Source organism: Diceros bicornis, chromosome 13 (assembly GCF_020826845.1).
Source record: "Diceros bicornis minor isolate mBicDic1 chromosome 13, mDicBic1.mat.cur, whole genome shotgun sequence".
Classification (NCBI taxonomy): domain Eukaryota; kingdom Metazoa; phylum Chordata; class Mammalia; order Perissodactyla; family Rhinocerotidae; genus Diceros; species Diceros bicornis.
In genome coordinates, this window is record NC_080752.1 from 16,040,717 (window position 1) to 16,102,467 (window position 61,751).

The following is a 61,751-nucleotide window of genomic DNA, read 5'->3' on the forward strand; positions in this document are numbered from 1 at the left end:
CTGGACTATAAACTCCTTGAAGGGCAAGGGCTGTCTTGTTCACAGTTAAATTTGTTTCTAATAGTCAGGCCATAATAGACACACAGTGCATGTCTTTCAATGATTAGCAAGCTCCGCATCAATCTGCACATCACTACAGCCACTGCCAAGGCTGCTTAGGACCATGACTGAGAACTATAGGGGGTATGTGCTTAGCTATCCCCCTTCTTACCCCTCAAAATAACGATTTTGCTTATTTAAAAAAAAGTGGTCAGCAGGTTGCTAAAAACAGCTGGATTGTTAACTGATGAATTAAAGCCATCTTTGTTTTAAGCTATTTGGTTTTAAAGAAAGACAACTATGGGTTGGCAGAGCAAAAGAGAGAGTTGAGGGCCTTAGTACAGTACCTCAGCTACCTTGAGGTGAAGTTCAGACTAATTTAAGTAAAGCTGACAGACATAACTGTTAGCCTGGGGGAATATGATCCATTTAGAAACACTATTCTGGCAAGAAAAGAAACCTCTATTAGGAGATGGCTTTCAGCACCTGCATCCTTTGTTTAGTTTTGGAAGAAAGGCAGCCAAGACAACGAAGAAAGAGACTTTCAGAATTCAGGTTCCTCAGAGTTACCACTAAACACCTGTCACCCGCCAGATTAGTGCAGCTAAGGGCTAAAAGCTGATTTCTCAAGAAGTTAAACCTTTTCAGGTGTTATAAATAACTCTAAGACTGAATTGAAATGGCCAAGGAAACACACACACTAGAAATTAAATAATTGACTTCAAAGATACACATATTTCAATTAATAGTCCCATTTTTAAAAACTGTCGATTTATTTTTCTACTCAATTCAGTACAGTGATATACAAAAGTATATAAATGGATTACCATATGTACAGGAAGACACATAAAACAATTACCAAGGAACAAATCCAGCGAAGTAACAGTTGCTTATCCATGTCCACTCGACTGTACAAGGTTTATTCTAGGACAGTTTCCCAGTTCTCCAGGAAAGAAGTTATGTGGTTTATACCTTCCATAAGGGTCATGCAAACATTACAAGAGCTGACAGAATAACGCTTTGTACTCACAGAGAAAAGCTTTTAAGAACACTCTCTAATTTTGAGAGCATCAGTGAGCTCACAGGCAGGATGTGACTTCATCAAGGAAATGCTTCTCTTCTCTTGGCCTTCCTAAGACCCTCCTCCTTGTACAAAGGAGAAGGAGCTCTCTTTAAGAAGAGGTGATTGAGCCACACCCTGCCCCATAACCGTGTAGGTTATCAACACCCAGTGGGGAAAAGGAACCGACTCCCTTATATACTAAACACATACAATCCAGATTTGGGGAGGCAGTTTCCACAGCTCCACCAGGCAGACATTATGTGACCCGTATTTTGTACACAGCACATTCTCTTGAGAGAAAGAACACCCCAGAAATTTTCACATTGTTCATCAAATATACCTTTCCCCAAAGTATATGGGAAATGGCAAAAACCTAAACCCAGCCAGACATTTTATCCAAGTAAATCAAAGTTTAAAGGAATCATCTCATCATCACTCTTGGGAATCCAATGGTTAAATATCACAATTCTTCTTTAATGGAAGCAGGTTAAGAATCCTTTTCTCCCAAAATGCCTCAGCCAGGGGCAGCACAGAGAATGGAATATAAAAAGCTCAATGGCTTTAAAACATGGAACTCAACAGTTCTCAGTCAACCTAGCCATAATTTTTCAGTCATATGTAAGTAACCACATTCGAAATTCAACTTTCACATTCCAAAAAGAGACCCACTCCACTTCAGACACACACACAAAAGCAATGGCAACAGCCTAAATACTCCAAACACTGGACAATTGGGGAACTGTCTCATAACGACACTTGAAAGGCCAGCAGGATTCATTTATAATTTGGCATGTGCTGGTTGAAGCGGCAACAAATAAAGGGAATAAAGACATAATACATCAAGTAATCAGACAAATGGTAGACATATATACCACATTAAAGATTCATATACAATACTCTGCTGACTTTAAAGAAAAAATTTTGGGACACTAGAGGGAAAAGATAATAGGAAAATAATTACAAGGGAGCATTTCAGTCCAAAGCTAGTCCAGTGAATATCTACCAGCAGGACTGACAATCTTTCATCTCCCAAGAAGCTGATCTAATAAATTATAAAATTACCTCGCTCACTTTGGGGACATACAACATACTTCCAAGTACAGTAATCCCTCTGACGCTTTGGTTTCACTTGCTACATGATGATTAAGTTGTGTCTGGCTGTAAAGAGTTTCCTAATATATTTTAATTAGCCAGTTAACACAGCAAAAGCTGCTCTCACTGTGAGGCCAACAAGCTTCACAAAATAATCTGATCTAATGAATATGAAGAGTGGGGGAAAAGGGAAAGTTTCCTGGTTTTTCTTGCAAAACTTTTTCTGTCACTTGAAAAACTCTGTAATCACTTAACGTTTTATTCCAGAAAAAGGAAGCAAAACTAGTTGGGGAAATACCCATACACTTACTGTTTACTAGCATGATGCAAAATAAATTCACAGATGTCAGTCAATTGTCTTTCAAAAACCAAATGTGCGTGTTTAATCTTGTAACTGAAGAACTGAAGTTTTCCACATTCTTTTATATAGAGTTAGCATTCTGTAAATTGAGACCTTTTTTGGACAATCATGCAAATTTAATTTGTCCCTGGAAACAAAAAGACCACCTAACAGATTAACAAAGCATGTCCTTTAGACAATATTTTTTCTGTGAATTTTTCTCCACTGTTAACATTTTTATCCTTTAGTAAACAGAAACCATTCCTAAAAAGTTTATGTATTTCGAGTTTCCAGAGAGCTAAACTCTCAGAATGATTAGGAAGGAAGACTGGATCAAGTCAACATGTTTTATCTTCTGAACTGACTCTACTCCTCTCAAAATTCTAAAAATTTTCTAGTTATTATTATTAAGCTATATAAGCTAGAGACATGTCTACTGCCATAGATGCTTCTGCAAAATTGAATAAAGATTTTATTATACCACACAAACAAAAAGCAATTGGTACAGAAAAGGCAGTTTTTTCAGTTATTCTGTTGAGAATTTCTTTCCATGATTTCTCCCATTAAAGTATAGTTTTCAAAGCAACCACCACGACAAAGGAAGCATCTAATTAGTCCATTTTCTTCTGATCCAAGAATGCTGAACATTTACTGTCCCATCTGTAGTTGTATCAGCAGTGTAATGAACACAGTTTATGTTACTTAACTATTCTTTGAACTCCAAGAACTGTTGAAGTCTTTTCTGATGTTCTGCAGATGCTTGCACAGCACTAAATGAAACATAAATTCAAAGCATAAGCTTTATTTTACATTAAGCATATTAAGTGAACCACAGAGCAGAGTCAATATTTTTCAAAACAATTAAAAATGATTAGAAATCTTCACTTATTTAGTACTTCTGAAAAAGCTGGATGAAAACCCTCCTTAATCTAATGAGGAGGAGGGCTTGCATCCAGTAATGGCATACTTCTACCTTCTAAAGACCAAAGCAAATTAAGACGGACAATGGAAGGCATCGATTCTAACCTGCTGCTATAGAACCTGCTGTGCAGAGTTCCAAGCCTTGCTGTAGGTTTTCTGGATTTTATTATTTTATTTAAACCAGATTCCAACATTATCTTTGAGTTGTAGAGTATTTGAATTGCCTTTAATATAAAATCCTTTAAACTAAAATGTTTGGTTAAAACACAATAGACTCCACTAATCGTTTTCAAAGGTAACAGCTTGGTGGTTTAGATTTATTTTCCCTTTGAACATAAGTTATGTCTTGGATGGGGAAACTGAGTTCTCTCCCCACCGTCGCCCCCCTCAAAAACACATTACCTTGACAAAATTAGAGCAAATATATACTGAAACTAGTATAAGACTTCCTTTTAAACTTTTGGGCAAAAATTGAACACAATGAAAGATTCTGGTTTTCTAGTTGTTGAATAGTGATATGCTGTTACTGAATGACACAATGCCAGGTTACTGAAGGTCACCACTTCTAAAAGTGCCAAAACAGTCTTATTATAATAATTTTGCAGCAAATCATCCTACAATGCCTTACACGTACACATCTCTGCTTTCTTAAACCATGTAGCTGCCTCTACTTGAACCACTTCAAGTATCTGACTGTGCAGATTCCCTCTAGGTGCCAGTGAGGCTGTCGTCTCTAAATGGCTCTGGACTCGCGCAAACACCAAGTCTGCAGCTCTTCTCATGACTCTTCCTCTGCTGGCAGGCAGTGAACTATGCCTTACTATTGTTAGTACTCCTGACTCTAACAGTAGTCTCTTCCCCTCAAAGTTTAATGTTACAGGCCGGAAAACCAGTAAATCAAATTTGCCTAAATTAAGAGTAAACAGGTGCTGAACAAGTATCTCCAATGAGTAACTGACCTGTGTTAATTTTCACGCCTCAAGAGTTTACTTTGTTTATGTCTGGTTCTCAAAGGCGGAACTTTGGGTAATGAATAAATGAGGTATTATACAGTAATAACAGCTGTTGTCACAACAATATATAATGCACAGGGTGGGCTTTACATATGTTTGATCCCACTTTACCTCTATTAACAGCAAATGGAACAAAGCGGGAGGGATAACATCTCCTTTTCACAGGAGGGTAAACAGTATCAGAAAGGTTCAGAGGTTAGGGGAGACAACAGTTTACTGGTTAAGAGTATAGACACTGTAGATAGAACTCTAGGGTCAGACAGATTTGAGTCTGAATTCCGGTTCTGCAACTTACTACCTGCATAGCCTTGGGAAAGTTACTTAAATCATTAGGTAACTTGCCCACAACCACAGACAGTCAATGATGTAACCAGACATAAATTCAAATGTTTTAACTCCAAATCTAATATTTTTTCTACCATACCAATCCGTCCTATATTTGTACAAAATAGTCTCTATTGACCTCATCAATTTTAGTGCATATATAAAATATAGCTCTTCTCGGAGAAAAGAAACTAAGGCAGAGTTTCATTCTCATATTTTTTTATTGGTCATCTACCTCCCTTTCTTATCTAAGAAAGCTCTGTTTTCCACGTTTCTCCCTGTTTTTGCTCTATCACCAATATGCATCATATCTATTTCATTCTCTAAATTCATCAAGTGTTTTCTGAGAGTATCCTACATGGCAATTTACATTTAGAGGCAGTCTAGTGTTGTACAGGGAAAGAAGGTGGCATTTTAAGAGCAAGATAGACCTGATTTCAGGTTCATGTTCTAGCATTCTCTAGATTGTGCTATTAGGCAAGTTCTCAACCTCTTTGAACCTCAGTTTCCATATCTGTATAATTATGATAATCTCTACACCTCACAGGCTCTTTGAGAAGAGTAAATGAAAAAAACATAAAAAGTGCTAAGTGCATCATCTAGAATAACACTGTCCAATAGAACTTTCTGAAACGATGGAAATGCTTTATACCTAAGCTGTCCAGGCCAGTAGCTACTAGCCATATGTAATTATTGAGGACTTAAAATATGGCCAGTGTGACTGACAAACTGCATTTTTTATTTTATTTAACTTTAATTAATTTAAATTTAAATAGCCACATGTGGGTATCATACTGGAGAGCAGAGATCCAGAAGGCACTCAATAAATAGATTTTTTCTGTTTGTTTCTAAACAAGTGAATAAAATCTCTTAAGGATAGAGGATTATCTATAGCTCTTTTGTATTCCCACAGAGAACCAAAGTGTTCCCAAAAAATTGCTACTGCTGCTGCCTAGTGTTATGGAAATAAAACACTACCTGTTTCTAAAAGCAGGTGGGATAAGAAAGTTCTAAACTATTTATTGATTGCATACAGAAAAAGCAGAGCAATGTCGCGTGTCTTCTAAAGTTCATTTATAATTATAACAAACATAATTATACTATAATTAATTAACATATTTATAATTACGATAAACATAGTTTAGTTAATAAACTAATATCCCTTATCCTGCCCAGCTAGATTATTTCACAAGAAAGCAGTGAACATCAATGAAACCAAATATAAACAAGTTTGGCATTTGTGGTTTTCTTTCTGGTTCCGTTTCTGAAGGTGTTGTGATGTGTCATTATTTTTCCAGCATAATTCACAAAGCTCCAAGGACTCATTTATGGAATACTCTGCTCACCCTCAGTCTTAGTTTGCTGACCAAAATGTAATAATAGAATTATTTTTAATGCGCTTTTCTGGAAAGGTACTTGATTTTTCGCCTTTTTTCTCTATTAACGATGTTTCAGTAATTAAAAACATACATATATATAATTATATCTGCTGCATTTATAACTTTCTATCCTCTTTTTTGTCCACTTAAAAGAAGGCCCCAAGCCTTATTTGATAGGCTAAATTTTAAAATATAAATATTAAGTCTAAATCCAAGCTGTTAATTTCCAATAGGAATCATGAAGGCCCCAAAAGAATACTTGCAACATGTGCGACTTCATAATTCTCACACCTACTTCTCAAGGGAACTCCTGAAAGTGGAATATTATTATGGATCCAAACAGGTGAACTTACTTCAGATGTTCACCAAATGTAGTAGTTATTCGATAGATGGCAGTTTTTAGTGATGCTCTAAATGCAAATCTTAATGTTTTGTAAGAGGTGTCCACAAGGCTTCCTGAGATCCGAGGTGGTTTACTGGAAGCATGAGGAAGCTTGAAGTACTTGTCAACTGCCTAGATCAAGAAAGAAAGAAAACACATTAGTTCAGACTATCAAGAAAGCCAACTTAGTCCAAGAGATTAAGGAGATTTTATTTCAGAAAGATAGAGAAATACACACATACACAAACTATAAAATATTTTGAATCACAGTCAAAATGGTTTGAAAAACAATGCAATAGAGGCTCAGCCCCTGCAGCAGTTACCAGGGAAACATCCAGACCTGTCCTCTACAAGAGAGCTACACTGTGACAGCCTTGAAAATGCAAAGCTGGGAAGTGAAACACAGATACCTACTCTTCTTATGATGTATGACAGGTAAGAGTACCTTTATTATAAATCTCATCCAAAAAAAAAGGACCAAAATTTCATACTTTACATAAATAAAGTTATTTACTAAACTAGCTTTTCTTCCTTTTCAATTCTAGATGATAAAGCATCCATGAGCAAGAATAGGTGGGGAGAGAGAGAATTCACAAGTGAAACTGATTTTATTTATAGCTGATAGAATAAGAAATAGAGATATAAGTATATCTTTTAAAGGCCAAAGGTAAATAATATTTTTTAAATGATATAACTACATTAAGAGAAGGAGAAGTGAAGAAAGAGAAGTTACGTTAATCTACTACAGCAAGATAATGTCTAAAGTGACAAGAAATAATAGTATAAATCTATTATTTATAGTTACGGATATAACCACCAAAAGCACTAAAAACAACACTAGTTAAAATGATTTGTCATCACGTTTTCAATTTCAAGAGCTCTTTTATGTCAGCTGAGTGATCCTTTTTATTTTAGCATCCTATTTTTGTTTCAAGGATGCAATATCCTGTCTTATTGCTGAGGATTTTGTTGACTTTCTGTTTTGTTTTTGGTTTTTTGTTTGTTATAGTTTCTTCCAAGACACTTTTTCCCTCTTCACTTCTTTTGGTCTCTATCTTCTGCATTAGAGAGTTTCCTCAGAAATCTAGTAAGCCTTGGCTCATGACTGAGAGGGGACCTCCTAAACTGCTGACCAAAAGCTCTGAGTACAAGCCTGGAGATTACCGACAACAGGCTTCACAACATGTCATCTGCGTGGACTCTTTTGGGGTGAGTGCCCAACTCAGTAACTTCAGGTCTTTCTTCTTGGATTGGTCAGAGTTCCCAGAGAAGAGTCTTCTAGTACCGTGTGGAGGACCTGGTCCCCAGTGCTCAGGGAGCCAAGTGGGGAACAGAGCTATCTAGCACACCCCCCTGCTTTTAGTGTAGTACCCACAGCTGTGTCTGGACTCCCTCAGTCCAGAGACCCGGTGTTCTACCCTCGCTAGAGGATAAACCTCAACTTCTGCTGGAGCGAGGGAGGAGCACGTGCTGCAGAGAATTTGGGATCTAACTGGTTTTCAAACAGCTCTCACCCAAACCTCCTTATTTTGGTACCTGTCCCTTCCCCCTTGGTTCCGGAAGTATTTGGTGCTTGTCCCACTACCAACTTCAATTTGCCTCCCAGATGTGCTATGGAGGTTATCTTTACCATCTGCTCTCCAGCGTTGACAACTTTGTTGCTGTTGTCTCTTCTCCTGTTTATGGATTTATGTCTTTTTGAAAGTCCTTTTGCTGTAGGATAGCAGAGTTTGGGGGAAGGAACAGGATTTGATGCGTGTGTTCAGTCTGCCATAGTAACTTCAAGTCCAACTGTTTGTTCTTTCAATAGAAGCTTATAAGAGCGTTTCCCAAGACTGGGAATACTTGAGATGAATTCAGTGACATACTTAAGCAACATTAAATAACACTGAATCATAATGGAAAAGTTACTTCCTTGTCAACTTTCTTGCAAACTTTCTGACTAACCCTCAGTATACCAGAAAAAACAGTCATCACCATGATTTACCATCTGGGTCCAATGGACACTTTTTATAGTTTAAAGTCATTTTACAAAAAATTTACAGAAGAATGACAGGATAATGTAAAATAACTTTATAGAAATTTAAATAAGAATATAAACATATTTTCCAGGTTTTGAAGACATACACATCTGAAATGGGCAATGTCTTTTGAATGCAACTAGCTGCTCATCAGCTATCATGCACAAACCTGGAACATATCCATCTTGTAATAATGATTTCAAACTGAAATATCTCCAATAGGTTCTAGCTTATCATTACTTCTGTTTTTTTTTCTTGCATTTGCACCATCAAAATACAGTATTTTTTAAAACTTTTGACAGCTCATAACTTTGTTGAAGAGAGTTCAGCCATTTTCTTGGTGCCATAATTGCAAAACATTTTCATTCTTAGGTTTATAAAGACAAATTCAAATTATCATTTTTTCATTTCAACATCATCTATTTCCTTCCAATCACCTTTGTATACATCTTTGTATACCTTCAGCATTCACCTACTTATTGTGCACAAACATCATAGAAGATGAAGGAACACTGTCACGTGTACTTGTAGCAAAATGGGATGATTCAAGCTCTTATAAAATATTGTGGCATGAAGTCCTTCCTGCTGAATGGCTTACTAGATGAGGATATCACATACATTTCCTTTTTCTCCTTAAATATATACTGCTTTGTCATCAATTCTTGAGTTTGAGAAAATATATCTAGATTATTATCATCTGAAGAGTCATAGTCTGAAATTCTTCTTATATGATCAATTTCACCATCCTCATTCAAGTCTAGAGCTGTGCTGTCCAACGTGGTAACCACTAAGACACACGTAGCTATCGAGCACTTGAAATGTGGCAGGTCTGAATTGAGATATGTTGTAAGTGAAAAATACACAGCAGATTTTGAAGACTTAGTATGAAAAAAGAATATAAAATATCTCATTAATAATTTTATATTGATTACATGATAAAATGATATTTTAGATATACTGAGTTAAATAAAATATTGTTAAAATTAACCTCACCTATATTTTTTAAATGTAATTACTAGAAAACGTAAAATCACATACGTAGATTGCATCATATTTCTATTGGACAGAGCTGGTCTAGAGTGCTGTCTCTGTGCATTCATCTTCTAATTTATCTAAATGATTATTTAACATATTGGCAATTTTCTTCCCTTTACCATTGTTGGCGGAAAATTTTAAAATTCTGAATTAGCAACTATATTCAATGAAAGCTGGAAAAAAAGACTATAATGATGTGTGTCCAGACTACTTATATATCTTTTCTTGAAAACTGATGCAATAGTCCATGGTTTCATCATTTTTCTGTTTTCTTCTTGGTCTTTTTACCACAATTAGGAATAACTGATGAGTAATGATGAAATAATTCCTAGGATGACCAAATAGCGAATTGTTTCAAGATAATGGAAATGTAAAATAGCTAAGATTTCATAATACATCTTAGGTTTTAAAAGGGTTCAAAGGGTAATTGCAAAAGAATGAATTTTGTTGAATTGTTTTCTCTTTGCTCTTCGAAAGGCCTCTGAGAAAGAATAAAAGTCATAAAATATCAATCCTTACAAACAGTTGGAACTCAAAAAAGAAATGCAAAAAATAACTTAGGTCCACCAGACTGGAATGGTAGAAGGGTCAAATCAGAGAGGACAGTCTCTGTGTAGCGAATGTGTCCTAACACATCTTTACTCCTCACCAATCTCCTTTTATAACCAAGGATGAGCCTGCTTCAGGTTCAGGGACTCCAGCACCAACGGTATCTAGCTCGAGCTTAAAACTATTGTCTTTTCCCACTTTAATTGTCTCATCCTCAATACTGAAATCCAAAAAGCCCTGAAACCAGAAACTTTTGTAACTCGGTTGGTGGCAAAAGCTGACCTGACCTGACCTCATCTGGAGTAAAACCTGACCTGAGCAGACATAGGGTATCTCACTAAACACGAATATTCAGACATTTCACTGGAGAAAAGTACTAATGTATCTCATTAAGGGGATTCTACCTCAGATACCAATAGGAGTTTTATGTAATTAAGGTATATGTATACTATGTGCTATTTTTAAAATCCAAAAAATCTGAATTTTGAAATATATCCTAGGGTTTGAGATAAGGGACTGTAGACCCGTATTCTATTTGTAGCAAGCCAAACTAGTTTTCCTTTTACAATAGTGATATCAAAGTTTCCTTTTAAATAAATTTAAGTTAAAAATGAATGACTTAAAATGGTAAATAAATAATAGTTCAGGTGGTATACAGATATGACTAAAATTATGACAACAGTATGTGGTAAAAAGCAGTTATGGCAAGAACTATGAAGGCAGCATATGAATAACTTAAATCTAGGAAACACTGGTTCATAATATTTAATGATGTGCCCCATGGTTAGAAGAACTGAAGCACTTAACCAGCCATGAGATTAAAAAAGTTATCTATTGAGCATTCATATGTACTACAAACAGTCCCTGCCCTGAACACTCAGATCACACAACTGGGATCTCAAATATCTACTTAAGAATTATCCCAAACAATGAAAAGAGTAAGCGGTGAGTACAATACATCACTGAACAATATACACTCTTGAGAAAAAATAAAAAGTTCTATGAAGGCCTTACTTTGGCCCTAATAGAAGCCTAAAGAGGGGCTGTATTACGAAAACAGGCACTTTTTGCCCATTTATATTTAGATGCAGTAGTATATGCACAAAAGCCAAATAAAGAGAAAACCTCAGCTGCTCTCCCCTGAATATTTATCCGTCAGTGTTATTAACAAATGTCCACTGTGCCGAGCCCTGGAAGTCCCTGGTGTCAAGGATCCTACTCATAACCTAGTTAAAACAAAGGTTTACTCCACTGAAGCCAGAATCCCAAACAAAAGCTAAGGATAAGAGCAGACTTTGTTACTGGAATTCATGACCACAGAGCAGAGTTCCTCAACTTCAGGACCACCAACATTTTGGACTGGATAACTCTCTGTTGTGGGCGCTGTCCTGTGCATCTTGTTTAGCCGCATCCCTGGGCTCTACACAATAGATGCCAGTAGCACTCCCCTAGTTGTGACAATCAAAACATCTCCAGACATTGCCGAACATCTCCTGAGAAACACAAAATTGCCCCTGGTTGAGAACCACTGCTATAGAATAATAATAAATGATGACAGTTAAATTTATTGCTGCAGTTATTGTGTGCCAGTAACTGAGTTAACTGCTTTATATATTCACCTCACTTAATCAAATAATTTGCTAACAAAGCCACACATGATAACCACTTGCTTCTTTTTGTTTAGATGTTTTTATAATCAAGTACCTGCCATTTATTGCATACCTAACACTTGCCAGGCACCATTCTAGACTCTTTAGAGATATTGCCTCTAACCCGCAGAATAACCCTGCAAGGTACTATTTCCATGCTACAGATGAAGACACTGATATCAGAAAAGTTAAATAAATTACCCTCAGTCACTCAGAATGCAGTGGAGCCTGGATTTGAAGTGGGCATCTGTCTGACACTGTGTCTGCTGGAGTGCTTGCTTATAGTACTGACAGCAATACTTTTTCTTTAATGTTGAAGGATATTTTCTCCTGTACAGTATAAGAATTCTGTCATTCCACACAGTAACAATGACAACAAAGTAATAAGAGCTAACATTCGTGGGGCACTTAGTATGGGCCAGGCACCCTGAGTGCTTCACAAAGATGATTTCATTCATTTTTCATAACCCTATGAGCTAAGTATTGTTATCATCATCCCCATTTTCCAGATACAGAAATTGAAGTTAGAGACTACCATGTTTATTGGTTATACAATGCACTTCCCCCCAACATTTTATAATTTCTGAAATGGAGATGTATCTTCTAATTAATGGCATCTTAGAGTCAATGAAACATCGTAAACATCTTTTCCAAGGTCGCACAGCTAAGCAGCAGTAGGAGCTGGGATTTAGGCAGATCTGACCCTAGATCTCACACTTTGGCCGCTCTGACACACTGCCATTCTATCTTAAGAAACGAGGTTAAGAAATGCATACCCCTGCCAAGCCCTCACAGAGATAATCTGATGGGGTGGACAGCAAAGGACTTGGGGTCTGAAAGCTGGGTCTTCAAATCTGACTCGACCATTTACTGGGCATGATCTTGAATAAGTCATACCAATAGATATAGTCTTTCTGAGAGAGATTCAATCATGCAAAATAAGCCTTATTGTAATCCTATAGGGTTGTTACAAAGATTAAAGCAGCATTTCTTTTGGAGTACTTAGATTAGCATAGGATTCTAGAGAAACAAAAAGTGGACTGTGACTGGTAGAAGAATATTGGTCAAGGGTCTCTGGGCCTTCAAACTCCCATAGCTCTGGCCCTCAAGAATATTCCTTTCCTGGGGCTGGCCCCGTGGCGCAAGTAGTTAAGTGTGCGCAATCCGCTGCGGCGGCCCGGGGTTCGCCAGTTTGGATCCCGGGCGCGCACCAACGCACCGCTTGTTAAGCCATGCTGTGGCGGCGTCCCATATAAAGTAGGGGAAGATGGGGACGGATGTTAGCCCAGGGCCAGTCTTCCTCAGCAAAAAAAGAGGAGGACTGGCATCGGATGTTAGCTCAGGGCTGGTCTTCCTCACCAAAAAAAAAAAATAAATAATATTCTTTTCCTTTTCCCTTCTAACTTTTATATCACCTCCTCAGGGAAGCCTTTAATGACTTCACACCTTTCCTTTCTACTCTCGTTCACAAGGCTAGCTTAGATTCACATGTTTTATGTTCTCTGATCATCCTGCATTTCTGTAAATTGTGGTGCTTATTACAAATGTAGTTAATTATTTGTATGATTATCTGTTTTATAGTCTGTAAGCTCCTGGAGGGCGAAACATGTCTGTCTTTCCATTCTGTATCTTAGCACATGCTAAGTTCAATAATTAAATATTTACTGGATGAACGGATCTGTAAATGGCATAAAGGCGAACTTCAACATTCCAAGTATATGCAAATTTGACCTTCAGATGATGAGGCAAAAAATATAATACAACTGATCTCCTAATCAAGGCTTTCTGAAAAGAAGGCATTTTGAAGAATTTGAAACATACTCTTGAAATAGTTCTAGAGCTAGATGATGGTGATGGTTGCACAATGTAAATATACTTAATGACAAGAACTATACACTAAAAAATAGTTAAAATGGTAAATTTTATGTTATGTATATTTTACCACAATTAAAAAAATTTTTTTAATTAAAAATATACTTTACCATTTTGGTCCCCAAGCTTTTGCATATAAGGACACTTTTCAAGGACAAAAAAATAGACATTGTGGAATTCCACAGGATAGTTGTTCTCTCTCCACTAATGGAGGAAATAAGTAACTATGATACACTTGATAATGCTTTCAAATGAATTTGTTTTTTAATTAACCAAAACAACATGTAGAAACCTCTGAAAAATAGCTGCAAATATCTTAGACACACATCAGTTATTCAGATGACAGCATGTATGTCTGGATTCACGAACCCCTTGTAAATACTAGTGATCTCCCAGGACGGCTTGGCCCACTGGTAGAACAACTGCTCTAGCATATCCATCCCTCCACTCCCTGCCCTCTGAATAGTTTGAAGAGTGAAAGCTTCCCCTTTCCTTTCACATTTTGCCTTTAATGATTCACAATGAAATGGCTGATGTTATTGATAACGAAAAGTAAAACAAAAGAACAGAATAGTTCCATACAACTGTTCCTTAGTAACATCCGGAAGCCTGTATTGTACAACTTGCCTTAAATTACAGAGATACTTAGAACTTACTCTTTTTACTAAAAGCAAGTATCCCTTCTAGATGAAAGAACATAAAACCAAAAACATAACAGGGCTCATGAGTCACATCACTTCCTTGCCTCTCAAAATTAAAGGGCTTGGGACCATTATAGTTAACCCATTGCATCAGAACTGTCACAAAATTCAGGCCCCAGAACAGAAGGCTTCACCCACTGAACCAACCATGGAGCTATGCAACAGCCACCCAACAAGCATTTAAAAAGTGCCTGTCATTTGCCAGGTACCATGACAGATGCTAGGAATACAAACACGAGACAAGGTCCCTGCCTCTACTCTGACTAATAGAGACAATAAAGGTAAACAGACAATTAAAATGCAGTGTAATAAAGTTTTGAGATGGGGGTCATAGGGCACAGTCAGACAAAAGGAGAAAAATGTGTTCTAGGCAAAGAAGGAAAGAAAAGGCATCATGCATAGAGTTAGGTTAAGAAAATAAAATATATTTGGGGGGGAAACTGCATAGTCCATGGTGATTATTAGAGCAGAGGGCTCACGGGAAGGACAGGATAATAGCTGGAGTCAGAATGAAGGATCTCTGTTAGGAGCTTGTATGGGCAAGAGACCATAGTAATAACTCAGGTGAGGAATGCCAAGTAAGGCAGAAGCAGGAGCAACGGGCAAAAGAGAATGGATGGGTGGTGGATACAGGATTGATCCCTTAAGGTTTTGCCGAATGGGTGCAATTAAAAACACAGGGCCAAATTGCTGAAGGAATTAGTAATAAAATGGCTGAAGTGACAGATCATAAGGTCTAAGCTGGATAGGGAAAGACATATATGTAGCCAGGAGGGAGTTAAAAGACAAAGGAAGTGAAAATATTGGTAAAGACAAAGAAAGTGTGCAGAAGAACGAAGGGCACGAGAGGGCTGTGCCTGGAGCAAGCGCTCTTCCATGGGCCCAAAGGCCTAGGGGTCACATTCACGGGGCATGAACTTTGGGATAAAAATCAGATGTTTATCTTCAGTAAGCTCTAATGAAAATTTAGCATTTCTTTCAATTACGAATAACAGAAATCACCAAATCTTCATATTACTTACTATTGCAGTATCTTGAAATACCATTCATCTTATCACTACTCCAAAATGATGACAGTTGTTAGACTCACTCATAGATCTTGTTATTTAACGCTTTAATTAAAAAGCACACGTTACTATAACACAAACTTAACACTTTCGTAATTACATTCCAATATAATTGATTTCCTTTCTAATCCTAAGTACTTTATTATATTCACTGAAGAATGTTATTCTGAGAAAAAGTCCATGGGCTTCATCAGACTGCCAAAGGGACTGCATTTAAGGACTCTGGCTTAGAGGATAGCATCCTGGTGTTTTAAGCTTTGGAGGTGGAGAATTCAGGAGCGAAGGAGGCCAAGGGGGTAGTCGTGGGCTGAAACTTAAGAGTACATAAAAGAGTAGTGAAGAGGAGGATGTCAGAGAGCTGTGCAGCCAAGGGAGACAGATATCCACACGGACACTGAATCACTCACTACAGTCAATCTCAGCACGTGGGGCGGAAAAGGAACAACCAGCAAGGTAGTTTGCAAAATCTGATGACTGCAGAGGATGACCAAAAGGCTGACTGTGATGTGGACTAGGGGAGAACAGATGTCACAAGCCTCACACAAGGAGTCTTTACACTCAGAAACTAAGGACAAGGTGACTGGTCCTGTTCTTTGATCCTTTTACACTTCCCAACTGTCAAATATGCCTCTTTGCCTGTTTCTACTCTGCCCCTCAAATGTTCTCCATTCCAGCTCCTGTTTCAAAGTAAACAAGGCCTGACCTTTTGACACACCTGTAATTCTTACCTTCCTAACCAAAGGTATGAAGGACTATAAATAATGAAATAAACAGATTGCTTTCCTTGTCATATCTACCCATAACCAACCACGAAGAAGAATTAGAAATTCTGATGGTGTGAGAACAAAGTAATTTGGGTGCAGAATAGCTCTAGTATGAGGTAGTGTGAGCCTTGTAAATCAATTCAGTTTCAACCAGCATTTTTTTAAATGAAATGGAATGGAAAATATTAGAATGCACTGCACATAGTAAAAGGTACTGTTCTAAGAATCTTTTGTTTCTGTTACATACACACACACGCATATATTCTGAGTCTAATGTGAACATACTGCAGGTCATGGTCCAAAAAGTTTGAAAGCCACAGTTCTAGGGGTAGAACTGTTCCCTCTGAAGAGAACCCTATGTGAAAATAAAAGGCCCAGGACGAGATGGCAGACAGTTCAGAAAGAATAAGAGATGTGGATCTGTAGTTTTCTCTGGGGTCTACTACACCGCTAATGCCCTGGAATCAGGTTCAAGGCCCAGCTCTGCCCCCATGAGACCTGTGTGTGAGACCCGAGGTAAGCCCGTGTGCGACCGAGCCTCCCTCGTCTATAAAACAGGGCTAACACAGCTCCACCTTACTTACTTCACAGGACAGTTACGAGGCTCAAAAAAAAAATGATATGAATCACTCTGTAGACTTTAAAGCATTATTCTGTTATTTTATTTTAGGCTACACAGCCAGAGTGATACAAAACAAACTATGCTATGAGTACGAAAGACACGCCCAAATGGTGGTTACCCGACTGTGTGGTTAGACAAGCCAAATGTCAGAAGTTGTGGGGAAATACTAGGAAATTATGTTTTTAGAGAAAGGTAGCTGGGCACAAATAATAAAACTATCCATGTGTACACACATGCCTCAAGTAACATACATAAGAAACTGAGCAAAAGAGGATGCAAAACAAACAAAAAAAATCACTGGTTTTGATGGGTAAAAGGTAAAATGAATTGAGATTTGAAGAAAGGAATGGTGAAGCGTGTTTCTCTTCATATCTTAAATGACTTCCCAAGATCAAAAGATGTACCAATCGTTATCAAGCCCAGTTCAGTACCACCTCTTCCAGAAAACCCACTGCACACCCCAACCCTACACCTCTCAACGCCTCTAGCACTCAGTGTTTCTCTCTCTCATCAGACATGTAACTAATATGACAAGGTGGTGTAAAACATATCACCCAACATGAAGTTAGGAAAGGCAGCTTACTGGAAAGCAAGAAGCATAGGTTTTATTTTTCTGCCTTTCTTTAAGTCCAGAACTAAAAAGATCTGTTAGTTTAAAACTAACCACCCAGTCTGGTGGCAGACATCCACTGGCCTCGGCTCTATCTTCCTGCGCCTCTGGCCAATAGGTAACTTATTATCTGCGTGGGTAATTAAACTACAGGTCATTTTCAATAGCTACAAACGTGTAAGGACCCGAACTTACACCACTGAACAGAATTCCAATGTCCCAAATAATCTGTTTAATACCAGAGGTATATCCCACAGGTTAATATTTCTTTTTCTTTTTCTATAAAATTATTATTTATAAATGAATTAAAAGTTTCTCTTCATAGTCTCTCTTAGATTATAATTTCCTGATAGTGAGAATAGTATCATTATTTTAACTTCCAACATATGTTTTGTTATTCAGTAAATGTGATATATGAGAAACAAACTGAAAAACCGGCAGAGGGTGGTAAATAAACACGATCTCTACCCCCACCAACCCACATATCGCCTACCTCTTGCAGCGTCAACAAAGTATTAAGAATAGCCGGCAGTGTAGTCTGGACCACTCCAAATCTATCTTCTGTAAACGATGCTGCCACCAAGTGAGACAGAGCTCAGGGGGAAAAGAAGAAAAGAGTGAAAAGTGAATCAAAATTAGGCAAATCTATTTTCGATACATCTATCTGAGAAAGGATTAATGTCCTGAATACATCGAGAACTTCTAAATAAAGGAGAGGCGGTAACCCAATAGAAAAGTAGGCCAAAGACTGGACTGGGCCCTGAAAGGTGCTCTGCTGCAGCAGTCAAGAGGAAGACGACAGTCTTGGCTGTACAGTCTAGTAAGGAAAACACATTTTAAAAAATAATATTGTATTGGGAATGTTAAGTGCTAGGAAGAAAAACAAAAGCATGGTGAGGAACAGAGTGACAGTCGTGAGGAAACTTTTCATGGGGTGGCCAGGAAAGGTCTCTCTGAGGAAGTATCATTTAAGCATTGAGCAGGCAGTATCTGTAAGATGAAAAGAAACAGTTCTTTAACAACTAAGTGTTCATATTTAACTTAAGTTGAATATGTTAAAATATGTCAAATAAGTTGACAGATAAAAAAACAATCTATTAATTGTAGTTTTTTTGAAGTAGAGAAAGATATGTAAGAATCCCAGGCTCAGTTTCTCTACTCATATATAAGGAAAATTTCTGCCCAAATTAAAGTACACCTAAACATCTAAGAAAAATGATCTATATAAAACAAGATATAAAAATGTATCTGAAAATTCAAAGATTCAGATCAAAGTCCAGAAGTGACCTTTCATGGATATGCTTCAATATTTAACTGATAATTAAAAACACAGTTGCTGGGCCGGCCCCGTGGCTTAGCAGTTAAGTGCGCGCGCTCCACTGCTGGCAGCCTGGGTTTGGATCCCGGGCGCGCACCCACGCACCGCTTCTCCGGCCACGCTGAGGCCGCGTCCCACGTACAGCAACTAGAAGGATGTGCAACTATGACATACAACTATCTACTGGGGCTTTGGGGGAAAAAAATAAATAAAAATGAAACAAACAAACAAAAAAACACAGTTGCAGTTCGCTGAGATTTCTTACCTTCTAATGCCCAGATATGCATTTGGGCATCTGAAAACACAGCCTGAATGGAGGCCTCTGGGTGCTACAAATACAACAAAAACACTTAAGTAAGCTCCCCTGGGCAAAAACTCTATTATTTCATCTAATCAACAATGTAGAGTGTAATAATAAAAAATTTACAGCTGCCTCTCAAGAATTAAAATCTGAAATTCTTATACAATATGACTTAACTGCAATAAAGCATTCTGCCACCACCTTACTGTGTGACCCTTGCCAAGTCTCTAAATCTCTATGTGCCTCAGTTTCTCATTTAAAATAAGAGTTACATAAGCTCAACCCACCTCAGAGGATCAGTAGAGCAATCACTTAAGAGAATGGTTATGAAAGCTTTTCTTAAAACAAAAGAACTGCCCACATACATGTTACCTTTCTTAAATTGTCTACCCTCAACCCCACTCCAAAGAAACACCACCCAACCTTCTTTAATATAGTAAGTCGAACAGTATGGAGCAACAATTGGCCCACTTAAACAAATGCTGGCTTTGGTAATGCACCCAATGAAGCCTATTAAGTATGGCAGCATGTTACATTCCTCAACATCAAATAGCAGTGTCTACAACTCCTTGTCATACAAGGGATCCACTTGCAAAATCAGAATCAAAAGTAGCAGTTCACTTCCAAGGAAAAAGGAGATCTTGTTCAGCATCTGCTCTGCCACTTACTGGCTATGTGCCCTTAGGCTAGCTACTTGACCCCTCTGAGCCTCAGGTTTCCTTATCTGTAAAATGAGGACAAAAAGACATCTCACAGGAATGCTGTTAGAGTTAAATGAGGGAATTTAAGTGAAAAGAGCATGGCATACATTAGACACTCAAAGGTGAGTTCTCTTCCTTCTGAAGAGAAAGCACTCATATCCTCCTGAAGAGAAAGCCCTGAAATCCTCCTGAAGAGAAAGCACTCATATCCTCCTGAAGAGAAAGCACTCATATCCTCCTGAAGAGAAAGCCCTGAAGTAAACTTCAGACAACTCTCTTCCTCTTGGTGGAAGACACCTTCCTCAGCGGTGTGATAATTTTCCCAAAGCTTTAATGGGTAGCCTAAGGTAGATTATTTTTGGTAAAGGTAATTGCTAGTTGGGTGGATTTTCCCTGCCACCATAGTGAAAAAAACAGTTGTAAAACCTTAAAATGATTCTTTGTTATGCATATCTATGTTCTATCAGTTAGTCAGATCTCTCTCCCCACCAGAGTACGATATGAATTCCAAAGAATAAAAATGAATAATGTATGCCAGTGCAAATTTTCACTTAAAGGCATTGAGTGCAATATTAGCTAATACTGCAATATCTGCTGAAAGAGAAGCTAGATTAAAAAAACTAAAACAAAAATTCTTTCCCCTACATATGGCCAAAGGTTTTGCTCATCAAAGGATTAATTAACACACAACAGATGTAGCCAGTGAAAACAGGAATGAATCCTTCGTGTCTGCAACTGAGCTTTACTCTCCTGTGGCAGCTGGAACAGCTGACAGACAAGTTGGAAAGGCATTAAGTTTGTGGCCTGAATTACTTTTTATCCATCACAAGTTTAACATCTGCGATCCAACTCAGTCAACTTTCTTTTGAACACCAAATTGGCCACAAAGATGTTAGAGTAGGAAAATGAGCCATGGAGGATCAGATAGCCATGGATTTTCTCATTGCAGAAAGGGGTTGCATATCAGCACCAAGCTGCCGGCAGCCAAGAGACTCAGAGGCCAATTCGAGTCAAGCCACAGGAAGGCATCAAGGTGAAATGTATTGGGCAGCAATTGTTAAAACAGAGGTTTAGTGAAGCACTAGGCAAAGCTGTTTGGCTCACTAGGATCAAGCTAAATATTTAGAAGTCAAATTTCATCTGCTACTTCATTTCTTATTTCATTTGCCCCCCACCCCCCATTCCCAATGTAGCTATAACTACATTTTCTTACCTTACTGAAAAAATACATTATCAGCACCCGTTTTGACAAGAAATTCTTAATCTGAGTTGGAAAAAGAAAATTAACACATTTACAGTTTTCAATTCTATCCAAATATTGCACATTTCCAGGTTCTTCCTGACACTAACTTAAACACCTCACATCTTACAGAGAAAGAACAACATTTACAATAAACCTCAGAAGTAGATAGCTTTGTATTATAAATTGGATAAACAAGCTGGGCCATCTAACCTAAAGTGCATTCCCACGTACACATGTCTAACCCCCAAATTAAAGCCTTGTCATAACGAAAGGACTTCTAAGAGGGTTCTGGTGATATTTTCTAAGACGATACTCTTTCTCAATTCTCCACAAGTGTCTTGCCTTTTAACCTCTTAATACCAAAAAAGAACATGTTTCTTCTACAAAAAAAAAAAAAATCTTATAACACATGAAGTGGTTTTCTACTAACTGACATTTACAGGGAAAACAATTTTCTTGATATTAAGCTGAAAGGTACATACCCCAAGTGACTTGAAAGTGAATTCATGACATGGCAGTACTTATGGCATATGGAACCAGATGAGATCCTGAAGGTGGTAAAATGCCCTCAGTTCTTCCTTCTCTATTAATCGATCGTTCCATCAGCAAACATGTTATTTCTCTCATCTTAAAAAATAAAACTTTCCTTGACCCCTCAATTCTTCCCAGCTATTACCCCATTTCTCTGCTCCCATTATAGCAAAACTTCTTAAAGATCTAGCTTGTCTTGTGGTCTCCATCCAGATTCTCCTGACCCCATGCCAATCAGGCGTTCATCCCTACTACGCCACCCAATAGCTTTTGTCAAGGCCTCAATGACCTCCACATTTCTAGCGCAACAGTTCATTCTTAGCTTGAAACTCATGCTATCTATGAGCAGCATCTGACACTCACTTCTCCTTGAAATACTTTCTTTTCTTGGTTCTCTTCTCACCTCAATGGCCACTTGGTCTCCTTTGCTATTCCTCCTCATCTCCCACACCTTTAGTCATTGGAGGGTCTCACTTCTTGCATCTCTTTTCTTCTGTATCTACACTCTCCAAGAGTCTTCACGGAGTCTCATGGCTTTAAATATCATCTATACTGTGATGACTCCCAAACATACATTTTTAGCCCAGAATATTACCCTACACTCCAGATATATGTCTAATTTCTTACTCGATATTTTCACTTGGTTGTCTAACAAGTATCTCAAAACTGAAATGTCTAAAATCAAAGTCCTGATTCCCCCACCTCACCTCTATCAAATTTCTTCTTCCAGAAGCATCAGTAAATTGCAACTCAATAAATTGCAACTACATTATTTCAGACCCTCGGGCCAAAAACTTCAGAGTCAACATTGACTCTCTCTTGCTCACCAGAACTAAACCACAAGCAAATCCTATTACGTCTACCGTCAAAATATATTCCGACCTTCATCACACCTTACAGTCTCCGCCACAACCACTCTGCTCACAGATAGCACCATCTCCCACTCGATTACTTCAATGGCTTTACTACTATCTCTCTGCTTCCACTCCTGCCTCAGAGAATCTAGTCTCAACATGGCAACTAGAGCAGCACTTTCAAAATGTAAGGTTACATCACGTCATTCTTGTGGGCAAAACCATACAGTGCCTTTCCATCTCACTCAGAGAAAATGTCTTTACAACAGCTAATGAGTCAAAAAGCTCTGGATGCCTGCTACCTCTCTGACCTCATCACCCACCTACCACTCTCCGCTCACTCACTCTGCTCCAGCCACACTAGTGTCCGTGCTGTTCCTTACACAAGCCAAGCACACTCCCACCTGAGGGCCTTTGCATTTTGCTATTCCCTGCCCTCCCTTCAGGTCTCTGATCAAGTATCACCTTATCACTGAGACTTTCCCTGATCACATAAAATGGCGCTCCCACCCCAGGTGCTCTGCTCCCCTTACTTGCTCTATTTTTGTATATAGCACTTTATCAAGAAAGAAACATCAATTTCTTCCCTCTTAAGAGATATATTTTTCATATTTTGAACATGACATATAGGGATGCATCTTACAGTCAACAGCATGTCATGGTTTAACTGGCAACTTTTTTTCTTAATAGTTACAATTAACAGTTTTTTTTATATTCAAAGAAATACAGTATAATACATTGCTTGCTCATCTATTCCCCCTCAGTAGAATGTAAACATATGTTCATGGACTTTTGTTTGCTCTTTTCCCAGTGCCTAAAACCACACCCTGTATATATAAAGAACTCAATAAATCTCTCTTAAAGAATTCACAAATAAAAGGCATTGTGTTAGATTAAGGTATATTAAACTTCAATTTATATAGTTCAAAACTAGTCAAATACATTAGTCCCCCCTTACCCATGGTTTCGCTTTCCACAGTCTCAGTTACCCACAGTCACCCATGGTCCGAAAATAATAAATGGAAAATTCCAGAAATAAACATTTTATAAGTGTTAAATTATACACTGTTCTGAGTAGAGTGATGAAATCTCACGCCATCCCACTCTGTCTCAGCCAGGACGTGAATCATTCCTTTGTCTAGTGGATCCACACTGTACACACTACCCACCCATTAGTCATTTAGTATCAAATTGACTGTCGCAGCACAGCAGCACTTGTGTTCAAGTCACCTCTATTTTACTTAGTAATGGCCCCAAAGTGCAAGAGTAGTGATGCTGGCAATTCAGATATGCCAAAGAGAAGCCAGAAAGTGCTTCCTGTAAGTGAAAAGGTGAAAGTTCTCAACTTGATAAGGAAAGAAAAAAAAAATCACATGCTGAGGCTGCTAAGATCCACAGTAAGAACAAATCTATCCAGAAATTATGAAGAAAGAAAAAGAAATTCGTGCTAGTTTTGTTGTCACACCTCAAATATGTACGTACAGAAAAAAACGTAGTATATGTAGGGTTCTTGGGTAATATCTGCAGTTTCAGGCATCCACTGGGGGTCTTTTTTTTTTTTTTTTTTTTTGCTGGGGAAGATTCACCCTGAGCTAACATCTGTTGCCAATCTTCCTCTTTTTTTTTTTTTTAAATGTGAGCTGCTGCCACAGCATGGCCACTAACAGACAAGTGGTGTGGTTCTGCGCCTGGGAACTGAACCTGGGCCACCAAAGCGGAGCACACTGAACTTAACCACTAGGCCACCGGGGCTGGCCCTCCACTGGGGGTCTTGGAACATATTCACAGTGACTAAGGGGGGACTACTGTACTAGCAATTTCATATGGGCCAAGTTAATACACGAAGCATCAAAAAAAAAAAAGTCCTATTTATTCCTGATGGCTTACTCATGTGAGATCCTGGATGCTCTCAATGGTACATGCCCAAATATAAATCCTATTTATAGGTTAAATCCTATAACCGTATCCTCCTACCTGTTCACGTTTGTTCTGAATCCATGAATAAATCACACTGGGCTGTCTCACTGTCTTACCCTCAGCACTAACAGTGGTAGATGGAAGATTAGAAAATTCTGTCATCTGCTGATCTACAAAGAAACCAAAAAAAGGGGAAAACTTAGGGTATCTGATTCTCTGAAACTATGACATTTCTAATTTGAGAAAACAAACAGTCCTCACCAGAAGCAGAAGTCCATAATCTTGGCCCTCTTCTTACTAGCTGAGGACTTTGAGGTGACCCATAGCAGGTGTTTACATCAAAAATTCCAGCCATCCGATTCATTACACTAGAGCCAAATGGGGTTCCAAGAGGACTTGCAACATCAGGTGTAGACAGTTTTGAGGAAAACAGCGACGTCTTAACTAACGGTGGCACTGAAGGCCGAGGCATCTGGTTAGATTTTGGGGTCTGAAAAGTAGTTTCTTCTGTAAAAGAACAGATCCAGTGCTGAAGAGGCAACCTAATTCAAGCAGGTCAGCATGGAGGTTCTCAAATTTTATACACCTCAATAGGTTGTTTAATGCATTTACCCAAGGCTCTGTCAGTTGTCTCCATTTAGGTTTATATTCTCAAGAGCCAGATTTTACCACTGCAGCTCAAGGAGCTTTATACATCATTTTCTCTCAGATTGGTGCAGCCTCTCTGGTTTTTTTCCCTCCATGAATATCCTCATCTTCAAGGTCAGTTTCTCTAACACTAAGCTGTTTTGAGTGAGCTTTTCAATTTATATTTTATTTTTAAATGGCAACCACTTTATTGCATTAGAATCTCTCGAGTTTTACTGCATGCTCCTTCTGTAACTATTACTTGGCTAAACACACAGATAGAGAGTGCTAACCTTATCCCACTTTCTCCCACAGTTCTTTCAAGTTAACAAAAGTCACACCAAAGACCAATTTGCCCAGGATATTTATACATCTGACCCTACAAATCTGATCCATAAACAGCTTCTTCAAAAATTATAACTCTACCAATTTAGTTAGAGTCTGTTGTACAAAAACAAAGAACATTTTTCCTGCCACTCCAGTACAAGGTACAAAGACAAATAAAATATATTAGTATTCAATCTTCTTAATAAAACCACCATTAAGACATTAAACATTTAAAGTACCATATTTTCATTACATGACTTTTTAAGGGTTAGTGGCAATTAGAAATATTTGGGGCCGACCCCACGGCACAGCGGTTAAGTGCGCACACTCTGCTGCTGGTGGCCTGGGTTCGGATCCCAGGTGTGCACTGAGGCACCGCTTGTCAGGCCATGCTGTGGCGGCGTCCCATATAAAGTGGAGGAAGATGGGCACAGATGTTAGCCCAGGGCCAGTCTTCCTCAGCAAAAAGAGGACTGGCATGGATGTTAGCTCAGGGCTGGTCTTCCTCACAAAAAAAAAAAAAAAATTGAACCATCAATTTAAAAATTAAGACTAGAGCTTTTAAGTTTTGCAATTATTGCTGAAAATTAAAGGCCAATTTTGACTGAGCAATGGGATATGACAACAATTTAAAATAATGAATAATCCATATTTGGTCAGACCCATGCTCCTTCCAACCCAAGATTACAATACTCTTTCTAACTTGCTAATTTGATGTTTCTAGCACATTCAAACTTCTCTAATGGCTCCATATACCTGTGGGATAAAACCTAAACCCCTTTTCAAACATACAAGGCCTCCTTTCATTATCAAACATCATCTTACCCATTCAGGCTCCTTTCTGACAGATGTCCCTCTAGCAGTTACACTGTCCTGTCATTATTTGTGTGCCTCCCACTAAAATGTCAGTTCTGAGAGTGTTTTTCCATCTTTGATTCTCTGGCTTCTAGTACATTGTGTGGTAGATAGTAGGCATTCAATAAAATAGTTGTTGAATAAATAAATGCTAATCTGAAAGTTGATAACCTCTAAGATACTCTAGAATCTTTTAAAATCTGACATTCATGAACTTATTTCAATCATTCCTCATTTGTAATCTATTTGATTTTGGTCTATGATCTCTCTAGAGTAACGAAGTCCAAAAGAGATGTGTTTGCTTCGGTTCATATAGGGATTTTTTTAAATAATAAGACTAGTTGCCAATGTTTAAAAAGGGGAAGATTTCACCTAAAATTTTTTGATTTCAGGCTTCTTTAAAAACAAAGTCCAGATACCTGGTCCAACTTCCCACACGGGAACGACGGACGGAAGCTAACCCGCAGCCTCCCCCTTCAGAGGACGCCTGTGCTCTCAAGTTGACCACTGTCCTCGCCCAGCCAGCTTCGCCCATTTCCATTAAACGTCTGGCTCCAAAGGCATCTGAACCTTAAGTGCTTTATCAGTCTTACACTCCTAGGCACCTTCTCCTGAAGGGACTGGGTAAAACAGCGTAGGTTCTTCCATCTGTACTTCTTCTTCTCAGCCTTCATCTTCAGACTGAAAGGGTACTAACTTTATATTAGGCTATGTTAAAACAATGAATGTGATGTCCCCCACCCCCGAAATCACTCCATCATTTCAGTTGCTCTTCTCTGAACACTGTCCAACACCTTTTTGTCTCTGGGATACTGCAACTAGAACAGCATCCAGCATTACCTGTCAAGATGCACCTGGCTTTGTATTAGAGTAAGCCGAAGTCTTCTCTTTGATGACTAACATTTTGTCAGGCTTCTTAACACCACCACCACACCGGACTTAATTGTTGCAATCTACAACGATACCCAGATCTTTTTCTTGGTTCAATACAATATCCCATATATTGGATCAATTTTCCCTAAAAATATATACTTCACAATCATATACATATCCTTAGATTAACTACTGTCATCTTTCTCAGGAAATAAAATGTAAATGCCTTCCCCTCTCTTAGTAGTTACAAGGAGTTACCTTGAAAACTCAACTTCTTAGTTTCCACTGGGTATGAGGAAGACATCACTCTCCCATTTGTAGCAGCAGCTTCTTGGTAGAGAACCAGTTTCTGAGTCATATCATTTAAAAGATTCAAACACTCCCTTGAAATGGCTGTCCAATTGTGAGGATGTCCACCTAGGAGGTCCAAACGCCAGCTTTTAAAATGTAGATAATATTATAGTCTCCACTCAAAGTAGGGAGAAAAATCAACAAGAAATGCTACATTACACTTTGCATCAGGGCCCACTTTTCTCAGGTAAGCCACTATTTATAACTGTGTCATCTAACTCACAGCAGGAGTTCAATAAATATTCGGATGAAATAATTTTCCCAAGTCTACAAGCAAAAACTTGCTATTTTATCATTAAAAAAAACCCTCTCAAACTGATCGCTGAAATGAAGCCAAACACTAGAGCAGAGCTTGAGCGAAAAAGCACAGGGTTACTTCACTAGCAGTACTGAAGAGACTGAAGACTGAGACAACAATCACTAGCATGTTGAACGAGATGCACCCCCTGGCCCTCGGCGACCTCCCAACTGTTGTGTCTGACCCGCTGTGCTTCCTGACATTTTCGTGTGTACACTAGCCCGTTTACCATTACAGGTTTCCCCCGCATCCGAAAGCAGAGCGTTCCTATGAAACCTTTCGTAAGCCAAAACAGTGTAAAGTGAAAATGCTATTTTCACCTTTTTCCATAATAGTGACAACCATCTTCAGATTTCCTTCAGTTAACTAACAGGTCTTTCATAAAAGCAAAGTGGTATAAAGCGAACTTCTGAAAAGCAGGGGACACCTGTGTATCTGTAAGAGTGACGCATTATTTGATAATGATCATATTTTATTCTTGGAGAGTTTACATATCTGCTACCTAACTTAAACTTCTGTGATCCACACTCTTATTTTCCCTTACTTCTCATTATCTTTTGATTTTCTAAGACCTTTATCTCCTAGAACTGCCATGTAAAAATCAACTGCGCTTCATTATGTGTTGAGAATAGCAGAGGAGCCCACTGAAAACCGGTTTCCCCATCCTGGGTGCCAAACAATCATTCTCTCTTTACTTAGGTCCCTTCTTAAACATGCCCCCCCATTTACAACTCAAGGGGAATACCACTTAACCGGCAAACAAACAAATAGTCCATCAGTCGGCCCCAGAATGTTTTGTACTGCTATACTCAGGACCACTAGGGAACTATGTAATGGTCCAGTTCATTTTTAATAATATGCCCTAGGGGCTCGCCCCATGGTTTAGCAGTTAAGTGCGCACGCTTGCTGCTGGCAGCCCGCGGTTCGGATCCCGGATGTGCACCAAGGCACCGCTTGTCAGGCCATGCTGTGGCGGCGTCCCATACAAAGTGGAGGAAGATGGGCACAGATGTTAGCTCAGGGCCAGTCTTCCTCAGAAAAACAGGAGGATTGGCATGGATATTAGCTCAGGGCTGATTTTCCTCACAAAAAAAAAATAAATAAATAATAATAATAATATGCCCTACAATGCAAGTTCTCTGGCAGAGAACATGCCACCCTATTACAGTTTACTTGAATATCTGGTGAAAATATTTAACGTATAGAGAATTTCTAAGTGAACTTAAGTCTGACAGAAAAGTATTGCTACAGTTAATTTCCACAGCATCAGCTCTGGATTTTTCATGCTACTAAAAGGAGAGGGGCTCCAATCATTTATATTTTTATATAACTGGATTTCACTTCCATGCAACATTTAACTACAGAAGGTTTATTTTACAATCTGGGAATTGGCAAGTTCGGCAAGATAATGAGAGAAGATGAAAGCTACCAGGTTCTCTGTTTCCAAGAGGTGGCTACGGCTGGAATGCTTTCCCTCTAGGAACAAGGCAGAGCACTGGAACCATTAGTCTTGAAGAGCTTGGCAAGTAAGGGTGGAGAAGTGCTTCAGAGTCATCAAGAGCATCCTTGGGTCACCATTAAATCTAGCTCCTTTCTACTTTTTTTTAAGGGAGGCAGAGTAGCATAGCAGGAGGAAGGAACTCTGCACTGGGAGTTAAATGACAGAATTTCTTATTCCAACTCTGACATTAACTTTATTTAAGCCACTTAATCGCTCTGAGACTTAGGTCTCCCATCTAGAGATTAGACCATCTGATTTTTAAGACTCCTTGTAGCATTAAAACTTTTAGGATTCTTAAACTGTGGTTTTCTGCTTCTAAAACTATCAACCTACCTCATAATTTCTTCAGGTTAAGGGAATGAGGGGGCTCAAGGAAATAATATAAAAGTTTAAAAATACTTTTACCAGAAGTATGCAGAAATATTTAGGGCCAAAGTGTTACAATATTTACAAATTACATTCAAATTGCACGCCTCCACCCAAAAAAAACACATAAAGATAAAGCAAATATGGCAAAATGTTAGTTAGCAATTGTTGAATCTACATGAAAGGTCTATGGGTGTTCACTATACTATTCTTCAAACTTCTGTATGTTTGAAATTTTTCATAATAAAAATTAAAAAAAAAAAAAAAAAACAACTTTTCCCAATGACATAACTTTTAACCACAACAACACAAACACTTAGTTGTATAAGATTTAAATCAAAACTTCATTTACTGGACTTGCTCGTGTATGAAATTTTATCAAATATACCTCTCCCACCAAAAACTTTAGTGGAACACTTTCTGCACACACATGCCTAATCAAGTCTGTTACTTTTAGCAATACCTGGCTGGCTAAGGCTGAAAACTTCTTGTCTTCGTGAAGGAGAATACTGTGAAAGCAGCATGAGGTCCTGCAAGGCCAGATACTAAAAGGGAAAAAAAATACACATTAGTTGTTTAATCTCTATATAAAATCTTATTTATGAATTAGGCTCAGCATTACATATCTAAGGGGAAATTAGTTGAAATATTTCATGAAAGAAATAATATTTCAGAACTATAACCTTCCTTTCTAGACTTCCAGAACTTTCCTGCCTCTACCCTCTGTAGGCTACCCCACCCACTGCAGGCTCCAGCTACAACGTACTACAGAACTCCCTGTGTTCTTGCCGACCTCTGTGGTAGGAAACTTAAACATCACTTCCTCCTGGCACTTTCCCTGGCCTCCCCAGCACAAACATGCTCACACAGCTCTCAACCGTCGCACTAACATAATTTACTGTGATTGCCTGTCTACTTGTCTCATCTGCTTCTACCCACTGTGAGGCTGGGACAACATCTTGCTACCACATTCAAGGCAGTGCCTAGCACATAGTAGACACACAACACATGCTGTACTTTTTTTACTGGAAATCTTCATTTTGTTCTCTGGTAAACCTCTTCACTCTTCCTTCCAGATACCATCCCTTCCCTGAAACTTTCTTGTATTGGTCCCAAGCAGAATAAGTGGTTCCCACTGCACTTGCCACAGTAAATTTTCATTATTTTGTGTATCTGCGTTTTCCTTTAGACTATATAACATCTTATTCATCATTATACCCTAAGTAACTAGCAGCAACTGACACCTGCCCCAGTAAATAAAGATTTGTTAAATAACTAAATGAATTAGTGATCTTTTTGTTTATATATTAAATTTGTCATACTTGATATTTCAAGGTAATCAGAGCCTCAGTGGTTCATTTTTTTTAACTAGTTTATAACTTTTCCAGAGTGTAATCAAAACTATGGTTCTAACTACTTCAATTCTTTTTCACGTACTATGACCTCTTAGTTTTTTTATTTATTTATTTTTCCCCCAAAGCCCCAGTAGATAGTTGTATGTCATAGTTGCACATTCTTCTAGTTGCTGTATGTGGGACGCGGCCTCAGCATGGCCGGAGAAGCAGTGCGTCTGTGCGCGCCCGGGATCCGAACCCGGGCTGCCTGCATCGGAGCGCATGCACTTAACCGCTAAGCCACGGGGCCGGCCCGACTATGACCTCTTAGGATGACACATATTGTAGAGCTACTCTAAAATTTCAAAATGCAATTTAAATCAAACCAATTTATTCTCACTTAGTTTGATTTGTAAACTTATTGCAACTTCTTTAAACTCTTTTGCTTAAAATTTGTTTTAGGATCACTGTCATTATTTATATTTTAAGAGTTTACTGAATGTCTACACACTACCAAGCACTACCTTTGATCCTAACAGTCAAGAAATATACTACATGAGTAAAAATATGTCTTGATACGATGATTAAAAAAAAAAAACAACAACAGTGTTTTGTTTTGCTGCCATGAGGAGTTTATGAAAAGCAAATGCATATGGTTGCATATCATCATATTTCATGCTTGGAAATATTTTTATATATATTCTGAATACCAAATTAGCTTTTCTTGTATACATCCATTGCAATATATACTTGCATCTTAGTTACTTTGAAAGCAAACTGAAAAAGTAAACAGCATTCAGTATAGCATGTAGGTGATTTTTAAAAATGCTACTCCTAGAATATTGTAAGCCCTCAAAAAATATATCCAAATATGCTAAATATTAAGTTCTTCCTTAAGATTTAAGTTAGAGATGGGCCGGCCCCGTGGCTTAGCGGTTAAGGGCGCACGCTCCGCTGCTGGCGGCCCAGGTTCGGATCCCAGGCGCGCACTGACACACCGCTTCTCCGGCTATGCTGAGGCCGTGTCCCACATACAGCAACTAGAAGGATGTGCAGCTATGACATACAACTATCTACTGAGGCTTTGGGGGAAAACAAATAAATAAATAGAATTATTTAAAAAAATAAATAAATAAGTTAGAGATGACGGTGTAAAGATACAAAATGCACCGTTCTGGTACCTTTATGATGAGGGGAGGATTGCTGTTTAAAACTTTTGGGAGGCATTCATCTGACTCTTCTGCAAATGGTGCTTGAACAGGAAACAGATGAGCCTGTCAAATATAATCAAACATAAGAACTATGAAAATTATTATTTTCATGACTTTATTACATTCAGTAAGTAAGCACTAATTGAAATTTATTAAAAAGGAGACAATACAAACAAATTAACATTGTTAGTGTTCTTTGCAAAAACAGGTTGCATTAAAGTTATATATACCCAAACACACTACTTTCTAAAATGTTACTTTCCTAATTTTATTAGATCTCTGACTTTCAATAATAGAAACAAATTTTAAAAACAGACTCTCTGAAGCCACTGAAGGACACAAACCTACAGAGATGGTAAAATGAAACAGAAACACTCGTTTCCCTAGAAAAACACTTGGATGATAAAGACAATGTAATTCCCATTCATTTAAAATCACTTCTTCAATATATATTTTAAAAGTTTCCTTCAAAGAACAAATGTTTTATTGCCTTATACTTAAATATTTTAATAGCATTTATATCAATAGCACATAAAAATAATTTAAAATTCAGGCCCACCTAGTATGTACTCAATAGAGAAATGGAAACCTTCAGAAGAGAATTAGACTATAGACAAAGCATAGTAAGTACCACTAGCAGTCCATTCAGTTTAGTTTCCAACAATCAAGGATACCAACACTGTTCCTCAGAAAAAAATACCAAGCAAATGATGGTTATAAATGATACAACCTTAATCAAGTCTCAGAAGAGAAACCAAAACCTGACTTCTCAAAATGGCTTTGGGCATAATAGCATGCTGATCAGTGCCCTACTAAAAAGAAATCTGTGCACTCCACAACACAAAAGTATTAACAAAAAACTCAACACTAACCTCTGTGGCATAGATTTTGAAGAGTATCCATGAGACGTACCAAGTCATCAGGAGAAAGACACCACATAACCAGACATGGTAGAGTAATGAGAGATTCAAGAGGCCACTCACAGTGTCAAGGGGCCTATGAAACTGCCTATAAAAGTAGAAATTACTATTTAATCTTATGGGAAAAGTACAATCTAAGCATTTAACAGACTTGGGGCTCCACACTGAGAAACAAACAAATCCAATTTCAAAATAATAATGGTGATAGACTCCTCTCCTACAGAATTCTTTCCCTAATACTTTCTTATGAGGTACATAAGGGAGCCTGAAGGGAAGAGCAGACCTAAACTGTCACTCAGTTTCGTGTGTTCCAAACTGTCACTGTCATTTACTATGGAGAAAGAACGAACTGTACCTATAAGCCCTAGAGCCTGGATAAAATTTTACTATTATTGCTTTGTAGTTTGATACTTAAAAACCACTCAACATGACTAGCATCTCTCCTGGACCAGATTTCAGCTCCATTTGTATATCGATAAACAGTTTCACAGTAGTTAAAACTAACGATAACCTAAACATAACCTAAAAACCTTTACTTTTCAATCATTTAAGAAACTGTTAAGACTGCTAAATAAAGTGAATGCTATTTTGCCAAAATCTTGAACAGATCAATTAGCAAAGTCATCATAATTCTACAATCACACAACTAGCAGGGGTAAAAACAGGATTTGAACCTCTGACTCTGACATTTCTAAGTGTTGTGATTAGGTAAATCCTTGGCCTATCCCTTCTCAGTTACCTCATCCACATAATGGTGGCATAATCTCTTCATTCTACCTCTCAGCTATTACAAGATTTAAAATAGCTTTCCTAGGAGTGCCCAGCAGAGTGCTTGAATTCACTGGGGGCAGGGGGCCACCCAATAAATGAAGTTATGTTCAGCTTTCAAGTAAACATTTCCTGGCATACATTAAGGATAGAATATCAGGCACTGCCATACAAATAGAACATTTTTTAAGTGAAAGGAGGAAATAAGTATTATGTTAAATTTCTATCAAATATTTTTCTCTTTCCATTTGACCCAGTTAAAAATCTGGGCTAACATACTAAATGACTCGGGTGTTTGGTTTCATATCTAGCAATTAAGCAGAAGACAAAACTAAATTTTTCCTAGGAAGTTTTAAAAGTTAGGAATTGAAATCTACACTGCAGCAACTGTAATATCTCAAATACCCATAAATGCCAATATCCCACTCCCAGAAACTGATATTAGTGAAGCCTGTGTATGATACGGAAAGTCTCACAGTGGAGTAACCAAACTTAAAAGAACAAACACTAATAGAGAAATTCATATTTATTTGCCAAATAAAGATTAAAGCTTTATGTGCAAAGTGCATGGTAACTAGAACAATACACCGCAGTGCTGCCACTTGACGGCCACTTGTGACCTTTAACTGGTCACTTGACCTTGCTCAATTACCTCCTCATGGGCAAAATTAGAATACCACCACAGCACTGTGCTTGTCTACCACAACAAAGTACAGAATGATTACTGAGGAGAAAAACAGGAGTGGCATGTCTACCCAACTCAAGAAGTCCACTTTTATGTAATATAAAAGCTGTATCTAACAAAAAATGAATTATCATTGCTTACTTCTGGGGACAGTAACTGGGTGACTGGAGAAAGGAGTAAAAGGAGTCTCTCACTGTACACCCTGTTATATACCACTGGAATTTTAAACTATGTGAACCATGTGTATTCAAAAATGAATACAATTTTTAAAAAAATTTAAAGGCTAAATATAAACAAAATATCTGGAAACTAGCAAACATCTAAAAGGATGGAAACATCTAAAAACAGTTAAAATTAGACTTTTCGTACACCACTTACTCATCTATCTGAAGGTCCATAGCAGTGCTAATCCAAGCTTTGGGAATATGGCCTAAGGGGGAAAAAAATACCATGCTATGAACATAAAAAAGTCAATAAAATAAATCTTAATCATGCTTTGGAATATGGAGTTGATGAGATGGCCAAGTCAACACCAAGACCTCAGTCAAAATGCTAGATTGTTTGATTAGGAATGAGCAAGAAAATAATTTCTAAATACAGGCAGTCCTTGCTTTGCACAGTTCCAATGTGTACATATTTCAGTTACCATGGTTTAGTGAAGTAACACCAGTCCTCCAACAACACAACTCAAATTTCAATTACTGCCGTATAGTAACTATGAGGAACTGAATGTAGAACTTCTAGCTTCTCAGTACATAAATCAGTACGGAGATAACACATGCACACCATAGTCTGTGACCAATCATGTCACTTCTTTCAGAGTCTCTTGGTAATTGGTCACTCACATGTGTCCTTCATTTAGTTCACACAGAGACAGCAAAGCATGCAGTTGTGTTGTCTCCCAGGACATTTTACAAAAATAAATAACTGAAAGAGGCAACTGGCCAAAAAAGGCCAAAGGGCAACAAAGAAATAAAAAGTGTTAATACTGGAAATGAAATTTGAATGGAACATAAATGGAGTTATATGAGAAACAGTTGACCATGGACGCTATGTCAGCCCAAACATACAACTATAGAGGAACGGCCAGACTGACTTTAGTAAGTTAATCCAATACAACAAAGTGTTAATGTTAGAATGACAATTATAACAGCTATGTAGAAAAATCGATTATATAAACTACGAATGAAAAAAGTAGACAACAGAATGGCCTACACAGAGTGAGAACAATTTTGTCAAATTATATCCACAGAAAAAAGTAGGATTATAAAAAGTTATAGTCTGAAAACAGTATTTTAGAATGTTGGATTTTGTTTACATTATTATGTGTTGCTATTGACATTAACGTTCTCCATTCAACTTGTATTGCTCATTATATTGAATAAGCTGCATTGTTGTGCTTGAAATTCATGTTAATAAATTTTACAAGGTTCCCTTAGCAACAGGACATTTCTACTGTATTAGTAACAAGTTACAAACTTATAAAAACGGCATGTTATGTCTAGAGTAATGACCAAATGACATACAATATTTTCCTTTTTTAAAAGAACACATTTTTTTAATTGTGGTAAAAAAACATAACATAAAATTTACCATCTTAACCATTTTTAAGTGTACGTACACTATATGCACCTTGTTGTGTAACAGATCTCCAGAACTTTTTCATCTTGCAAAAGTGAAACTCTATATCCATTAAACACTCCCCTTTCACCACCCCCAGCCCCTGGTAACCACCATTCTACTTTCCCTTTCTAAGAGTTTGACCACTTTAGATACCTCATATAAGTGGAATCATGCAATATTTGTCTTTTTGTGACTGGCTTATTTCACTTAGCATAATGTCCTCAAGGTTCATCCACGTTGTAGCATGTGACAGAATTTCCTTCTTTTTTAAAGATGAATAATACTCCATTGTATGTATATACCACATTTTCTTTAACAATATTTTCCCTTAACTAAACACTCTGACAATCTAAACAATGAATCAGTTGGCCTAATCACATACCTACAACTGTAGGAAACATACAAATACAATCAAGAATGACTTTGTTTTTTGTTTTTGTGAGGAAGACCAGCCCTGTGCTAACATCTGCCAGTCCTCCTCTTTTTTTGCTGAGGAAGACTGGCCCTGGGCTAACATCCGTGCCCATCCTCCTCTACTTTATATGGGACGCCGCCACAGCATGGCATGCCAAGCAGTGCGTCGGTGCGCGCCCGGGATCTGAACCAGTGAACCCTGGGCCGCCACAGCGGAGCGCACGTATTTAACGGCTTGCGCAATCAGGCCGGACCCAAGAATGACTTTGTAACTGACATTTCCCAAGCTATGAGCTAATGCATACACTGTATCAAAAAGCAGAAATTCTTACCAAGAAAATAATACACAACACAGAAATTTCTAATCAGGAACAGGGACTCCACACAACTATGCTTAACTAGTAAGGGCAGAGATCTCCTAAAGCGCAGGAACTTGTACTGCTGTGGAAAAAAGAAAAACAGAATCAAATGACATCCAAACAGAGGTTTACTTCATTCTAAAGCAAGCACACAACTATTAACTGTCCACATATACAACATAATCATTCCATAAAAAGACAAACTTTACTCCAGAGGCAAAAAATCAACTATTTCTGCTATTAAAATATTTAATATTTACATTATACAACATCTCATTATACGAGATCCAAAGTGAGAAAATTAACAATATCAATCTACACTTGATACTAAAGACTATGGAGATAGAAAAAGTACAAAAAAACATAACAACAACAGGAGCTAACATTCTTTGGGTGCTTACCACGTACCAGATACTGTTCTAAGCACTTTACATACATTAATCAATTTAAATCTCAAAACAACCCTATGAAGGAGGTTCTATTATTATCCCCATCTTACAGATGGAAAAACCAGGGCATAGAGACGTTAAGTAACCTAACCAATGTTACCAGCCAGCAAAAAGAAAGCTGAGGTTTTAATCCAGGCAGGCTGACTTTAGAGCCTGCAATCTTAAAGATAATCTATACTGCCCCTACACTGAATTTTTTAAAATGCTGCTTGCAGAAAAATAGGAGGCAGTGAAGAAGACACTAGCCTAAGGATCAGAGACTTGAGTTCTAGTGCTTCCTCTTTCTGTACAACACTGAGCAAGTCACATCTCCTCTCAATCTAGCTATCTGTGAGATAAGAAGTCTAAACCAGCTAAGTAATTCTGTAGTGGGTACCTTCCAACTCAAACAATTTAAGAGAAAAGAATCAAATAAGAAAAAACATGAAATTTTTTTTCTGAAAAAACTACACTTGTTGTGAAACAAGGGTTGTTTGGCCTTCTCCAGTCCCTGCCCCCAAAATGCCAAAGGAAAAAATATTTTTAAATTATTGGAAAGAATCTAAAGAAACCTAACAAACCAAAGATGAATTTCTCAAATTCTGGTCTTCTTTTGTGCTTATATTAGAGCTGATCTTTCTTTAAGGAATTTCAAGAGCTCAAGAACAGCGAAGAACTACAGCACTTAGGTGGAGGTTCAGACCACGTCAGCCGATTCCTGCAGTGTCTAACAAAAAGTAGCCCATGGAAATACCTGGTCACTGACAGTACAGCTTCAAGTATCCTGGTTTACACAGATATTTTCAAAGTTCAAGATACGAAACTGCACTATTCTGTGTAGCCACTGGGTGCTACCACCTTCTCCCCTCGACCCCCCAGTAAAAAGGGCATAGTTTCTGTACTGTTCCTACTGCAGCTCTCACCTCAACCACTACTCAGAAGCCTCCAGAGAAGACAGGGAAGCAGGCAGACATTTCAGTAGGTATGCAGAGAATAGCTAATATACTTTCTTGCTCCCAAGCTGAAGTGTTTTTCAATTCCCTGTTGGGTTTCTTCCGTGATTTGGCTATGAGCTATCCTTTACTGAGTATTTACTGTGTAATTCTTATCTCATTTAATACTTTCAAACAGTCCTGTTGGCCTAGAGCTTGCCAAGCCCTGTCTTGGTGTGCCTCCATTTCTTTGTTCCCTACTCCACGCTAGCATTCTGCTTTTCCCTACCAGTCTGTCATTAAGAATTTGATAAGGACAACAAAAATGGTTTTAGTAGAGTAGGCAATTTAAAGGAAAAAACCTAATGGGCTAATGGCAAAGTGGTTAAAATTAGCAGATTTTTTTTAAAAGATTTCATTTTTCATATTGTTATATGAAAGGAGTAGTTACTGAATAACATGTACAATATAAAACTACTTATGGAAACCTCACCCCACAAAATATGTCATAGGTACTATATACGTAAACGTACAATAAGGGGTCTGGAAGAATACACACCAAACTGGTCCCAGTGGTTATCTCTGAGGCAAAGACTGAGACTGGCCACTGAACTGACATTTTATCTATAGTATTTGAATAACTTTTTTTTTTTGCTGAGAAAGATTCACCCTGAGTTAGTACCTGTTGCCAATCTTCCTCTTTTTTTGCTTGAGGAAGATTAGCCCTAAACTAACATCTGTGCCAATCTTCCTTTACTTTATACGTGGGTCACCGCCACAGCATGGCTGACGAGGGGGTCTACGCCCAGGATCCGAACCCACAAACCCAGGCTGCAGAAGCAGAGAGCGCCGAACTTGACCACTATGCCACAGGGCCGACCCCTGAATAACATTTTATAATGAAAATGTTACCACTATACTCTTAGGAAGTTGGCTGACAGGTAGCACCAAAGATGACGATGACGATGATAATAATGGTTATTATTGCTTGTAAAAAAAAAAAAAAAATTTTTTTTAAGGTCTAACTTTCTCTGGTCAGCTTGGCTGGTTAAAAAAAAAAAAAAGTAGGGGCTGGCCCGGTGGTGTAAGCGGTTAAGTGCGCACACTCCGCTGCGGTGGCCCGGGGTTCGCCGGTTCAGATCCCGGGCATGCACTGACACACCGCTTGGCAAGCCATGCTGTGGCGGCGTCCCACATAAAGTGGAGGAAGATGGGCACGGATGTTAGCCCAAGGCCAGTCTTCCTCAGCAAAAAAAAAAGAGGAGGATTGACAGATGTTAGCACAGGGCTGATCTCCTCACAAAAAAAAAAAAAAAAAAGTAAATGGCTACAGCCATCACACCACTTTGTGGATGCTCAGAAGAAGGAATGGGCCTGATTTCTCACAACAAGCTTGCGATGTCCTGACAATCAAATCCTGCTTCCTTTGAGCAACCTAAAACGTATAAGGGAAGGTCATACTCCGTGCACCATGCTCTTAGGGCTAATGAAAGAAAGCTAAGCTATAGTGTCCTCCCTCCCCCTCACTCTTCTGGGGAGGCAAATCTACCCAGCTACACAAACAAAGACAGTTACAAACTTGATAGATGAGAAACTATGGTCCCAGGCACAAAGATCCATCATTTCAACTACTCTTGCCAACATCCTTACCTCCCTTACTCCACTGTACCCACCCAACAAAACTGCTCTAACCATCCCCAGGCTGGAGAACAGCACCCAACTGGGCAGACCAAATGCCACTGTACACTCATGGTTATAAGAGACAACCTCAAAATATATTCTGGCCAAACAGCGAATGGCCAAATGTTAAAAATCAACATTCTGCCAAAGTTCAACCTGAAGCCAAAGCTGAATATTACCATCAGAGAATAAACTTCTGGGATATAAGAATAAATCTAAAATTTTATCAAAAGAAATTACAAAAAGTTTAGCAGTCAAATTTTACAAATGTGACATTACATGGTAGAGACACTAATTTACCAGCACTGTCATTACTGGACTGCTCCTCTGCTCACTCTATTGCACATTTGTGACCTTAAACAGATGGTTACTTTCAGCTGAGGTTCACAGAGGAGCAAGGTATTTGGGGGTATCTCATTCTTCTCTAACACTTTCTCTTCTTCCTTCTCGATATTCTTAATCATGTTTGACTCAAAAATGATTTACCATGGATATTTCTGTACAGGATTTTGGGGTTTTTCTCCTTTTGAAATTCTGAGGTGGCAGAGCTGACACTCTGCTTTTAATTCATCTCCACAAGATGTGAAGAATTTCTAAATGACTCTCTCCTCATACATCCACCAACTGCAGGGAGGGAGGGTCAGCTCCTTTTCCATTAGCACTACCTCCTGCAGTAGCTGTGTTTTCATCACCTTGTTCTCACGGATACAACAGGCATGTGAACACCGGAGTTAAACCAGGAGAACGCGAGGCCATCACACTCTCACACTTACACTCTCACGACACAGCACACATTTACACGTCCCTCCCTGCCCACCAGACTGGGTCCTCATGGGAAGGGGCTGGTTCTAAGAGTTTTGCTCCAAGGCCCAGTCCTCAGCCTGCCACAGAGAGGGAACGAAGTGAATAATAGCATAGTCAGGAAGAGCGGGAAAAGGCTGGGGCGCGCCTTGATGCCACAGGAGCAATCTCAACCGATCTTTCTCTCTCCTGCCAGAGGACGCAGTTCTGAGTTCCAGAGATGTCTCCTACCAGATTAGTAGATTTTTACAAACCTAACCAAAAGATAAACTATCCCACTCAAACCAGCTGAAACTGTTTTATTTGTTTATACACATCATGCCCTGTTCTGAAGAGGATTTGAGACAGTAATTGGCATATTCTATACTTACTTGCACATCCTAAAGCTCATGAGGTTCTTAGGCTCAAAAAGAAGCTGGCAGCTGCATAGAGGTACTTTGCATGAATGTCATCATCCTCCTCCCCCAGCCCTGCTAGGTCACAGCAACTGCCACTACCAAGCAGGGAGGGAAAGAATGGAGCACAGCAATATTCTGAGAGGGGCAGCAGGATGGGCACCTACGGCTCTCAAATATACGCTCAAGTCTATGAAGACAAATTTCTCCTCTCCAAATGGCACTTTGAGGATCTCAGTCCTAAATTATGCTGATCAAATCTTGCATTAATCAGATAAGGCCAGTTATATTTACACATACCAAGGCAATTTTAACTCTGCCAAATTCTGACAGAAGGTAATGCTCAAATGATCTCTTACCTGTATGATGGGAAATGGAAGATAGTTCATGTTGTTGATAAAATACAGGAGGCTATAGCTATAGCCCATAAACGCTCCAGCCAGCAGGAAAAAAAGGTGATACTCATTTAAGCAGGTCTGTGCAGCACGGCTCTCTAAACTGAGGGAAAAGTTAGGTTATTAATTCAACAGGCAGGGACACACATAAACATTCACTGAAGGCAAAACTTTGACTTAATCACTTAAGAAATGCCCCAAATTCTAACAAAATGGTTCATTTTAGGTTAAGTGTGGGCAAAAGATTAACAGAACCTTTTTCCGTGATGCATGAGAATCTGACCTTTAGTTAAGTCTCTAGCTCTGTTGCTCTGGAAATGTGACAAGGGTAGGAATGTCCCTGGGACAGTAAGCAGCGCTGCCTACAAGATGGTGCACCGCATGTGCACTGAGTGGGACTACTCTGCGCTTCCCTCCGGGCTGTCCCCTACAACTGGGCAATCCCTCATGGGGACCCTTCTCACTAAAGAAAATTTATCACATTAGGAAAAAAAACTGCCTTACATAATAGTAACTGAGGGACAAAAGGAAATCGAGTATTCAATAGTACTCACGAACACTGTTTTACTGTCAACAGAAAATAGAGAACTTAAGATTATTCCAGTAATGTTTTTTGATTTTTAAAGTCAGAATATCAACTTGAAATTTATATCAATGCCGTTTGTTCAAGAACTGTATACCTTTCAAAATTATAAAAGTACTCCACTGAGGAAGGTAGTTACAATTTTTAAAAAATTTTTTCTTCATTCTTCCCGTACTATCCTTCCTTCAAACTCCAACCTAAATGCCACCTCCTCCAGGAAGCCACATGTGGATCCTCCCTGGGAGATAAACTGCCACAGGTTTTATCTGCACATCTCACTTTCTTCCTATTACATCTGTTTCTCATACATTCCTATTTCTCTCCTATTACATACATTTGTATCCATGTCTTAATTCACCTACTGTTCTCAACTCTCAAGGAGCTTATAGTCTATGTGTGAATCACTCTCATAAATCCGATAGCATCTAGCACAGCACACTGCACAGAATAAATGGTTTAAAAAAACTGTTGAGGGGCCAGCCCGGCGGCGCAAGCTGTTAAGTGTGCGCGCTCCGCTATGCTGGCCCGGGGTTCGCCGGTTCGGATCCCGGGCGTGCACCGACGCACTGCCTGTGAAGCCATGCTGTGGTGGCGTCCCATATAAAGTGGAGGAAAATGGGCACGGATGTTAGCCCAGGGCCAGTCTTCCTCGGCAAAAAGAGAGGAGGATTGGCAGATGTTAGCACAGGGCTGATCTCCTCACAAAAAAATAAAGTAAAATAAAAAAAAAAAAACTGTTGAATTTAACAAACATAAAACATCAAAAATGTTTGATGGGGCCGGCCCCGTGGCTTAGTGGTTAGGTGCGTGCGCTCCGCTGCTGGCGGCCTGGGTTCGCATCCCGGGCGCGCACCTACGCACCGCTTCTCCGGGCATGCTGAGGCCGCATCCCACATACAGCAACTAGAAGGATGTGCAACTATGACATACAACTATCTACTGGGGCTTTGGGGAAAAAGAAATAAATAAATAAAATTATTAAAAAAAAAAATAAAAATGTTTGATGTATGTAAAAAAGCACCTTCTGTAGAAGTCTGGAAAGCAAAGAATATCCATAAACTATTAACCTGGGCCGGCCCCGTGGCTTAGCGGTTAAGTGCACGCGCTCCGCTGCTGGCGGCCCGGGTTCGGATCCTGGGCGCGCACTGACGCACCGCTTCTCCAGCCATGCTGAGGCCGGATCCCACATACAGCAACTAGAAGGATGTGTAGCTATGACATACAACTATCTACTGGGGCTTTGGGGGAAAAAAATAAATAAATAAAAAAACATAAACTACTAACCTATACAGGTCACCTTTGGCTTAGTAACTAAATAAGGTCTTAGAACTTAGAAAAACTTAGAAAAACTATATTTAACATTACCTCTCAGTACCAGTGCAGGGAACCACAAGAAAACTGTATCGACCTTTGCTTATCACTGCAGCACACCAAGCCATCATCATTCCCATGGCAGCATGAATAAATGAGTGCATGAGCTGCTGAGGATGAAGGATCTTCCCTATCAGTGCCAGTCGGGAGCAGGGAATGGAAGGCACCACTGCAAACAGAACACATTACTGTGGCTATATAATCTGCAGCATACAGAGTTAGAGGACTTCCACTATTCCCTTTCATCCTGCACATCTATGGACAGCTAATTTTTGACAAACGAGCCAAGAACACACAATGGAGAAAGGAAAGTCTCTTCAAAAAATGGTGTTGGGAAAACTAGACAGCCACATGCAAAAGAATGGAAGTAGACCATTATCTTACAACATACACAAAAATTAACTCAAAATGGATTAAAGACTTGAATGTATGTCCTGAAACCATACAACTTCTAGAAGAAAACATCCTGCACAAATACTCCAAAGGGCAGGAAGAAACCCAGAGCGAATGTAAAATACAGTACAGAAAAATTCTAAGTTAAAATAATTTGAAAAAAGATTGAATACGAAGAGATGCATACACACACACACACACACACACACACCCCACCCCAAAGAATCTAGAGATGAAGCCTAAGGATAGCATGATTAACATTTTTCAGTTCTTTCTAATTAAAATTTCCTGATAGCTCAAATAGTGCTTACCCTGGCACTCTCCTAAGTGCCATAAAAGAATAAATAATAATAATTTAAAAAAGATAGTGCTTGCCCTCCAGCAAGTTATTTTTATTTCGGCATTTGAAATGGTCAATATATAATCCATCTGTGAAAAATAAACCACAAACTAGGTAAATGATGACAACACTGAATACTAAAATAAATGCTTGTATGGGAATTTCTTTCTTTTTATTTTCCTGTGAGGAAGGTTAGCCCTGAGCTAACATCCAATGCCAATCCTCCTCTTTTTGCTGAGGAAGACTGGCTCTGGGCTAACATCCGTGCCCATCATCCTCTACTTTATATGGGATGCCACCACAGCATGGCTTGAACAAGCGGTGCGTCAGTGCGCGCCTAGGATTCCGACCTGCAAACCCCTGGCTGTTGAAGCAGAGCGCGCACACTTAGCTGCTGCGCCACCGGGCTGGCCCCGGGAATTTCTAATACCTCTCTGATACTCCAAAAGTTTTCTGGAAATGAACTGAGGGAGACAAGTGTGGGTGGAAGCTTAGGAATGTTGACCTTTGAAAACAGCTACCACAGGGTTCCCTGACCTATGCATTCTTCTTTTAATATACGCCAAGTGAAGAGATTGTGGGGAGGTGGAAAATTAGGTATGAAGGGAGAGGGCTCAGGTGCTTTACACTTTGGGGAAGAGGCTGCTATCACCTCTCCCTCCCCACCAGAAATGGCACTGAGGGCCTAGTAACTGTGCAACTTATAATCCTCTGAATATACCAAACCTTCTCATTTCACTAAGCCTTCTTAAACGCTATACCTTTTCCCTAGAACATCATTTTCCTTCTCTCTCTACTTAATACAACTCACCCTTCAAGGCTTGGTTTAAGCATTATCTCCTCCAGGAAGCTCCCCATGCAGGGTAAATGGTGCTCCTATAAACTCCCATACTATCCAGTATATTATAATTGAATATACTTGATGTTTACTGTCTGTCTCCCCATTAACTGTGATCCTCTGGGAAAAAAAGAGACTATAACATTTATTTCTTATCCCCACCCAACGCATGGCACATAGTAAACGCGTAAAGAATGCTTGTTGAAGGAATGAGCCAAAGTGACTAATGAAACTTTAAGAAGGACTAGCTGGAGAGCCCTAGACTGGCATCTACATTTAGATGACCCAGGTACATGGGGCCATGTGAGAGAACACGTGATATAAGCCAAGGAGTTTGTATACGGCCCGAACAGAAACAGAGATCCACCAGCGAGGAATGAGAAACAAGGAAAAGGGTATGTTTTAGAACATCCAGAGCAGGATTTGAAATTCTACACCATATCTAACAAGGAACTACTGAAAAGCTAAAAGGAGGAATGATACTATAACCAAAAGAAGAAGTGTCAGAAAAAGCTTCTTACTGTACTCTTAAGGACAGACTCAAGGAATCTGAAAAGGCAGGAAGAATAAGGAGAGAAACTGAGAAAAATAAAAAGCTCTGGAATCTAGCAGGTGATTCTCCCAAGGCAAAACATATAATATTGTAAATTTTAGGGGAAAATCACAGAATTATAGACTTTTATACTTGAAAAGGACCTTAGAAATCATCTGGTCCTGATGTCCTACCCTATAAAGGAGTTATTTTTATACTACATCTGCTGAATCACAACTTTAATACCAGCTCTGAACTATTAAAAGGTCTAAATTATTTTTTATTATGGCAAAATATACATCAAGTTTACCACAAGTATATTTTTGTGACATAAATACACTCACATTGTTGTACAACCATCACCACTATCCATCTCTAGACTTTTCCATCTTCTCCAACTGAAACTCTGTCCCCATTAAACAACAATTCCCCATCCCTCCTCCCCTCAACCCCTGGCAACCACCATTCTACTTTCTGTCTCTATGAATCTGACTACTCTAGGTACCTCATATATATAAGTGGAATCATACAATATTTGTCTTAAGAGCTCTAAATATTTTTTAAAAAGAGAAACTAGCATCCAAATATATTTTAAGGTGAGACATTTAAAGTACATGATTCTGTATATATTTTTTAAACTTTGACATAAAATACAGCCTCTTATACATACCCATATACAAAATGCTTTTAGTCTGCCCTTAGTAAAATAATTTCAGATGTTCTTAAGATGGTTAACATTCGAAAACTCACCTGTATAGAACTCCACATTGAAAATACTTATTACCACTATTACCACTGACAGCAGCAGGAAGTACAAGATTACATAGGAACTATATAGATCATTGAAAGAATCTAAAACATAAGAGAGATGAATTAGTAAGTTCATTCAGCCATGTAGTTACGTTCAGCATATTGCAAAAGAAAAAGGATCTGAACCACAACTATAATTTTAATTTTAAAAGTTATCTTTTCTTTAGAAATTTACTGATACATGCCGACAGGTCCTATCGGACATCAACACAAAAACTACGGTGTGAGTTATCTGGACCAAACTCTGGGTCTTTTAAAATTATAACAGAATTTCTTTTAGACAACACACATATTAACACCAGACAAAATACTACCATATGCAAATATATTTCATCATGTGAAACAGAAAGTACCATATTTAGTAATATACCAACAGCCTCTTTTTAAAATGTAAATATTTTTCAGATCTCTTCTTAATAAATGTAATTAGCCCCTACAGCAAAAAAAAGTAACATTTCTAGAAATACCATAATCCATAAATCATCAAAATGAGTTGAATTAAAAAACAAAAAAAATGATATCCCTGTGAAATACTAATACGTTCACATTTTAAAGTAGTTCAACAATTAATATGCCATTTCAAAAATATGGCAAAGTTTGGGCCAGCCCGGTGGTGCAGTGGTTAGGTGCATGCGCTCCACATCAGCAGCCCGGGGTTTGCAGGTTCGGATCCTGGGCGTGCAGTGACGCACCACTTGTCAAGCCGTGCTGTGGTGGTGTCTCATATAAAGTAGAGGAAGATAGGCACGGATGTTAGACAAGAGCCAATCTTCCTCAGTAAAAAACAGGAGGATTGGCATCGATGTTAGCTCAGGGATGATCTTCCTCACACACACACACAAAAAAATATGGCAAAGTTTAAAATATGTATATATTACGCATAAAAATAAGAACAAGAGAAATAAAAACAAGGACATACGTTTGCTGAACAGACTAAGACAAAATGAAACCAATGATTTTTAAAAGTATAATTCATTGACCAAATTTAATGAAAAATATTTATTAAGCATCCACAACTAAACTCAAGCATTATACTGAGCTAAAAAGATGAAAGAACTGATTCATGTGACTAGAAATAAGCAAGGAAAGAGTACAATTTCTCTGAAAAGACTTGGTAAAGCAAAAGTTGAAGACGACAAGTAACATTTGATGAGAAAAATGGCACTAATCAAACTCAATTTGGGAGAAAGTGTTATTAGGATTAAAGAACCCTGGGCCATGAACTGGCAAGTTCTGAACAATTGGTAATGGCTGTAGATTATAATACCGAATTTTCTGAGGTTGCGACTGGACAGCCAAGATCACTGAGTGATGCAGACTCAGGCAAGGTGGTTACCAAAATACCTGCCATGGCTGCTCTGGCTTAGGGCTACTGTCACCTGACCTGTGGGACCCACCCAGGAAGTGACTGTCATGTTTCAACAGCAAACTGAACATGACTCTCATTCTTGAGCAGCAGAAGCTCCCACGGCCACAACGTAAAGCTTCAACTCTGAACATTGGCATTTTCTTCTGAAAAAGTAACAACACATTTCCTACTTTCCAAAGCAAAAAAATTTATTGTTATTATTGTTGGAAGGGAAATAAGAATTTCAAGAGTATTTGTGCTTCTTAGTCTTAGGCAAGACTTTAAAGATTTCAAAACCTATTTTGGCAATTTTTCTCCTTTTTTATTTTTTAATTCTAGTGTGGGCATACTAGAAACACACAGGCTTTGAAGTCAGAGACCAATGATCAAACCCTAGCTCAGTTACTCATTAGCTGCGTGTCTCTGCACAGACGTATCATCCAAGTCCCCGGTTCCTCATTTATAAAGTAGGGATAATACCTCTTTATTATGCAGTTATAAGAAGGATAAGAGGTAATACTAGCATGGTGTCTGGCACACAGTAGATAGCAATAATTGGCAGCTATTATTAATTAACATAAAATAGTTATATTTTAATGAAGTTAGTAATTTTATTTTGTCTCCAAGGATCCTGAAAAACATTTAGCCTGCTCCAATCTTTTCTTCCTCATCAATCTTTGCATTTAATTCTATGTTCCTTCGTCTTTAACTCTTTCCTCCTTTTCTCTCTTCTCATCTTTCCTTCTTCTTAGCCACAATATAGAAATGAAGTCTTCTTCATTTTAGACAGGTTTTTTAAAGAGATATATGTCATATTTTCTAGCCACAATTTTTTTGTGTGTGTGAGGAAGATTAGCACTGAGCTAACATCTGATGCCAATCCTCCTCTTTTTGCTGAGGAAGATTGGCCCTGAGCTAACATCCGTGCCCATCTTCCTCTACTTTATATGGGACGCTGCCACAGCATGGCTCTACAAGCAGTGCGTCGGTGCGTGCCCAGGATCTGAACCTGCAAACCCCGGGCCGCTGCAGCACAGAGAGCGCACTTAACTGCCTGCGCCTCTGGGCCGGCCCCAAGACACAATTTTTAAACAGATAAAAGGCCGAGTTCTCTTCCTTAAAAAGACAATCTCAATAAAACTGTCAAAAACAAAAGACAAACAAAAATTAAGTTTTAATTTATAGGGTCTCCTAATGATCTTTTTGTTCATGTGATAATACACAGTCTCTGACAGGTTTACTAATCTTCTTATATAATGAAAAGGTGGTTTATGTTAGGAAGGGAATACCTTAAGACTACCTCAAAGCGAAGGTTTTGCTATGTCAATACAGGCAGTAACTAAAAATGAATTATTTGAAACATAATGCAATTTTTACACTGAGAAGTAGGTCCTGTAAATCTGTTTTTCCCAAACTGAATATCACTTACCAGAAAGCCACTGTATAGGATGAAATAAATCAACGCTGCTGAAGATGATAAACACTGTGGTACAGACGGGCAGAAGCAGCACTGAGCAGACAATACTTGCAACTATCCTCCAGCCCAAAACCTGTAATTAAACAAACAAAATCCCTCAACCATGAAGTCAAACTATTTCAGTTATGCAAATCGTATCTTTTCATACAGATGTTCATCACTAATATTTACACCCAGGTCACAGTTCATGCAGCTATATATAAACCCCAATGGTTACTACTATTGATAACATCATATGCCACTACAGAATCTTGTAATTATCAGTGAACTGATGCTTGTGTTAGTCCCAAGTCAGGTGCCACATTAAATATCACACTTTGGGAGAGGGAGAGGGTGTTATTTAGTTTTACAACTATATTTTACAGCAACTTCTACTTGTCTCTCTAGGTTTAACTGATAGACACATCAATATCGGACAGCTGTACACGTTTTATCGGAACCATCTGTATATCGTAACTGTGTTTACAATTATTAGATACCCACTCCTTTTTGGGCAACTACTGCATCATATTCGTGTCTGAATCACCAGTGCCTACCATACAAGAGGCACATGATTTACTGTTGCAAGTGAATACAAGAAAAGATACTGAGGGGTTTTAAGCATGAAAGTGACAAATGGATTTATGTTTTGGAATGTGAAACACCCTTGTGTTTGTAAGATGGCTGTGATGAAGATGGATCAGAAAGGACAAAACTCAGACAGGAAACAGTTAGAAGGCAGTCCACCAAGACTGCCCAAGACAAAGATTACAATCAGCGTCTGAGGGAAGGCAGTGACAATGGGTAAGGAAAAAAAACTGCAGCCACGTTTCTAAAGCACAATCTACAGGATACTGGTGATTGATAAGGTAGATGCTAAAGAACAGGTAAGACTTAAGGACTCAAAAATTTTTAGCTTGGGATACAGGGTAGATGGCAGTGCCGCTGGGGTACCCTACTATTTCTCTTTGCCCTCCACAGGATGGAGGCAGAACTGTGGATTCAACTTCAACAGGAAGTCTCCTCATCTCTGCCCCACAGTGCATACACTCCTCTAACTTACCAAGAATACCTGCCCTGCTTACGCAGTCCCCAACCCCAGCCTCTGCGAAGGCCAGGCCACCTTCTTTCCAATTCTGGACATTCCTTCCCACGTCTTATCCCAGTAATGAACAAGTTATTTATTTTGCGCCCACTAGGCACACCACCCTTACATAAAACTCTTCCACATTCCCTACCGCAGTTCCCATGCAGGTCACCCTCCCAGTCGGCCCAGCTTCCACTCCGGATTCCTCTCGCATCCTATAATATGACAAGTCTGCACTAGGACGCCCCGCACGCACACACCCCCTAAGCAGCTTTCCCTAGCACGCCCCTCCACCCCGTAATCAGCTTCCACTCAGGACACGTCCCCCCCCCCACAACTCCGTACTCAGTCCCTCAGGTCGCCCCCTTCCCACGCGCTCCCCACGCTCCCCTCGAGCCGCCTCACGCGCACGCGCCGTCAGCACCCGCCAGCCCAGCCCGACCTCAGCAGCAGCCGAGCGAGCGCCAGAGCGCGCGCAGCACTCACCCGCCACAGAATATCCCGCGACCCGCCAGCGCAGGGCCCACTCGCAGCCGTGGCCATGGTGATGGTGGCCCCTACTGTGAGAGATGCAGGAGACGAAGAGGCCGCCCGCCACCGCAGTTCAAAGGGAGAAAGGCCCCAGGAGGACCCCGGTGGGACTGCCTCAAACGCTGCCTGAGCGAAGCCCGGCCCACGCCCCAACCCATCCCTTTGAGGCTTCGTCCGGACAGGCCCAACGGGCCAGAACTGCCCCGTAGACACGTGCCCCCAAGGGAGCTGGGACTCCAGGACCCGCCCTCTGGAGTCCAAAAGGTCTCTCCGAAGCAGCGTCCGGCGGGGCGCCAGAAACTGAGGGCGGCGCTGCATGCTGGGAACTGTAGTTTTGGCCCTCTGGGAGCGAGAAGGAGCGTTGCATTCTGGGACTCGGAGTTCCAGAGTACGGCATGCTGGGAAGTGTTCCAGGAGGTGCCGTGTAGGGTGCTGGGAATCGTAGTCTTTATAAAGCCGGTACTGGCTGCAGTGAACAGAATACTGCTGTTAGAAAGATCTGGCAAAATGATTTGCCCTCATTTTTCCTGATTTTAGTTTATCGACCGCTTGAAAGTGAAATTGAAGGATGCTGTGGGCCTCTTCACAAAACTAGGCACTAATTTCACTGAAATGGAAAAATCTGTTTCCTTAGAGGTGCATTTGGTTTGTAAGATCTAGTTTCCAGTTCCAGCCCTGCCACTTGCTAAGTGGAATCTCTTGACTCTCTCTGAGCCTCCATTTCTTTATGTATAAAAAAAAAGCTAGGGGCTGGCCAGGTGGCGTAGTGGTTAAGTTTGCACGCTCTGCTTCGGTGGCTCGGGGTTTGCAGGTTCGGATCCTGGGCATGGACCGACACATTGCTTTTCAAGGCATGCTGTGGTGGCGTCCCATAAAAAGTAGAGGAAAATGGGCACGGATGTTAGCCCAGGGCCAATCTTCCTCAGCAAAAAGAGGAGGATTGGCAACAGATGTTAGCTCAGGGCTAATATTCCTCACACACACAAAAAAAGGATAAAAATAAAGATGGCATCCAGTGATGTGAACATGGAATAAAATACTATACAAATACTGGTTGTCATTATTTCCTGCCAGTGAGGAAAAAGGCTTTTCACCAACCCGAGTCCCACTTAATGAAGTCTTCTGATTGCATTATGACTCAGTGAGATCCCTGAAGGCATACTGCTAACACCTTTTAATACCCAATTACACAGTCAACATTCCGTAGTCTAGAAAGACAGAGAGGTCCAGTGATTTACTGACTCTGAAGGAACTCATAATCTAGTGAGGGAAACTGAGATCACACATATTGCTCTGCAATGTTTGCTAATGATGGTTTCCTGAGTTGCTTTAAGATTATATCATATTCACTTCCAAAAACATGTTAATATCAACCACGTCTGAAGCACTGCGGGACAAACAGAATACAAAGGTAGATCGAGTCTCTGCCACGAAGAAACCTTCCATCTGGTGGTGGAGAAAGATTATAAAAAGTCATTCTAAATGAGAGTCCATAAACACACCTCAGGTTACTTGCAATCAGATCACTTTGTTTAATTCCTTTGGTAGAGACTACTTGTTGTCTGCCCCAGTATCTATTGTCTCCTTCTTTCTTAGTAATAGAACCCCCAATTTTCAACTGGGCATGTGGCTACATTTCCCAGTCTCTCTCGCAGCTAGGTGATAGCAGGTGACTGAATTCAGACTAATAAAATATAATCCAAGTATTGCATGGTAGCTTCCCAGACACCCCCCCTTAAAGAGAGCTAGTGCCTCTTCTTTGCCTGTTCTTGATCCCTTCCTTCATCCAGCTGCAGGGAAAGTGTGCACCATACATATGCTCTAGCACCATATTGGACCACAGGAAACAGGGTCACATGCTAGGCAAAATCAAGTACTGAGCTAAAAGGAGACTTGACTACCTGGAGCAACCATACCAGTCCTGAGCTACCTACCTTTACCTCGTGACTTCATTTACACAAGAGAGACAATTATTCATTATTTAAGCCACTTCTATTTTTATAGTACTTACCGCAATGTGAAACCATCTTGTGTAATTACTCATTTGTTGTCTGTCTTCCCCCAAGTATACAAGCTTCACAAGGGCAGGGGCTTTGTCTGTCTTGTTTATCACTGTTTCCAAAATGCCCTTAACATTAGTAGGTAGTCAATAACTGCTTGTTAAATGAACAAAAGAATGAATAAATGGAAGAAAGTAATTGCATCAGACAGTGTCTATTTGGGACAACAAACTTTGTTATCTAAATCAACAGGGATTTAATGTAGAAAATTGATAACAAAAGTATTGGAAGAGCTGAAAGAGCATAGGGGAGAAAGAGCAGGGTTGTAGTAGCAAAAGGTTGGGTAATTGTAGTATTACCCAAATATCGGGGAGACGTTACTTCTTCAGCATTAGGGCCCATGAGCCCACAGGTGATGCTGAGCTGTGGCAGGTAGTGCGGCTGCTGCTGTTAGAACCACACCATTGCTGCTGAGCAGGAACTGGGGAGCTTGTACCCTGTAGCTGTGGAAACCACCACAAGCGCCCACAACCATCTGCAGTTGCTCTCTGAGCCTTAGTTTCTTCATCAGTAATAAAACGATCTTGCAAGATGCTGCACTGAATGAGATTCCACTTGTAAACGTGAGTGTGAATGCCTGCTCTGCCACTTACGAACTGTAGGATCTTGGGAAAGTCACTTTGTCTTTCTAAGCTTATGTAAAAGGCATCCCTATAGACAATGAAAGCATGCTAGAAAGACATGTGCACTAAATAGATGAAACTATAAACTAATCCTTCAAAAAGGAATAAAATAAATTAAGAAAATAATACAAAATATGAAAGAACAATACTAATTAGTACTAGAAAAACTCAGAAATTGTGTGATAGAACTCCAGGAAGAAATAGAAATAAAGAAAAAATCAGGGCAACCCGGTGGCGTAGTCGTTAAGTTCACACACTCTACTTCGGCAGCCCGAGGTTCACAGGTTTGGATCCCAGGTGCCGACCTACACACTACTCATCAAGCCATGCTGTGGTGGTGTCCCACATACAAAGTGGAGGAAGATTGGCACAGATATCAGCTCAGGGACAATCTGCCTCAAGCAAAAAGAGGAAGATTGGCAACAGATGTTAGCTCAGGGCCAATCTTCCTCCCCCCCTGCCCAAAAAAAAGAAAAAGAAAAAGAAAAAATCATTCCAAAATGAAGGTTGAACTAGAACGAACTGAAGAGCAAAGAAACAACAGTAATGCCATAACAAAGGACTTTTTTTTGAATCAAAAAGGAATACAGAAAGAACTTGTTTTAAAAGCAATAAATAGGGGCCGGCCCTGTGGCTTAGCGGTTAAGTGCGCGCGCTCCGCTGCTGGCAGCCCGGGTTCAGATCCCGGGTGCACACTGATGCACCGCTTCTCTGGCCATGCTGAGGCTGCATCCCACATACAGCAACTAGAAGGATGTGCAACTATGACATACAACTATCTACTGGGGCTTTGGGGAAAAAAATAAATAAATAAATAAAATTTTAAAAAAAAGGCGATAAATAGAGAAGATAGGCAAAGAAGATCTAACATATGAATAACGGGAGCCCCTGAAGAACCTGGACTCCCATTTTAAACCACCACTCTTTCCCAACAAGGTACAGGGATGTGGGAAGTACTTTTTCTCAAATTGTCCTAATATTTTTTTTTTTATAATTTTGTTTATTTATTTTTCCCTCAAAGCCCCAGTAGATAGTTGTATGTCATAGTTGCACATCCTTCTAGTTGCTGTATGTGGGACGCAGCCTCAGCATGGCCGGAGAAGCGGTGCGCCGGTGCGCGCCCGGGATCCAAACCTGGGCCACCAGCAGCGGAGTGCGCGCACTTAACCGCTAAGCCACGGGGCCGGCCCTCAAATTTTCCTAACATTTTTAAATGAGCCATCATTTTCCTAAAGTTTTATTTCAAAACTCTCTCTTATTGTGTAGTCTTGGGCGTCTTATAGCCTAAAAAATATTAAGGCATGGTGGTGGAAAATAACCCTTTTTTCTCCCCGTCTGTAACCTGCTTAATATCAAATTCAGTACTTTCAGGAAGGCAGTGCTGACTCATGATAAAATGTGATTAGCCATTTCCAAAGGCAAAATAAAAGACATTTATTTTTATAAACAGCTCCTTGGACATCTAAAGTCTCTTATACAACAGTATCTTGATGAGTCGAGCAAAAAATAAATTGAAAACACATGTATGCTATTTCCTAGGAGGGCATGGAGAACACATACCCCCACAAGGATAAATCTCTCTTTTTTTTCCCCCAAACTCCAAGCCTTGGGGAAGAATTTGAAAGGTTCGGCAAATTGAAAATAAGGCGCAGGCTCCTCCTCCTTCCTCTGACGCTGCCTCTCTGGAGCCAGGCTGTACCTCTTTGTTATTTGGTGGGGCTGTCCTCCACTGCCTATTTCATGGGGGTCAGATTTCAAAAGAAAGAGTAACGAAGAGAGAGGGAGATCCTTGAGGGAAAATCCACATAGTACAAGCAAAATATGTAATCCAGTCTTCAGAAATGGCTTTTTTTCCCGTTTAAACTGGCCTAGGTTGTTGACAAAGTCGGATTTAACCTTCTGCCAATGACGCAGAGACAGTAAAGTGAAATCTATGGGGGAGGGGGAGGGTACTCAGTGCCTCGTCTTTAAGTATACGAGGAAGAGGCAGGATCAGAAGTTTTTCAAATGAATACTTCAGTGCCTGGGAGGCAATGGGTAAAGGCTCTGGAGTCAGAAAAATGCAGAGTTGAATCCAGCTTCCTGCTTAATAGCAGGTTAGTGTGAGCAAGTAGCTCAACCTCTTAGCGCATCAGTTTCCTCAGCTGTAAAAAGGGGGATGATAGTGTACACTGTTCTTTCTCTCTACCTGAATTGAACCCATTACCCATAACGTGTTAATCATTAATACTGTTCACCAAGTATTTCCAGCTCTCTGCTTTCTAGGCATATAATAGGATTGCACTTCATGGCCCTTTGTGAAGTTAGGTATGGCCATGTGACAGTTCTGGTCAATGAATTGTGAGCAGAAGTGACATGTGTCACTTACAGGTGGGAGATTTAATTGCCATTGTGAGACCCTCCAGAGCTCTCTTTTCTTCTGGCCCAGTGACCAGCAACATTTGAGATGGTGGTTGCTCCAACAACCCCGGGCGCCTGAGAGACTACAATGAACAGGGTTTCCCTGCCACTCTGTGATGAACTTTTAACACAAGAAAGAAATAAAACTTTGTTGTTTTAAACTACTGATATTTTGGAGTTGTTTGTTATTGCAGAAAAATCTAACCTATCCTGAATGATACAAATAGTGAGTCAATAAATGCAGTTACCTGAAGAGGGCTTGAAAAGTCCTTGAAAAACTTTGTTTTATGTATTACCTTATTAATTCGCCCATCAGAATTTACTCAGCAATCACTGTGGGCCAGGCACTGTGTGGGCCCTGGGGGTGTACATCAGAGCAGAGTCCCTGCTGTCAGGACCTTCTTGTCTAGGATTCAAGTCCCCATCTTCAGACACTCACTCTCCTAAACCATACTCTCAACTAATGCATCCGGTAGAACTGGTTATCAGTTTTTAGTTTATAAGTTGTTCTTGGAAAAAGAATGAGTACAAGTCTAAGAAACTAAAACTGATCTGCTTACAGACCCCTCACTTGCTCACTGACACATCTTGTTTTTTTCTCCTTCATGCCTCCGCTTAGGCTGTACTCTCATGTTTTCAAATACCATGTCTCCCATGAAGACTTTCCTGTGGAAGCTCTCCTTCTGAAAATCCTGTAATTCCACCACTCGGTGGATATGTCCTGCCTTGAGCGGCACAGTGCAGAAAGAGCAAACTTTGGAGCCAGACAATCCTGTTTTCAAAGTCCTGGCTCTGCCCCTCCTGAGCTGAGAAGTTAGAGATCTTGCTTCGGTTGAACATTATTATATATTGGACCCTGGAAATGATTTTGCACAAATTTAATTCTCACACTTGCCCATCACGATTGATTACATATATATATATATATATATATATATATATATATATATATATAACCTTTTACAGAGGAAGCCAAGCAGAGGGAGGTAAAGTGAAGCAGAAATTCACACCCACATCTGTTTGAACATTTCAACTCTTTTATAGAAATAGTTTTTCACTGTGTGGTCTCTTTGCTTGCTCTCTCCTTTTTTTTCTTTTAGTATTTACAAAGATTTTTACTTTTGTTCTAATTATTTCCTTTATGTAACATCTTTAATCCTCCATTTGGGGAGGGCAAATATTGTCAATTATTTCCCTCTTACAAGCAACATTGACATTATCTAGTAACTTCTCCCTCCTCCCCTTATTCTCCAGCATCTGACTTGAAGCAATATTCCTTTACTCCTGGTTAATAACTATAAGGTAATCAGCAAGCTTATTCTGCCTTATAAATGTTCTCCCCATTCTCCTTCCATTTTTGTTAGTTATACTGTATATTTATTCAACGGCATGTAACCATTCTAAACTATCTCTCTCCCTCATAACCATTATTTATTCCTAGTTCTACAAGAAAATAGATATTTAGGGCTCACCACTGGTCACGTCGATGGCTCACCAGTCATTTGGGTTGTCTGAGGTATGTTCCTTAGAAGAAACCTCCGAAAGGTCTCATGAGAACATTCCCTGTGCTCTTTCATGTAGATCACATTTTGTCTGTGACCTTAACACCTGAAAGTCAGTTTGGCTGGATATAAAACCCCTAGCTCACATTCCCTTTCTCTGGGTATCTGAGCTATGTTGTTACTCTACAGTCTTCTGACAGAAAGTGCTGTTGTCAGTCTGATAATCGGATTTTCTTTCCCTTGTAAGTGAATTTGTCTTTTAGCCTGGATGACTCAAATACGTATTTTTTTAAATCCACTAATTTTACTAGAAAATATCTCAGCGTTGACCTTCTGGGTTGATTTTCCCAGTATGAGGTGTGCCCTTTCTATATGCAGTCTTAAGTCTCTTTAATTTTTTTTTCTGGAAAAAAAATGGTGTGTTTTTTTAATTATGGTTTTGTGTATTTATTCTCCTCTGTTGCCTCGTTGTTTTTTCCTTCTCCAGGGACATGTATAATATACCTTTAGATCTTTTTTGCCTATTTTCTATATTTGTCATTTTCTCTTGAACTCTGATTTCTCTTTATTCATTCTGGGATTTAAATTTTTTCCTTCTTTTCAGTTTTTATTCCCTTAAGGCATTATCTGTTGTGCAAAAACTTTGTTACTCTGATATTCCTTCTAGTTCAGTCTTCATTTATGAAATGAGTTTTCCATTTTTTTCCAATTCTTTCCTGAGTTTTATTACCTAATTTCTGCTTTCTAATTCCGATTTGTGCTTTTCTTTCATATCTTGTATTATTTCCTTAATTTACTTTAGCTCATTTTGAAATATTAAGTTATGGTTTTTATCTGGTTTTGTGGGCATGTCTTTCTGGAATGCTTTCATTTCATTAGGGATGTTAGTCTGCTCCTTGTTCTCATTTTTCTTATAATAACTTCATTATGAGATTTGACTGCAGTCCTTTCTGTTGCTCATTTTTACATTAGCTTTCCTGCACATTGAGGAGGGAGGGGTGAGGTAGGACAGCTTTGCTAAATTCAAGGCTCTACAGCCTCCTTTTCTGTTTTCATTAAGTGTTCAGAAATACAGCTTCACAGGTTCTGAGACCTCCTGGCTCTGTTCCCCTTCCCACTCACCTGGACTCCCCTGTCCTTTGCCCCAAACATCCCTGGCCCGCCCCATCTGTGTTCTGTTCCATGCAGTTTCTACTCTGGTGTCCTGGAAAGACACTTTGGCTGGTCTTGAGAGTTCCCAGGACCTGGGCTGCTCCAGCTTCTTCCAACCTTACTTTGGACCCCTTGCTTCATCAGCTGCAAACTGGGTGTACAGAACTCCCCCCACTCCAGCTGCTTCCCCCAACTGGGCCACAGTACTTTCTAGGGAGTACCTGTGGCTATTTTCGGGTTCTCTTATTTTTAGATTTCCCAGACACCCTGCTGCTTCCCTCTGCTTCTTCCCACAAAAATGCTGATACCATGCAAGTCTTCAAGCTGCCAGAGGTTTCTACCAACTTGAATTTTGGGGTTTGTGGTGATCTCTTGTCACCCTATTTTGTTGTAGATGTTGGCCCTAGATTTTTGGTTTTGCTATCCCAGTTGCTGTGTTTTTATGGAGAAATTCAGGGAGATTCAAAAATGCCACTGCCATCTCCCCAGAATTCTTTTCTCTCAAGTCTTATGATGCTGTATAAGATACCATACCAACCAGTGAAATCAAAATGGACAAACCACCACTGATTAACTTTTCTAAAAGTAAGAGTTCCAAGATGTAATAGTTATGTATCTAAAGCCCATTCTGGTTTCATTCAGGGTGGTAGTGTGCCCAGCTAAAGGGCACTTCCCAGCATCCCTTGCAGCTAGAAGTGACCATGTGATACAGTTCTGACCAATAAGATATAAGCAGAAAACACTGGGTGGGGCTCTGGAGAAAGCTCATTAAAAAGCAGGTCAACTCAACTGGCCAACCTCTTTTGCCCTTTCCCTTCCTCCTGCCTGTCAAGAGCCAAGCTGAGCTGGAGAGAGCTGAGCTGCCAGGTGTCTGGGTAGAGTAGTAAAAATGAAAGCAACAGTCAAGCCTTTCATCACTTACTGTGACATGTGGGAACTGTCTCACTGCCAAAGGATCCCTAAACAAAAGGCTCCTGCCATTTTACAGACCCAGGAGGCTGGGAGGAGGGAGAGGGGGAAGGGCTAGAAGAGGAAAAGTACTGAACACTGAGTCAGAGTGGGGAAAACATATTCAACGTCTGCCCCCCACCCATGAGTCTCAGCAGAGGCAGCTGAGAGCCCGTGGCTAGGGCCCCACCCCTTCCCCCCATAAGGAGGCCTCAGAATGGAGGAGCCTGAGCTAGAACTGCAGCTGTGCATGAGAGCAAGGCTGGGGGGATGGTGGTGGGACCAGAGTCCCTGACTGCAACTCCCCTCAGAGAACACAGTGCCTGGCTGTGCACCGAGCCGGGTGTGGGCGGGCAGCTTTCCCTGGAGGCCTGCCAGCTTTGTAACTGCCTACAGTTGGGCCTGGAAGATCACACATAGGTTTCTGGCTGGGAGCCGGACTCCTCACTGCCAACCACTTTGCTGGAGAAAGAGCACGCGTCTTGCGATCAGATGACGACCAATTCATGCTAAGGACTGCTGAGCAGAAGAAAACCAAAACGATAGAAGTCAGAATCCCTGATGGCATCATGGAGCAGCCATATTAACCTGGGGCTCTCTCTAAACTTCTATTTACACGAGAAAAATAAAACTGCTCATTTGTTTAAGACACTGCTTTTCAGGGTTCTTTTACAGCTGAATGCAATTCCTAAGCACTACATGGGAGTCCCAGGAGCAGTGGCTCCCAAATGGTGGTGCTGGTTGGTTCATGAAATTTTTACTGCTCCTCGGTAGGTGAGAAAAATGAACAATGTAGTCAGTTTTTCATAAAGCTCAATTTATTCAAGTTTTTAGTTCTGAGATTATGCCCTTCTAGATTATTTGATATTATAATGTCCTCTCTTTTATAAGATGATGTTGCTAATTTATGATGCTGGGTGTGTCTAAAATCCTTACTTAAAAATTAAATCCTGACCACTATATTATAGAATTCTCTAAGCATATTTTTGGAAAAATTGACCAGTCATACCACTCTTAAAAGTACTTAATAGTAACTAAATTCCCCCTCAAGTGTGGATATTTAATATGTGCCTGGGAAAAACTTACTGTTTTCTTAACTTTTAACACTTATAACACTTCTGTGACCAGATGGGTGGGTTTTCCACACCAAGCAATTCGGACACTAACTGCCTGGAGTTAGTGCAGACCCCACAGGTTAAGGGTTCAGTCCCACAAGACTGCCCCCCACTTCAGATGCCAATAGCAAGTAGTGGGTCCCCAGGTTACCCATGACTTCTGTCCAACTTGGCTGCAAATTGGAGGTTCCCACGACTCCCCTCCTTGGGTTCCATAATTTGCTCACAGAACGGAGGAAAACAGTTTACTTAACTCTTGCTGATTTATTACAAAGGATATTTTAAAGGATACAAATGAACAGCCAGATGAAGAGATACGTAGCGCAAGGTCTGGAAGGTCTGGAAGGGTGTCAGGTGCAGGAGCTTCTGTCCCTCCCAGCGTTGGGGGTGCTCCACCCTCCCAGCACATGCATGTATTCACCAACCCAGCAGCTTTCCAAATCCTGTTCTTTTGGGATTTTTATGGAGGCTTCATCACACAGGCATGATTGATCATTAACTCCATTTCCAGCCCTTTTCCCCTCTCTGGAGGAGGTGGGGGTTGGGGCTGAACGTTCCAAGCTTCTAATCATGGCCTGGTCTTTCTGGTGACTAGCCGCATCCAAGAGCCCCTCAAGAGTCACCTCATTAGAACAAAAGATGCTGCACTACCAGGAAATTCCAAGGGATTTAGGAGCTCTGCCAGAAGCGTCTATTGCTCAGGAAATTACAAGGGTCTTAGGAGATCTGTGTCAGGAACCGGAGTTAAAGACCAAAAGATTCTCCTAGCACCTCTACTTACAAGGGTTTTAGGAGCTCTTAGGAGCTCTGTGTCAGGAACAGGGGCGGAGACCAATACATATTTCTTATTTCACAAGATGCTTCTATTCTTCAATAGGAGAAAAATCCTGCCACCCCTGGTAAGAGATAGGAAGGGGAGGTTGCAGATGGCTTGTACAGGGGAATTCACAGGTATAATCCACATGTATAAGAATCACTGCCTTTGGCAGCAGGAGTCAACTGTTAAAGAAAGAGCGAGCCAGGGTACCAGTTCAGAAGGTAACTGGAAGGTATGGACACCAAGCTCTCTGAAAAGCCATTGAAGACAAAAGAAACATTTAGCTGGAGAAGACTGGAGCTGGTGGATGGGGCAGAACAACTGTTCTGAAATTAACAAAGGGAAAAAAGCTCCGACTTGATCTGATCAGAGGTAGAGCTAGGACCAACAGTGA

The 61,751-nt window shown here is 39.7% G+C and overlaps 1 protein-coding gene across 3 annotated transcripts; it reads right to left on the minus strand.

The window, feature by feature from the left end:
• Positions 1-788: 788 nt before the first annotated feature.
• NDC1 (NDC1 transmembrane nucleoporin) lies at positions 789-50,981 on the minus strand. 3 transcript variants are annotated; one of them, XM_058552464.1, is made up of 18 exons: positions 50,696-50,978; positions 49,096-49,216; positions 46,259-46,360; positions 43,400-43,574; positions 41,416-41,554; positions 36,794-36,899; positions 34,803-34,854; positions 32,924-33,059; positions 32,022-32,114; positions 29,970-30,051; positions 27,249-27,407; positions 24,570-24,815; positions 24,366-24,478; positions 20,977-21,027; positions 19,027-19,090; positions 17,937-18,037; positions 6,525-6,685; positions 789-3,304 (listed from the first exon to the last, which is right to left on the minus strand). In XM_058552464.1, exons 1-18 carry the CDS (start codon positions 50,750-50,752, stop codon positions 3,241-3,243), a joined length of 2,022 nt encoding a protein of 673 aa, XP_058408447.1. In that variant the 5' UTR covers positions 50,753-50,978; the 3' UTR covers positions 789-3,240. The 3 variants fall into 3 exon arrangements, with proteins under 3 accessions (XP_058408447.1, XP_058408446.1, XP_058408448.1); XM_058552463.1 differs by having other exon boundaries at positions 36,794-36,902; positions 50,696-50,977; XM_058552465.1 differs by lacking the exons at positions 789-3,304; positions 6,525-6,685 and adding an exon at positions 19,731-19,786 and having other exon boundaries at positions 17,950-18,037; positions 36,794-36,902; positions 50,696-50,981.
• Positions 50,982-61,751: the final 10,770 nt, after the last annotated feature.

Bases quoted from the DNA above. Each gene is read 5' to 3' on its own strand.
- NDC1 (XM_058552463.1), bottom strand. From the start codon at position 50,752: ATGGCCACGGCTGCGAGTGGGCCCTGCGCTGGCGGGTCGCGGGATATT. The intron at 32,115-32,923 runs GTTAGTGTTGAG...TATATTTGACAG, and splicing joins TCAAAATCTATGCCACAGAG to GCTCATCTGTTTCCTGTTCA. The intron at 3,305-6,524 runs GTAAGTTCACCT...TGTTTCATTTAG, and splicing joins ACATTTGGTGAACATCTGAA to TGCTGTGCAAGCATCTGCAG.